The sequence below is a fragment of the Opisthocomus hoazin genome, chromosome 26, assembly GCF_030867145.1.
Source record: "Opisthocomus hoazin isolate bOpiHoa1 chromosome 26, bOpiHoa1.hap1, whole genome shotgun sequence".
Lineage (NCBI taxonomy): Eukaryota > Metazoa > Chordata > Aves > Opisthocomiformes > Opisthocomidae > Opisthocomus > Opisthocomus hoazin.
The window spans coordinates 8,059,745-8,120,692 of NC_134439.1; the positions used below are offsets into that span (position 1 = coordinate 8,059,745).

A 60,948-nucleotide genomic window follows, 5' to 3' on the forward strand; every position below is an offset into this window, starting at 1 on the left:
CACAACGTCTGGGATCCTGGAAGAGACCAGTAGGATACTTCTCTAAACAACTTGACAGCGTGAGTAAAGGATGGCCGAGATGTTTGCGTGCTGTGGCAGCGACAGTATTGCTGATTCAAGAAGCTCGAAAATTGACTATGGGCCAAAAGATAGTGGTGTATGTACCACACATGGTGGTAACTGTTCTAGAACAAAAGGGGGGTCATTGGCTGTCCCCCAGCAGAATGCTAAAATATCAAGTTGTCTTGCTGGAGCAAGATGATGTGGAATTAAAAACCACAACCATTGTAAATCCAGCAATGTTTCTATCGACGGAGAATCCGACAGAAAATCTAGAACATGACTGCCTGCTAACTGTTGAACAAGTCTATTCTAGCAGACCGGACCTGAGGGATGAGCCTCTGGAGAATCCTGATCTGGAGTTGTTCACGGATGGAAGCAGCTTTGTGAAAGGAGGAAGACGAATGGCCGGATATGCTGTTGTCACCACGACCGAGGTATTGGAGTCAGGAACGCTACCTGCAAATACCTCGGCACAGAAAGCAGAACTGGTGGCATTGAGGCAAGCCTTGCGAATGGCCGAAGGAAAAAGAGTAAATATATGGACTGATTCTAAATATGCATTTGGTGTAATTCATGCTCATGGAGCCATCTGAAAAAAAAGAGGACTGCTCTCAGCCCAAGGTTCATCGATAAAACATAAAGAAGAAATCCTTCAGCTCCTCGAAGAAGCGCAGAAACCAAAGGAAGTGGCAGTGATGCACTGCAAGGCTCATCAATTTGGTCGAACAGCTGTAAACATAGGTAATCGATTGGCAGACAAAACAGCAAAGGAGGCTGCTGAACAAGGTATCTTTGCACTAGTACCAGTAAAACAAATAAAAATCCCAAATCTAAAGCCAAAATACAGCAAATTGGATGAACAATTAGCAGAACAATTGAAAGCATCACAAAATACAGAAGGGTGGTGGGTAACGCCAGAAAAACAGGTAATTGTAACCCCGCAAGTTATGTTAGAACTTGCAAAAGAAAAACATACACAGACACATTGGGGCGTAGATGCTATGCTCTCAAGTCTAAAATCATCTGTGGTGTGTGTAGGAATGACAAGAGTAGTTAAATCCATAATAACTAAGTGTCCAATTTGTCTCAAAAATAATCCTTTAAATCGGAAAAGGGCACCCCTAGGGGTAACAAAACAGGGTAACACTCCAGGAGATTACTGGCAAGTTGATTTTTCTGAACTCCCCAGGCAGAATGGGTTCAGGTATCTATTAGTATTAATTGATACTTTTTCTGGATGGCCGGAAGCCTTTCCTTGTCGCACCAACAAAGCGAGAGAAGTAGTTAAAATATTGTTAAAAGAAATAATACCAAGGTTTGGGGTACCAATTGGCATGTCTTCCGATAGGGGACCACATTTTGTAGCAGAAATAGTTCAACAAGTAAGTAAAATTTTAGGGATAAATTGAGATTTACATACCCCCTGGAGGCCACAATCAAGTGGAAGAATTGAAAGAATGAATCAGACATTAAAGTGACAAATAAGTAAAATTTGTCAAGAGGTGTCTTTAAAATGGCCACAAGCTTTACCATTAGCACTTCTGAGAATCAGAGTTCAACCTAGATCTAAAGATGGTGTAAGTCCATACGAAATTCTGTATGGCAAACCTTATCAGACTCCTTTGATCCCAGGGGATATGAAAATAACAGGGGAAACAGATTTAAAATTATATTTGATTTCTTTAGGAAGAACACTTGAAGCACTCCGAAAGTACGTTGTACTGACCAGATCACTTGCTTTGGATACACCTGTGCATCAGTATCAACCAGGTGATTTCGTGTACATAAAGACTTGGAACTCTGAACCACTGCAGGAGAAGTGGAAAGGACCTTTTCAGGTACTGTTAACAACTTACACTGCGACCAAAGTAGAAGGAGTAGAACCGTAAATACACTACACTCGAGTGAAGAGAGCCCCTTCGTGGAAAGTCGTCAATAGAGATCCAAAAACTGCAAAACTGATTTTAAAATATATCTAAAAGAGTAGCTATTGCTGTAAAATGCGGGGAGACTGTATCTCGATCTGGGAACTGATGATAATGGGAGCACTGTTCAGTATATTAAAAGTAAAAACAGAAAACATCGATTCACTGCCAATAAAAGCGGAACAATTAATATACCTCCCAAGGAGGACTCCGGAAGAAAATTTGATGATTGGGCTTATAAAAGAATTTGCAAACTTACAAAACGTGACCCAAATAACTGCATGTCTTCCAATCCCAAGGGCTGTAGGAGAATCAGTTCCGTGGGGAATCTTAACAACAAATCTAAGTAACAAAGAACCCAAAAATGACGGTACTCATTGTGAACAAGTTCCCATTGTTGAGTGGCAAGAACGAATAGATCATGTTAGAAAACAATGGAAAACCCCTGGAAGTAGAGCAAATTGTGAGAAGTTACTAAATTATGTTTTTGTCCAAATAGTTTTTCCCAATATAGGTTGGTGTGTTTATGATGAACCCGTTAAGAAAAATGTTACTCGAACAATCATGAAATGGGAATGCAAAGAGTCCAACAAAACTAAACAAGAAATAACTTTGTGGGATTCAGTATGGTCAATGGCCATCACATCTCAGTTCCAGTATATGGCCAGTGCTCCCTGGTGTTTCACCTGGGATGGAATGATTTTTGCCGCTTTCCCATCGGTCAATGACAAAGGAAGTACTTCCCGGGAAAAAGAAATTGTAGTACCCTGGTGGAATTGTACAAAAATATATAATTGCAGTACAGTTAGTAAAGCAATCCAAAGTGTTCCACCTTTGGCAGCTGCCTTGAAATATGGATGCCAGTGTAGGGGACTTAAAAATGATTTACAGTTGACTGATACCTATAAGCCAAAAAGAGGAACATTCTTTAGTTGTAGAAAATCAACAATTCAAAGTCCAGGACACTTAGTTTGGGCAATGAGTGATGGAACCTGGTCCACTCACCTACCAGTTGATGGTAAGGTAAAACAAATTACTTTAAGAATGCCAACATTATGTCCAATTTGGAAAAAGACTCCCTTTAAGGGGAACTCCGAAAATTTAAAATTAATACGAATAAAAAGATCAAAAGTTAAAGAAGATGAAAACTGGAATGAGCCTTCAACAGGAGTAAAAATTGGATGAGCCTTAGAATCTTTATTGACTCCCTTATCGACTTATAGGAATAAGGCCTGGTTATATAAACTAACTGGTCAAGTAGAAAAATTAACAAATGTAACAAGAAAAGGATTCAGACAGTTAAACCTACAGTTGCAAGCAACCCCAAGAATGACTCTCCAAAATAGAATGGCCTTAGACATGCTTCTGTTAAAAGAACATGGAGTATGTGAGTACCTAAAAGATAGAATAGATCATTGCTGTCTGCATATCCCCAACGTCACTCAGGATGTTGAACATGACTTAAACTTACTAAAACAAATAGAAAAAGACACTCAGGAAATTCAACAGGACATGCAAGAAAATTGGCTTAATAAAATTTTTAACGGATTAGGGTGGAATATTAGCTCTTGGGTCAAATCTTTAATCGGTACCGGACTGCTTTTATTGGTAGTGGTTGTAGTAATAATGCTCATATACTATTGCCTAAAAAGAGAACTCACCAACAGAACTGCTTTTAATCGGAAAATTATTCAAGCTGTTACTAGAAGACAAAACCCTGGTGAATCGGCTGCTACGCCTCCACCACCCTGTAGCGAAATAAATGAATTATAAAACGAATATAACAATCAATAATTATCTAACCATTGTAATTGAAATAAAGTTTGATATAGAATAGAATGGAAGTATTGAAAAGATAATTATTTCAAAACTTCCAAAGGGGGGAAATGTAACCAAGGGGATGAAATCTGTTAACCATAAACATAAACCATGTTTCTAGTTATGTCCCTTGTATAGCCCCTGCCCATCTGGACGCTAGGTCCAGCAACAGAGAGTTTGGTTTCCAGGTAATTATCAATGTTAAACAATAGTAGTGAAGGAAATTTTTAATAGGAATAGCGTTACTATAGTTGCTGGTGTGTTTGTGGTTTTTATCTATTGTCTAAATTAACTGAAACAAAAGTTTCCCACCTGAAATGTTAGCGGTCGCCTAGAGCCAGTCAAGGCGACCTAGCTACAGCGACATAGTTACAGCGACCTAGCTACGGGACAAGAGCCAGAAAAGGACTGTGCATGTGCAGAAGCTGGGGTCAACCAGCGGACACTGTGATGAAGAGGATGAGCCTTCATCTTAGGACCCCCGACGACCACCACTAGGAGGCACTGCGCAAGTGCGGGTGGGAGGAGTGTATGAAAATGGACTGATTTGACTATGAAAGAAAGGGCTTATGTAATCAGATGAATATGTATATATTAATCTATATAAACTGCGCGGAGGGGGTATGGGGTATGCACGTTTGGTGGAATTATCCCCCGTGCATCCAGCGCTGCAATAAAGAATGCCTGCCTTTTAACACTACATTGGTGTTAGGAGGTTTTATTCCCGGATTTTCGGTGACAGCAAGAGCCCACTGAACCTCTTCATGGAGGACATCCGGGGGTGATCCTGCAGGCGGTCATGTGGAAGAATCAACCCCTGAGCTCTCCACACACGCAATGTGCATGCAGCTTTCCAGCTGTCAGCGCAGACAAGGAAGCAGACAAGATGTGAGCATGTTAACCGAGCGGGTTAATGCAGAACCTCTACCTGCCTGCACCCCTCCATCCCCCTCATCCCTCTTCCATCTCTCTCAGGCACAGGACATCTCTGTTCTTCACACGCTTCAATCTCTTTGCCTCCTGCTGATGCTCTCTCTTTTGTCTCTGCTTCTCACACACTCCAATTTGATACAGACTGTGCACAAAGGGACAAGCTCATTCCTAGAAAAGCAGTGAAGAGCTGTTTTCTGTCAGGAAACTGGGACGTGTGGATTCCTCCCATCAAGGCTGTGGTGATTCCCCTGAGGTGGAGGAGAGACAGCAAAAGCAAAGCCAGAGCTTGGAACATTGGTGGGAATCCGGCTGAACAGGACTTCCCCAGGCTCTAGCTGATGGGTCTTTTTCACAGGCTGAGCATTTGGCTGATGTCCAGGTGCACGCCTAGGAAGAGATTTTCCTTCCTCGGGCTGTTTTGGCTACGACATAAAGCCACAAGAGCAGTCAAGTCTCACAACAAGGGATCCCTTCTGCAACAGTGCGCTGCAGAGGAGGCTGAGGGAAGAATACGAGCATGACAAGCCAGTCGCATACATCTTTTGAACACTCATTGCCCTGCTGCTCTTAGCTTCAGCTCAGGGGGTTGGATGGAGCCTTGTGGTGTTCTGGTGGCATCCCTCAATAGCTCTCCCACAAGTCCAGGCCCTGCGTGAATGTCACGGTTTCATTGGGCTACTTTGCTCCTTGCTCAAGACCCTGGGTCTGATCTCAGACACAAAAGTCACACCAGCATGCTGTTAATGACAGTTGTCTTTGCTGCACAGGCTGCGGAGCCAGAGACCCAGCCTCACCACAACCGCAACACGCTACTGCTGGACAAGCTGAGGTCTATAAACAAAGAGTGCTGGGGAGGGAAGCACTCCACAGGGAACACTCACCCACACACCCCCTCTTTCTGTGTTGTGCTACTTGCAGTGGGTAACCATGTGGCCTCAGCAGAGAAGCAGCTTATGCCGTCCTGCAGCTTGGCTTCCCGCACACGGAAAAGCATCTGGGAGTTCTCCACAGACAGCACAGAGGAGAACCTCTCTGAGTTTACCCAAGGTTTCCATTTACCCATGCACAGCAGCAACGCAGAGGCCTGCGTCCGCACCTCCTCTTGCTCCAATCCTTGCTAGCCTCAAAGACGCATCTCACCAAAGGCTGCAAGTCCCACCAGGACTGCCAGAAAATACAGGACTGCATCATGCTTTCCCTTTCACAAGTTGCACACAGACTTCCGAGAAAGAGGGTGTTGGTGCTTGCAGGTTCCTATCTTCTCCTTCCTCTGCCACCTGAAAACAGCCTCCCAACATACCTGTGGGGAGTGGAGAAAATCTCTTCAGCTGCTGCTCCAACAGACCTCCTCACATCCCCAAGCTGCTGACCCAGGGAGGCTCTCTAGAGAGATGACAGACTGGCGCTCGTCCCAAGGAGAGGAATCAAGTTGCAGTCTTTGCTACACCACAGTTTCCATAGGGCCAGGGCCAGGTTTTTCAGCACTTGAAGATTCTTCCTTGAGCAGTGCGGCAGCAGCTGGGCTTTTAACAGCCCCCAAAGTCAGAAGGTGTTTGAGCATCCCCTCAGGCAGACACACCTGCTGGAGAAGTGCTGCCTCCAAACTCACCGTCACACGGTCAAAGGGGTCTTGGCCACCTCAAAATTTAGGTAGTAGGCAAAGGAAGAGATCATGCAGTCCACTGTCAGGCAACAGAAGGCTGCCAGGAACCTTCCAGCATCTTGCGTCTCATGGTGATCTCAGTGACCCCAACCTTTCCGCGTTTAGGAAGGGGTGCGTGATCATTTTCTCTGGCCGTATGGTACCCAGCTGGACACGAGGTCTGCGTCCTGAGAGTGGAAAAGGCCCCCTTCAAGACCACTCCTGTTCACCTCTGCTATAGGTACAGTCTGAACTGATAGAGGACCAGGCAGGGACAAAAGATCCCCAGGGTCTGGCTGGACCCAGGACTCTCTTCCCAAAGGCCTCTTTCCAGCTGTGACAAAGCTCTGCTCTTCAACACGTCATCTCTGCTTGGCAAATTTCATAGTGATTGACTCCTGCGGTATGAACTTGACTTCCTCTGAGCCTCCCCATAGTGTCTTTACAGCAAGTGTCTGCTTCAGGCACTCGTTCAGTCTCCAGGACCTCACATCATCCACACTGAAAGAATAGGACTCATATACCCTGGCGAAAAAAAACAGGCCCCAGGCATGCTCCTGGCGACCTGCAGGGCTTGCACAGGGAGAGAATGCGGCAAATGAGCCCAGCAAAATGTTCCAAACAGCATTGTTAGTGTTGCAGTAGGGTCCAACACTCCCAGCAGAAGCCCACCTGCGTGCAGCAATGAGCAACCATCAGAGAGAGGTGGGAGGAGCAAGAGAAAAGGGTGTGGCATGTCATCTTACCCGGGAGTCCTTAGGCATGTGGACGAGAAGCAGGAGAGCGGTGCCTAGTTCCTGACAACTTTGCCACAAACAAGCTCACAGGAATGACCCAGGTGCACATCACCTGCCACCACGGGGTGCCACCAGCACTTGAGCTGAGTCTTCTGCCTGCGATGATGTCTTTCTGCCCCAGAATGCCAAGGGACTCTCATTCTGGAAATTACAGAAGCCTTCCTATGGGGAAGCACGTGGCATCAGCCAGGAAATGAAAAGGCAGCAGTGCAGGAAACCAGGACACAGCCCATGCCATTAGCTGAGACGCTTTGCGTTTGACGTGAACTTGTCAGAAAATTATTACTTCCCCAAAGGCTGCCTCTGGGCCTGAGGCAGTGCAGGACTACTATAAAAGGCAGCCCAACTCTCGGCTCTCTCATCCGCTTCTCTCGCCTCCTTCTCATAGGGAATCAGGTGAGTGTGAAGCGTCTTCTCCTCCTGCTCCAAGATCAGGTCTTTCCCCAATGTCTGTCTCAGCTGACAGGGGCTGTCCCAGCACCAGGCCGGGAGCTGTGTCTCATGGGAGAGGGAAGGGCAGAGAACGTCTTCCACTGGGAGAGCCTGGCACTTAGCTGAAGTGACTCTTCGGCTTTCAGCTGGACAGCCTATGCTGGGCAAGTAGGGGCCTTGGCTTCCCCGTGGTCAGGTGCAGTGCTGCTGCTCATGTGTCCCTGTTTTCTGCTTCCCCCTGCCCTCTCTCGCAGGTGCTCCTCCAGGCCAGAGACATGTCCTGCTGCAACCCGTGCCTGCCATGCCAGCCCTGCGGCCCAACCCCGCTGGCCAACAGCTGCAATGAGCCCTGTTTCAGGCAGTGCCAGAGCTCCACCGTCGTCATTGAGCCCTCCCCCGTGGTGGTGACCCTGCCCGGACCCATCCTCAGCTCCTTCCCGCAGAACACCGTTGTGGGATCCTCCACCTCCGCCGCTGCTGGCAGCATCCTCAGCTCTCAGGGAGTGCCCATCTCCTCCGGAGGCTTTGATCTCTCCTGCATTACCAGCCGCTACTGTGGCAGCAGATGTCAGCCCTGCTAAAGCTGCTGGCGATGACCCCGGGCAAGAACCTCCAAGACCTCAGAACATGGTGCTCGACAGAAGATAGAGCTCTGGGGCATTGCATTTAGAGCTTTGGGCCATTCTTCTGCTTCTGCTTCTTCTTCTACTCTCCTCTCTCTCTCCTTCCTGTGCTGTCGCTGTCTCCCAGCGCCAGCCTGGTAGAGATGTGTTCGCCTCCTTCCCGCTGCAGGGCAAGCAGACGGAACCCCTGCAGAAGCTCCAGCACATCTCAGTGCCTGCCCCTGGCGCTCCCTGCGAGCCACCTCCTCTTCATTTTCAGACTCATTAAAATTGTGCTGCATCGAAATCCGGGCCTCCGAGTCCTCCTTTCTTCTGAGGCAAGTCTTCTAGTCTGCTCAGGAAAGACGGTGGCTTTTTGGAGAGGGTTAGGGTGGGCACAAAAGAAGACCCTTCCTCAGTCCCAGAGGAAAGAGAGGAGAGGACTCAATGCACTGGGCTGCCTGCTGCGCCCTGTCCCTTGGAGTTGAGGAAGACATGCCTGGCTGCTCCACAGGCATTGGGCAACATTCAGCCTTGCTGCATGTGTTCTCAGATGGGCCTGGAGCACCGGGCCCTGGAGAAAGTTCTGTCAACAGAGAGCCCATAAAACTGCTGTCCTTGAGTGAGGAGCCCATGGCAGCAGGAGGCCAAAGGATGAGGTCAGCAGCCCCTCTGTCTCTTGGGGAAGGGACGTCCTCTAGGCCTGGATGGAGCTGTGCTGGGGGAGGAGGCTCAAGTGGAGAATGGCTCCAAAGGGTGTCAGCAGTGGGCATCTAGAGGCAATAATACCCGGTGACAGCCCACAGCCTCATCCCCCCTTGCCTTCCTTTCCATTGCCTCATCTTGGGTCCACAGCCAGCACGCACAAGCACAGGCACATGAGATAGGTACCTCATACGGTCCTGGAGCACCTGGCAGGGCCCAGCTGCTGTCCAGATTGGCAGGGCTGAGGCAATTCACCAGTTAGTACTGGTATCGGCCACACAAATGGACTCACCACTCCCTGTGAATCCAACAGCCACATGGGCACTGCAGCTCCAGGACAGCACCCAGCACCCAGAGACCCATGGCTGCTCTCTAGTCCTTGGTCTCCTCCAAGCCTGGGGCAGCTTGCCTCGGCTTCTGAGGTGGCACCACTGCCAGGCTCCAGCTCTGATCCAGAAAGGTTCTGTGCAAGTGCAGTTACCCCCTTTGCAACACTAGCAATAGTCTACCATAGAAAGAACAGAGATTCTGACAGACGACTGGATATTTTTGAGGAAAAAATCTCGTCCCCTCACCCAGCAAGCAGTTCCCGAGGACTACTGCAAGCATGGCCCTGATCACAAGCACATCTCCTGCTTGGTTCTCACCCTTTTCAGTGCTGCACAGCTGAAGATGCAATTTGGGGTATGTGGAAAGGCCTTTAGCCTATGCGGAGATTGGCACGTGCCTAGGAGCTGTAAGAAGGTCGTCCTAGGAGCGAGGATGCTGGCTTCTCATGTAGGGATGATCAGGCTCTATGGGATGTGGATTATTGCCAAAGACTGATGGACATTTTGAAAGAGCCTCAGCTCAGTGATAGCCAGCACGCAAGGGGAACACGACTGTGGCAGCCAGCAGGCAACGTCAATGGTCTTCCTGGTGGCAAGGAAAGTCTGCCTCATTTTTGCACACCGGTGGTGGTGTAGCAAATCGCCACAAAGGAAGCCTGACGAGGAAGAAATGCGGTAAGATCTGGAGGTGCTTATTGCTCCATGCAGTGACAATGAGGAGGTGGTTCCCCACCAGGATTAGAAGATACATGGAGAAGATAATGGCACCTGGGGTCACGTGCCCACCCAGGGAGGTCAGGAAGCCCAGCAGAAGGAGATCAGTTACAGGCGTCCTGCTCTCCTTTGCCATGGCTCTAAATATTACAAAGGAGGTTATCTGAAAGTGAAAAAATAATCTGCCCGAAGGAAGACCCTAACTAATACAAATATTACCCAGAGATTGCGAATAATCACCTGCATGATCATCCGCACTAAGCTTTTCTGTTCCCAGAAAGCGCTCGCTTAGAACAAAAGTGAACATAAATGGATTATTAGAATGCTAGAAAAATGAAAAAGCATGGTGGGTTTTCTTCCACTTCATCTACGCCCGACCTGCAGCTCTCAACAGTTTAAAAGAAGACCATGGAAAATGTTTTTCAGATGTGATCCTTTTTGAGCCTGAGCCGTACTATTGTCCCATGTGTGCTTTTATTCTCGCCAAGCATAATTGCAATTACCCATTTCTCAGAAAGGTGTCAGATGGGAGTCTTGTCCATGTTCTTTCCTGGCTGTGCTCCTGGTCCTGTCCTCCATCTTCTTATTTCTTCCTTATGGTCATGTTTCTCAAAGGCTTCTTATTGTCCTGTTTGGAGTAGCTTTGCCATGTCCTCTGGTGGGCTTGTCCCGGGCTGGCTGCCAGACGCCCACCCACTCTTTCTCAAGCCCCCTCCTCCATAAGGCAGGGGGAGAAAAGAAGATGAAAAGACTCATGGGTCAAGACAAAGACAGGGAGATCAAATACCAGGTACCCTCAAAACAGGCTCAGCCTGGGGAAGATGCATGTCAATTATCAAAACTCAAAAACAAAATAAGATGGTGAGAAACAAAGACAAAAAACAAGATCAAAAAAAACCCAAAAACACTTTTAGGTATTTAGGTATGTTTTTCAACCATACTTGGCAATTTCTTTGACCTCTACCCTCAGCTCCAGGTAGCGAGTTAGACACTGGTCACCTTCAGGCAATCACCATCTCCCAGGTGTGGAGGAAGGTCTCCTGAAGGCACCGCTGGGTTTGAAAGGAGACCGTGCTCCCTACACTCTCCTCCTGCCTGCACTTCCAGGCACATTCTCTCTGCATATTCATCATCTAGGCAGTGGGCACCTTCCTGCTGTCCCCAGAGACCAAGGCTTCACTTCTTCCTCACTGAAACCCGCAAGCAGTGGCACTGGGTGGTTCACCAGTGCACTGAGTGGTTTGGCCATGCCAGGGCATCTTCATCTCCTCTCCCTTCCTGGGATACAAGAGCCTTGTTTCAGGCAGAGTCTGTCTGCCAACAGACCTCACACTCTAACAGGATCTGCAGACAAATAGCGGAGGGCAGATCAGTGCCAGCAAGGGAGGAAAACTCGCCCCGTGCGAAGCTGTGCTGGCCAAAGCTGCTAGGCTGGGTGAAAGGAAGACACAGCCGCTGAGGGCATCCTCAGGGACCCAGGTGCCAGCCAAGATGACAGGGAATTGGAAGGAGAATGTCACATTCTCAGAGAGGCTCCTTGGATTCCTCACCACGATGGACGTGTCCCGGGCCCACCACATCAGGACCAGGCACTACAGACTGTTCTCCGGAGGCTCTGGGCGATGGGAAAGCAGGCAGCTGGGGCAAAGCACAGCTCCCCTCTAGGGGCACCCTGGCAGGAGGTGACAGGCGTTCTTGCACACTGGGATCCACACTGAGCTGAGGTGCGTGCTGAAACCAGCGCTCCTGTTTGTGTGTGAGAAAGTCGAAACACCACCTCCCAGCCTCACGAGCAGAGCGTCTGGAAATGGCTCAGTGGGGAAGGGGAAGGAAGAAGTGAGCAGGAGAAGACATTTGCTCTGCTCTTGCATGAAGCACTCCCTCTCTGGTTCTGCCTACTCTGGTACGGAAGAGTTTTTGTCCCTCAGGCAATGTAACCAAGGGGATGAAATCTGTTAACCATAAACGTAAACCATGTTTCTAGTTATGTCCCTTGTATAGCCCCTGCCCATCTGGACGCTAGGTCCAGCAACAGAGAGTTTGGTTTCCAGGTAATTATCAATGTTAAACAATAGTAGTGAAGGAAATTTTTAATAGGAATAGCGTTACTATAGTTGCTAGTGTGTTTGTGGTTTTTATCTATTGTCTAAATTAACTGAAACAAAAGTTTCCCACCTGAAATGTTAGCTGTCGCCTAGAGCCAGTCAAGGCGACCTAGCTACAGCGACATAGTTACAGCAACCTAGCTACGGGACAAGAGCCAGAAAAGGACTGCGCATGTGCAGAAGCTGGGGTCAACCAGCGGACACTGTGATGAAGAGGATGAGCCTTCATCTTAGGACCCCCGACGACCACCACTAGGAGGCACTGCGCAAGTGCGGGTGGGAGGAGTGTATGAAAATGGACTGATTTGACTATGAAAGAAAGGGCTTATGTAATCAGATGAATATGTATATTTTAATCTATATAAACTGCGCGGAGGGGGTATGGGGTATGCACGTTTGGTGGAATTATCCCCCGTGCATCCAGCGCTGCAATAAAGAATGCCTGCCTTTTAACACTACATTGGTGTTACGAGGTTTTATTCCTGGATTTTCGGTGACAGTTTCTGGCGACCCAGATGGGACCCCACTTGTGAATACCGACGGATCCGTGGGATCACGGGACCTCCAGCCGGCATCGAGGGATTCTCGAGGAGAACCTCTGATCCCCGGACCGAAGGATTCCAAGTAAGTCCCCTGGAATTTAATTAAGGCATTCTTTAGGTATAATATATGCCTGCTCATAAATCGTGGTGAAAACCTCGTAGAGTTGGGCTAAAAGGTACCTTTGTGAAAAGTCTCTGCTCGGTGAAAGCCGGTGGAGCGGGGCCCAAGGGGGAGGTCTTCAACAGCGGGTTGAAGTCTCCAGAATCTCAGCAGGGGGCTGGGATTCCAAAAGGGAGCTCCAACAAGGGTTGGGGTCCCCCTGATTAGTGTTTGTGATATAGTGCACAATCACTACCACTGGTCATTTGAAGGATGGGCACCTTTCCGAGTAAAAGACCCATCCCAAGGGGCACGCCTTTGGGGTGTATTTTAAAGCACTGGAAAAAACTGGGGGGGGATCCTTTAACTCGGAAACAGTTAATTGAATACTGTAATCATTGGTGGCCGTTATATATTCTGGATGATGGGGAGAAGTGGCCGGAGGACGGGACACTGCGTTATAATACCATTTTACAATTGACGTTGTTTTGTAAAAGGGAAGGTAAATAGGAAGAAATGACATACGTAGATTTGTTTTTCTCGCTGAGAAATCATCCGGAATGGCAAAGGCAGTGTGGGATACATTCGCATAGTTCTGTGGTAATGGCTTTGGGAAAGGGAAAATGTAAGAAAGGTTCAAAGAAATGTTGCGCCGCTTGTGGTGTCGGAAAAGAATGTTTGAAGTTTGAGTCTGAGGAGGATGATGTCGAACTAATGGTGGCACCGCGTCGGAAATGGGGGGATAATTATGAAAAGGGATCCGAGATCAGTAACCCTTCCACCTCCCCTCTGGGGGAGGGTGCGGGAGGATTTAGCCCGGTTTCGGGAAGAACGCGGGGAAGGACAGGGGGGGCAGCGGAGCCAGCTCCCCTCCAAGCCCCACTCCGAGAAGCAGTAGGAAATACTGGTCTGGTGACAGTAAAGGTTCCGTTTTCAATAACTGATTTAAGGTCTTGGAAGGAGATAGCGGGCACTTATCGAGAGGACCCTGAAAGAGTAGCAAAGGTCTTTGAGACAATAATTAGGACCCAGGATCCTGATTGGAATGATTTGCAGGTAATTTTAGATACTTTGCTTGATGGCACGGAGAAAAGGATGGTACTGAATACTGCTAAGAAACAGGTAGAGGGAGCTCACGCTCATGGAGATTTGCAGGGAACGGTAGATCAGAACTTTCCCTCTTCAGATCCCGACTGGGACCCGAATCAGCCGGGACCCAGAGGAATGTTGACCAGATATCAGAGGTGGATTTTGTTCGGTGTTAAACATGCAATGCCAAAGGCGATAAATTGGTCAAAAATTTATGAAATAAGGCAGGAACTAAATGAGTCTCCTTCAGCTTTTATGGAGAGACTGAAGGAAACTGCCCGAAAGTATACTAATTTGGACCCAGAACAACCAGACGAAGCAATACAATTGGCCTCCATATTCATGGGTCAATCGGCTCCCGATATTAGGAAAAAGCTCCAAAAATTGGCAGGACCTGAATCTAGAGATTTGGGGAAAATGCTCGAAGTAGCATGGATTGTGTATAATAATAGAGAAAAAGAGAAGGAAGTAAAACAAGCTCGGAGAGATGGAAAGTTATTGGCGGCTCTAACTGGGAATAATAGAAGAGGCAGAGGAAGAGGAAGAGGGATGAATGTTGGAGAAAGAGAGAGGATAAATCTTCGATTAGCACCGGACCAATGTGCTATTTGTAAGGAACGTGGGCACTGGAAAAGACAATGTCCTAAGGCCGAGGAATTAGATCCGACTCTTCACGCGATTAAATTGATGACTTTAGATGAGGAATCATGAAGAGGACCGGGGGAGTCAACCCTAGCTGAACCCCTGGTTACACTAAAGCTAGGGAATGAAGAAATAGAATTTTTAGTAGATACGGGAGCCACTTATTCGGTATTAAACACATGTAAAGGAAAATGTAGTCATCAGTCGGTAGATGTCGTTGGTGCGACAGGACAAAAGGAAAATCGGCCTTTTCTAGAACCATTAAAATTTAAATTGGGAAAACAGTGGGTAACACACCAGTTTTTATATATGCCTGAATGCCCTTTGCCTTTGTTAGGGCGAGATTTGTTAAATAAATTAGAAGCACAAATAACTTTTAAAAATGGGGAAATTGAATTATTGATACCTGAATCAAAAGCCATAGAGGCAAAAGTATTTATGTTACAGGATTCTTTTAAAGAAGAACGAATTCCAGAAGAGGTGGAAAATGCTGTGACCCCCTTGGTTTGGGCAAGTGAGATTCCAGGACGATCTAAACTGGCAGAACCGGTAAAAGTGACCTTAAAACCCGGATCCAAACCGGTAAGACAAAAACAGTATCCTATTAAGTGGGAAGCACGAAAAGGATTAGAGGGGTTAATCATGAAATTTTTGGAATATGGGCTTTTAGTAGAATGCGAGTCAGAATACAACACACCTATATTACCGGTAAAGAAACCTGGGGGACGGGAATATCGATTAGTCCAGGATCTAAGAGCTATAAATCAAATAGTTCAAGATATACACCCAGTAGTGGCCAATCCCTATACTTTATTGACATCCCTGAAAGAGGAATATAAATGGTTTACTGTACTAGATTTAAAGGATGCCTTCTTTTGCATACCTCTGGATGCACAAAGTCAAAGCATATTTGCTTTTGAATGGGAAAGCCCTGCAACAGGACGAAAGATGCAACTGACATGGACTGTACTTCCACAAGGATTTAAAAATAGCCCCACAATATTTGGAAACCAGTTGGCAAAGGAATTAGAATTATGGAAAAGACAAAACCAGGAAAAGGGGACATTGTTACAATATGTGGATGATATTCTAATAGCAGCAGAAAGCAAAGAAAAATGTTTTGAAATTACTATCAGTTTGTTAAATTTCCTGGGCCAAGGAGGATATAGAGTCTCCAGAAATAAGGCCCAGATAGGAAGAGAAGCAGTGATTTATCTGGGATTTGAAATATCTCAAGGGCAAAGGCAATTAAGCAACGAAAGAAAGGAAGCCATTTGCCAAACCCCAGAACCTAACAGTCCAAAGGAGCTGAGAACCTTTTTGGGAATGATTGGATGGTGTCGGCTTTGGATTCCAAACTATGGACTATATGTGAAGCCACTTTACAACGCTTTAAGAGAATCCAAAGACTTGTATTTGACATGGACACCTGAATGCCAAAAATCATTTAAAGAACTTAAAAAAGCATTGATGATGGTCCCTGCTTTGGGTTTACCTAATTTAACCAAACCTTTTGAACTGTTTGTCCATGAGAGGCAGCATCTGGCTCTTGGAGTGCTGGCACAACGTCTGGGATCCTGGAAGAGACCAGTAGGATACTTCTCTAAACAACTTGACAGCGTGAGTAAAGGATGGCCGAGATGTTTGCGTGCTGTGGCAGCGACAGTATTGCTGATTCAAGAAGCTCGAAAATTGACTATGGGCCAAAAGATAGTGGTGTATGTACCACACATGGTGGTAACTGTTCTAGAACAAAAGGGGGGTCATTGGCTGTCCCCCAGCAGAATGCTAAAATATCAAGTTGTCTTGCTGGAGCAAGATGATGTGGAATTAAAAACCACAACCATTGTAAATCCAGCAATGTTTCTATCGACGGAGAATCCGACAGAAAATCTAGAACATGACTGCCTGCTAACTGTTGAACAAGTCTATTCTAGCAGACCGGACCTGAGGGATGAGCCTCTGGAGAATCCTGATCTGGAGTTGTTCACGGATGGAAGCAGCTTTGTGAAAGGAGGAAGACGAATGGCCGGATATGCTGTTGTCACCACGACCGAGGTATTGGAGTCAGGAACGCTACCTGCAAATACCTCGGCACAGAAAGCAGAACTGGTGGCATTGAGGCAAGCCTTGCGAATGGCCGAAGGAAAAAGAGTAAATATATGGACTGATTCTAAATATGCATTTGGTGTAATTCATGCTCATGGAGCCATCTGAAAAAAAAGAGGACTGCTCTCAGCCCAAGGTTCATCGATAAAACATAAAGAAGAAATCCTTCAGCTCCTCGAAGAAGCGCAGAAACCAAAGGAAGTGGCAGTGATGCACTGCAAGGCTCATCAATTTGGTCGAACAGCTGTAAACATAGGTAATCGATTGGCAGACAAAACAGCAAAGGAGGCTGCTGAACAAGGTATCTTTGCACTAGTACCAGTAAAACAAATAAAAATCCCAAATCTAAAGCCAAAATACAGCAAATTGGATGAACAATTAGCAGAACAATTGAAAGCATCACAAAATACAGAAGGGTGGTGGGTAACGCCAGAAAAACAGGTAATTGTAACCCCGCAAGTTATGTTAGAACTTGCAAAAGAAAAACATACACAGACACATTGGGGCGTAGATGCTATGCTCTCAAGTCTAAAATCATCTGTGGTGTGTGTAGGAATGACAAGAGTAGTTAAATCCATAATAACTAAGTGTCCAATTTGTCTCAAAAATAATCCTTTAAATCGGAAAAGGGCACCCCTAGGGGTAACAAAACAGGGTAACACTCCAGGAGATTACTGGCAAGTTGATTTTTCTGAACTCCCCAGGCAGAATGGGTTCAGGTATCTATTAGTATTAATTGATACTTTTTCTGGATGGCCGGAAGCCTTTCCTTGTCGCACCAACAAAGCGAGAGAAGTAGTTAAAATATTGTTAAAAGAAATAATACCAAGGTTTGGGGTACCAATTGGCATGTCTTCCGATAGGGGACCACATTTTGTAGCAGAAATAGTTCAACAAGTAAGTAAAATTTTAGGGATAAATTGAGATTTACATACCCCCTGGAGGCCACAATCAAGTGGAAGAATTGAAAGAATGAATCAGACATTAAAGTGACAAATAAGTAAAATTTGTCAAGAGGTGTCTTTAAAATGGCCACAAGCTTTACCATTAGCACTTCTGAGAATCAGAGTTCAACCTAGATCTAAAGATGGTGTAAGTCCATACGAAATTCTGTATGGCAAACCTTATCAGACTCCTTTGATCCCAGGGGATATGAAAATAACAGGGGAAACAGATTTAAAATTATATTTGATTTCTTTAGGAAGAACACTTGAAGCACTCCGAAAGTACGTTGTACTGACCAGATCACTTGCTTTGGATACACCTGTGCATCAGTATCAACCAGGTGATTTCGTGTACATAAAGACTTGGAACTCTGAACCACTGCAGGAGAAGTGGAAAGGACCTTTTCAGGTACTGTTAACAACTTACACTGCGACCAAAGTAGAAGGAGTAGAACCGTAAATACACTACACTCGAGTGAAGAGAGCCCCTTCGTGGAAAGTCGTCAATAGAGATCCAAAAACTGCAAAACTGATTTTAAAATATATCTAAAAGAGTAGCTATTGCTGTAAAATGCGGGGAGACTGTATCTCGATCTGGGAACTGATGATAATGGGAGCACTGTTCAGTATATTAAAAGTAAAAACAGAAAACATCGATTCACTGCCAATAAAAGCGGAACAATTAATATACCTCCCAAGGAGGACTCCGGAAGAAAATTTGATGATTGGGCTTATAAAAGAATTTGCAAACTTACAAAACGTGACCCAAATAACTGCATGTCTTCCAATCCCAAGGGCTGTAGGAGAATCAGTTCCGTGGGGAATCTTAACAACAAATCTAAGTAACAAAGAACCCAAAAATGACGGTACTCATTGTGAACAAGTTCCCATTGTTGAGTGGCAAGAACGAATAGATCATGTTAGAAAACAATGGAAAACCCCTGGAAGTAGAGCAAATTGTGAGAAGTTACTAAATTATGTTTTTGTCCAAATAGTTTTTCCCAATATAGGTTGGTGTGTTTATGATGAACCCGTTAAGAAAAATGTTACTCGAACAATCATGAAATGGGAATGCAAAGAGTCCAACAAAACTAAACAAGAAATAACTTTGTGGGATTCAGTATGGTCAATGGCCATCACATCTCAGTTCCAGTATATGGCCAGTGCTCCCTGGTGTTTCACCTGGGATGGAATGATTTTTGCCGCTTTCCCATCGGTCAATGACAAAGGAAGTACTTCCCGGGAAAAAGAAATTGTAGTACCCTGGTGGAATTGTACAAAAATATATAATTGCAGTACAGTTAGTAAAGCAATCCAAAGTGTTCCACCTTTGGCAGCTGCCTTGAAATATGGATGCCAGTGTAGGGGACTTAAAAATGATTTACAGTTGACTGATACCTATAAGCCAAAAAGAGGAACATTCTTTAGTTGTAGAAAATCAACAATTCAAAGTCCAGGACACTTAGTTTGGGCAATGAGTGATGGAACCTGGTCCACTCACCTACCAGTTGATGGTAAGGTAAAACAAATTACTTTAAGAATGCCAACATTATGTCCAATTTGGAAAAAGACTCCCTTTAAGGGGAACTCCGAAAATTTAAAATTAATACGAATAAAAAGATCAAAAGTTAAAGAAGATGAAAACTGGAATGAGCCTTCAACAGGAGTAAAAATTGGATGAGCCTTAGAATCTTTATTGACTCCCTTATCGACTTATAGGAATAAGGCCTGGTTATATAAACTAACTGGTCAAGTAGAAAAATTAACAAATGTAACAAGAAAAGGATTCAGACAGTTAAACCTACAGTTGCAAGCAACCCCAAGAATGACTCTCCAAAATAGAATGGCCTTAGACATGCTTCTGTTAAAAGAACATGGAGTATGTGAGTACCTAAAAGATAGAATAGATCATTGCTGTCTGCATATCCCCAACGTCACTCAGGATGTTGAACATGACTTAAACTTACTAAAACAAATAGAAAAAGACACTCAGGAAATTCAACAGGACATGCAAGAAAATTGGCTTAATAAAATTTTTAACGGATTAGGGTGGAATATTAGCTCTTGGGTCAAATCTTTAATCGGTACCGGACTGCTTTTATTGGTAGTGGTTGTAGTAATAATGCTCATATACTATTGCCTAAAAAGAGAACTCACCAACAGAACTGCTTTTAATCGGAAAATTATTCAAGCTGTTACTAGAAGACAAAACCCTGGTGAATCGGCTGCTACGCCTCCACCACCCTGTAGCGAAATAAATGAATTATAAAACGAATATAACAATCAATAATTATCTAACCATTGTAATTGAAATAAAGTTTGATATAGAATAGAATGGAAGTATTGAAAAGATAATTATTTCAAAACTTCCAAAGGGGGGAAATGTAACCAAGGGGATGAAATCTGTTAACCATAAACATAAACCATGTTTCTAGTTATGTCCCTTGTATAGCCCCTGCCCATCTGGACGCTAGGTCCAGCAACAGAGAGTTTGGTTTCCAGGTAATTATCAATGTTAAACAATAGTAGTGAAGGAAATTTTTAATAGGAATAGCGTTACTATAGTTGCAGGTGTGTTTGTGGTTTTTATCTATTGTCTAAATTAACTGAAACAAAAGTTTCCCACCTGAAATGTTAGCGGTCGCCTAGAGCCAGTCAAGGCGACCTAGCTACAGCGACATAGTTACAGCGACCTAGCTACGGGACAAGAGCCAGAAAAGGACTGTGCATGTGCAGAAGCTGGGGTCAACCAGCGGACACTGTGATGAAGAGGATGAGCCTTCATCTTAGGACCCCCGACGACCACCACTAGGAGGCACTGCGCAAGTGCGGGTGGGAGGAGTGTATGAAAATGGACTGATTTGACTATGAAAGAAAGGGCTTATGTAATCAGATGAATATGTATATATTAATCTATATAAACTGCGCGGAGGGGGTATGGGGTATGCACGTTTGGTGGAATTATCCCCCGTGCATCCAGCGCTGCAATAAAGAATGCCTGCCTTTTAACACTACATTGGTGTTAGGAGGTTTTATTCCCGGATTTTCGGTGACAGCAAGAGCCCACTGAACCTCTTCATGGAGGACATCCGGGGGTGATCCTGCAGGCGGTCATGTGGAAGAATCAACCCCTGAGCTCTCCACACACGCAATGTGCATGCAGCTTTCCAGCTGTCAGCGCAGACAAGGAAGCAGACAAGATGTGAGCATGTTAACCGAGCGGGTTAATGCAGAACCTCTACCTGCCTGCACCCCTCCATCCCCCTCATCCCTCTTCCATCTCTCTCAGGCACAGGACATCTCTGTTCTTCACACGCTTCAATCTCTTTGCCTCCTGCTGATGCTCTCTCTTTTGTCTCTGCTTCTCACACACTCCAATTTGATACAGACTGTGCACAAAGGGACAAGCTCATTCCTAGAAAAGCAGTGAAGAGCTGTTTTCTGTCAGGAAACTGGGACGTGTGGATTCCTCCCATCAAGGCTGTGGTGATTCCCCTGAGGTGGAGGAGAGACAGCAAAAGCAAAGCCAGAGCTTGGAACATTGGTGGGAATCCGGCTGAACAGGACTTCCCCAGGCTCTAGCTGATGGGTCTTTTTCACAGGCTGAGCATTTGGCTGATGTCCAGGTGCACGCCTAGGAAGAGATTTTCCTTCCTCGGGCTGTTTTGGCTACGACATAAAGCCACAAGAGCAGTCAAGTCTCACAACAAGGGATCCCTTCTGCAACAGTGCGCTGCAGAGGAGGCTGAGGGAAGAATACGAGCATGACAAGCCAGTCGCATACATCTTTTGAACACTCTTTGCCCTGCTGCTCTTAGCTTCAGCTCAGGGGGTTGGATGGAGCCTTGTGGTGTTCTGGTGGCATCCCTCAATAGCTCTCCCACAAGTCCAGGCCCTGCGTGAATGTCACGGTTTCATTGGGCTACTTTGCTCCTTGCTCAAGACCCTGGATCTGATCTCAGACACAAAAGTCACACCAGCATGCTGTTAATGACAGTTGTCTTTGCTGCACAGGCTGCGGAGCCAGAGACCCAGCCTCACCACAACCGCAACACGCTACTGCTGGACAAGCTGAGGTCTATAAACAAAGAGTGCTGGGGAGGGAAGCACTCCACAGGGAACACTCACCCACACACCCCCTCTTTCTGTGTTGTGCTACTTGCAGTGGGTAACCATGTGGCCTCAGCAGACAAGCAGCTTATGCCGTCCTGCAGCTTGGCTTCCCGCACACGGAAAAGCATCTGGGAGTTCTCCACAGACAGCACAGAGGAGAACCTCTCTGAGTTTACCCAAGGTTTCCATTTACCCATGCACAGCAGCAACGCAGAGGCCTGCGTCAGCACCTCCTCTTGCTCCAATCCTGGCTAGCCTCAAAGACGCATCTCACCAAAGGCTGCAAGTCCCACCAGGACTGCCAGAAAATGCAGGACTGCGTCATGCTTTCCCTTTCACACGTTGCCCACAGACTTCCGAGAAAGAGGGTGTTGGTGCTTGCAGGTTCCTATCTTCTCCTTCCTCTGCCACCTGAAAACAGCCTCCCAACATACCTGTGGGGAGTGGAGAAAATCTCTTCAGCTGCTGCTCCAACAGACCTCCTCACATCCCCAAGCTGCTGACCCAGGGAGGCTCTCTAGAGAGATGACAGACTGGCGCTCGTCCCAAGGAGAGGAATCAAGTTGCAGTCTTTGCTACACCACAGTTTCCATAGGGCCAGGGCCAGGTTTTTCAGCACTTGAAGATTCTTCCTTGAGCAGTGCGGCAGCAGCTGGGCTTTTAACAGCCCCCAAAGTCAGAAGGTGTTTGAGCATCCCCTCAGGCAGACACACCTGCTGGAGAAGTGCTGCCTCCAAACTCACCGTCACACGGTCAAAGGGGTCTTGGCCACCTCAAAATTTAGGTAGTAGGCAAAGGAACAGATCATGCAGTCCACTGTCAGGCAACAGAAGGCTGCCAGGAACCTTCCAGCATCTTGCGTCTCATGGTGATCTCAGTGACCCCAACCTTTCCGCGTTTAGGAAGGGGTTCGTGATCATTTTCTCTGGCCGTATGGTACCCAGCTGGACACGAGGTCTGCGTCCTGAGAGTGGAAAAGGCCCCCTTCAAGACCACTCCTGTTCACCTCTGCTATAGGTACAGTCTGAACTGATAGAGGACCAGGCAGGGACAAAAGATCCCCAGGGTCTGGCTGGACCCAGGACTCTCTTCCCAAAGGCCTCTTTCCAGCTGTGACAAAGCTCTGCTCTTCAACACGTCATCTCTGCTTGGCAAATTTCATAGTGATTGACTCCTGCGGTATGAACTTGACTTCCTCTGAGCCTCCCCATAGTGTCTTTACAGCAAGTGTCTGCTTCAGGCACTCGTTCAGTCTCCAGGACCTCACATCATCCACACTGAAAGAATAGGACTCATATACCCTGGCAAAAAAAAACAGGCCCCAGACATGCTCCTGGCGACCTGCAGGGCTTGCACAGGGAGAGAATGCGGCAAATGAGCCCAGCAAAATGTTCCCAACAGCATTGTTAGTGTTGCAGTAGGGTCCAACACTCCCAGCAGAAGCCCACCTGCGTGCAGCAATGAGCAACCATCAGAGAGAGGTGGGAGGAGCAAGAGAAAAGGGTGTGGCATGTCATCTTACCCGGGAGTCCTTAGGCATGTGGACGAGAAGCAGGAGAGCGGTGCCTAGTTCCTGACAACTTTGCCACAAACAAGCTCACAGGAATGACCCAGGTGCACATCACCTGCCACCACGGGGTGCCACCAGCACTTGAGCTGAGTCTTCTGCCTGCGATGACGTCTTTCTGCCCCAGAAAGCAAAGGGACTCTCATTCTGGAAATTACAGAAGCCTTCCTATGGGGAAGCACGTGGCATCAGCCAGGAAATGAAAAGGCAGCAGTGCAGGAAACCAGGACACAGCCCATGCCATTAGCTGAGATGCTTTGCGTTTGACGTGAACTTGTCAGAAAATTATTACTTCCCCAAAGGCTGCCTCTGGGCCTGAGGCAGTGCAGGACTACTATAAAAGGCAGCCCAACTCTCGGCTCTCTCATCCGCTTCTCTCGCCTCCTTCTCATAGGGAATCAGGTGAGTGTGAAGCGTCTTCTCCTCCTGCTCCAAGATCAGGTCTTTCCCCAATGTCTGTCTCAGCTGACAGGGGCTGTCCCAGCACCAGGCCGGGAGCTGTGTCTCATGGTAGAGGGAAGGGCAGAGAACGTCTTCCACTGGGAGAGCCTGGCACTTAGCTGAAGTGACTCTTCGGCTTTCAGCTGGACAGCCTATGCTGGGCAAGTAGGGGCCTTGGCTTCCCCGTGGTCAGGTGCAGTGCTGTTGCTCATGTGTCCCTGTTTTCTGCTTCCCCCTGCCCTCTCTCGCAGGTGCTCCTCCAGGCCAGAGACATGTCCTGCTGCAACCCGTGCCTGCCATGCCAGCCCTGCGGCCCAACCCCGCTGGCCAACAGCTGCAATGAGCCCTGTTTCAGGCAGTGCCAGAGCTCCACCGTCGTCATTGAGCCCTCCCCCGTGGTGGTGACCCTGCCCGGACCCATCCTCAGCTCCTTCCCGCAGAACACCATTGTGGGATCCTCCACCTCCGCCGCTGCTGGCAGCATCCTCAGCTCTCAGGGAGTGCCCATCTCCTCCGGAGGCTTTGATCTCTCCTGCATTACCAGCCGCTACTGTGGCAGCAGATGTCAGCCCTGCTAAAGCTGCTGGCGATGACCCCGGGCAAGAACCTCCAAGACCTCAGAACATGGTGCTCGACAGAAGATAGAGCTCTGGGGCATTGCATTTAGAGCTTTGGGCCATTCTTCTGCTTCTGCTTCTTCTTCTACTCTCCTCTCTCTCTCCTTCTTGTGCTGTCGCTGTCTCCCAGCGCCAGCCTGGTAGAGATGTGTTCGCCTCCTTCCCGCTGCAGGGCAAGCAGACGGAACCCCTGCAGAAGCTCCAGCACATCTCAGTGCCTGCCCCTGGCGCTCCCTGCGAGCCACCTCCTCTTCATTTTCAGACTCATTAAAATTGTGCTGCATCGAAATCCGGGCCTCCGAGTCCTCCTTTCTTCTGAGGCAAGTCTTCTAGTCTGCTCAGGAAAGACGGTGGCTTTTTGGAGAGGGTTAGGGTGGGCACAAAAGAAGACCCTTCCTCAGTCCCAGAGGAAAGACAGGGGAAGACTCAATGCACTGGGCTGCCTGCTGCGCCCTGTCCCTTGGAGTTGAGGAAGACATGCCTGGCTGCTCCACAGGCATTGGGCAACATTCAGCCTTGCTGCATGTGTTCTCAGATGGGCCTGGAGCACCGGGCCCTGGAGAAAGTTCTGTCAACAGAGAGCCCATAAAACTGCTGTCCTTGAGTGAGGAGCCCATGGCAGCAGGAGGCCAAAGGATGAGGTCAGCAGCCCCTCTGTCTCTTGGGGAAGGGACGTCCTCTAGGCCTGGATGGAGCTGTGCTGGGGGAGGAGGCTCAAGTGGAGAATGGCTCCAAAGGGTGTCAGCAGTGGGCATCTAGAGGCAATAATACCCGGTGACAGCCCACAGCCTCATCCCCCCTTGCCTTCCTTTCCATTGCCTCATCTCGGGTCCACAGCCAGCACGCACAAGCACAGGCACATGAGATAGGTACCTCATACGGTCCTGGAGCACCTGGCAGGGCCCAGCTGCTGTCCAGATTGGCAGGGCTGAGGCAATTCACCAGTTAGTACTGGTATCGACCACACAAATGGACTCACCACTCCCTGTGAATCCAACAGCCACATGGGCACTGCAGCTCCAGGACAGCACCCAGCACCCAGAGACCCATGGCTGCTCTCTAGTCCTTGGTCTCCTCCAAGCCTGGGGCAGCTTGCCTCGGCTTCTGAGGTGGCACCACTGCCAGGCTCCAGCTCTGATCCAGAAAGGTTCTGTGCAAGTGCAGTTACCCCCTTTGCAACACTAGCAATAGTCTACCATAGAAAGAACAGAGATTCTGACAGACGACTGGATATTTTTGAGGAAAAAATCTCGTCCCCTCACCCAGCAAGCAGTTCCCGAGGACTACTGCAAGCATGGCCCTGATCACAAGCACATCTCCTGCTTGGTTCGCACCCTTTTCAGTGCTGCACAGCTGAAGATGCAATTTGGGGTATGTGGAAAGGCCTTTAGCCTATGCGGAGATTGGCACGTGCCTAGGAGCTGTAAGAAGGTCGTCCTAGGAGCGAGGATGCTGGCTTCTCATGTAGGGATGATCAGGCTCTATGGGATGTGGATTATTGCCAAAGACTGATGGACATTTTGAAAGAGCCTCAGCTCAGTGATAGCCAGCACGCAAGGGGAACACGACTGTGGCAGCCAGCAGGCAACGTCAATGGTCTTCCTGGTGGCAAGGAAAGTCTGCCTCATTTTTGCACACCGGTGGTGGTGTAGCAAATCGCCACAAAGGAAGCCTGACGAGGAAGAAATGCGGTAAGATCTGGAGGTGCTTATTGCTCCATGCAGTGACAATGAGGAGGTGGTTCCCCATCAGGGTTAGAAGATACATGGAGAAGATAATGGCACCTGGGGTCACGTGCACACCCAGGGAGGTCAGGAAGCCCAGCAGAAGGAGATCAGTTACAGGTGTCCTGCTCTCCTTTGCCATGGCTCTAAATATTACAAAGGAGGTTATCTGAAAGTGAAAAAATAATCTGCCCGAAGGAAGACCCTAACTAATACAAATATTACCCAGAGATTGCGAATAATCACCTGCATGATCATCCGCACTAAGCTTTTCTGTTCCCAGAAAGCGCTCGCTTAGAACAAAAGTGAACATAAATGGATTATTAGGATGCTAGAAAAATGAAAAAGCATGGTGGGTTTTCTTCCACTTCATCTACGCCCGACCTGCAGCTCTCGACAGTTTAAAGAAGACCATGGAAAATGTTTTTCAGATGTGATCCTTTTTGAGCCTGAGCCGTACTATTGTCCCATGTGTGCTTTTATTCTCGCCAAGCATAATTGCAATTACCCATTTCTCAGAAAGGTGTCAGATGGGAGTCTTGTCCATGTTCTTTCCTGGCTGTGCTCCTGGTCCTGTCCTCCATCTTCTTAATTCTTCCTTATGGTCATGTTTCTCAAAGGCTTCTTATTGTCCTGTTTGGAGTAGCTTTGTCATGTCCTCTGGTGGGCTTGTCCCGGGCTGGCTGCCAGACGCCCACCCACTCTTTCTCAAGCCCCCTCCTCCATAAGGCAGGGGGAGAAAAGAAGATGAAAAGACTCATGGGTCAAGACAAAGACAGGGAGATCAAATACCAGGTACCCTCACCGGCAAAACATATTCAGCCTGGGGAAGATGCATGTCAATTATCAAAACTCAAAAACAAAATAAGATGGTGAGAAACAAAGACAAAAAACAAGATCAAAAAAAACCCAAAAACACTTTTAGGTATTTAGGTATGTTTTTCAACCATACCTGGCAATTTCTTTGACCTCTACCCTCAGCTCCAGGTAGCGAGTTAGACACTGGTCACCTTCAGGCAATCACCATCTCCGAGGTGCGGAGGAGGGTCTCCTGAAGGCACCGCTGGGCTTGAAAGCAGGCAATGCTCCCCACACTCTCCTCCTGCCTGCACTTCCAGGCACATTATCTCTGCATATTCATCATCCCTGCAGTGGGCACCTTCCTGCTGTCCCCAGAGACCAAGGCTTCACTTCTTCCTCACTGAAACCCACAAGCAGTGGCACTGGGTGTTTCACCAGTGCACTCAGTGGTTTGGCCATGACAGGGCATCTCCAACTCCTCACTCTTCCTGAGATACCAGAGCCCTGTTTCAGGCACAGTCTGTCCGCCAACAGACCTCACACACCAACAGGATCTGCAGCCAAATAGCGGAGGGCAGATCAGTGCCAGCAAGGTAGGAAAACTCGCCCCGTGCTAAGCAGAGCGTCTGGAAATGGCTCAATGGGGAAGGGGAAGGTAAAAGTGAGCAGGAGAAGACATTTGCTCTCATCTTGCATGAAGCACTCCCTCTGTGGTTCTGCCTGCTCTGGTACGGAAGAGTTTTTGTCCCTCAGGCAAGAGCCCACTGAACCTCTTCATGGAGGACATCCAGGGGGTGATCCTGCAGGCGGCCATGTGGAAGAATCAACCCCTGAGCTCTCCACACACGCAATGTGCATCCGGCTTTCTAGCTGTCGGCGCAGACAAGGAAGCAGAGAGGATGTGAGCATGTTAACTGAGCGGGTCAATGCAGAACCTCGGCCTGCCTACACCCTTCCATCCCTCTCATTCCTCTTCCATCCCTCTCAGGCATAGGACATCTCTTTTCTTCACAGGCTTCAATCTCTTTGCCTCCTGCTAATGCTCTCTCTTCTGTCTCTGCTTCTCACACACTCCAATTTGATACAGACTGTCCACAAAGGGACAAGCTCATTCCTAGAAAAGCAGTGAAGAGCTGTTTTCTGTCAGGAAACAGGGATGCGTGGATTCCTCCAATCAAGGCTGTGGTAATTCCCCTGAGGTGGAGGAGGGACAGGAAAAGCAAAGCCAGAGCTTGGAGCATTGGTGGGAATCCGGCTGAACAGGACATCTTCCCCAGTCTCTAGCTGATGGGTCTGTTTCACAGGCTGAGCATTTGGCTGATGTCCAGGTGCACGCCTAGGAAGAGATTTTCCTTCCTCGGGCTGTTTTGGCTATGACATAAAGCCACAAGAGCAGTCAAGTCTCGCAACAAGGGATCCCTTCTGCAGAGGAGGCTGAGGGAAGAATACGAGCACGACAAGCCAGTCGCATACATCTTTTGAACACTCATTGCCCTGCTGCACTTCCCTTCAGCTCAGGGGGTTGGATGGAGCCTGGTGGCATCTCTCAATAGCTCTCCCACAAGTCCAGGCCCTGTGTGAACGTCACGGTTTCATTGGGCTACTTTGCTCCTTGCTCAAGACTCTGGGTCTGATCTCAGACACAAAAATCACACCAGCATGCTGTTAATGACAGTTGTCTTTGCTGCACAGGCTGCGGAGCCAGAGACCCAGCCTCACCACAACCGCAACACGCTACTGCTGGACAAGCTGAGGTCTATAAGCAAAGAGTGCTGGGGAGGGAAACACTCCACAGGGAACACACACTCACACACACCCTCTTTCTGTGTTGTGCTACTTGCATTGGGTAACCATGTGGCCTCAGCAGAGAAGCAGCTGGTGCCGTCCTGCAGTTTGGCATCCCGCACATGGAAAAGCATCTGGGAGTTCTCCACAGACAGCACAGAGGAGAACCTCTCTGAGTTTACCCAAGGTTTCCATTTACCCATGCACAGCAGCAACGCAGAGGCCTGCGTCCGCACCTCCTCTTGCTCCAATCCTTGCTAGCCTCAAAGACGCATCTCACCAAAGGCTGCAAGTCCCACCAGGACTGCCAGAAAATGCAGGACTGCGTTATGCTTTCCCTTTCACACGTTGCCCACAGACTTCCGAGAAAGAGGGTGTTGGTTCTTGCAGGTTCCTATCTTCTCCTTCCTCTGCCACCTGAAAGCAGCCTCCCAACATACCTGTGGGGAGTGGAGAAAATCTCTTCAGCTGCTGCTCCAGACAGACCTCCTCACATCCCCACGCTGCTGACCCAGGGAGGCTCTCTAGAGAGATGACAGACTGGCGCTCATCCCAAGGAGAGGAATCAAGTTGCAATCTTTGCTACACCACAGTTTCCATAGGGCCAGGTTTTTCAGCATTTGGAGATTCTTCCTTGAGCAGTGCGGCAGCAGCTGGGCTTTTAACAGCCCCCAAAGTCAGAAGGTGTTTGAGCATCCCCTCAGGCAGACACACCTGCTGGAGAAGTGCTGCCTCCAAACTCACCGTCACATGGTCAAAGGGGTCTTGGCCACCTCAAAATTTAGGTAGTAGGCAAAGGAACAGATCATACAGTCCACTGTCAGGCAACAGAAGGCTGACAGGAACCTTCCATCATCTTGTGTCTCATGGTGATCTCAGTGACCCCAACCATTCCGCGTTTAGGGAGGTGTTCCTGATCATTTTCTCTGGCCGTATGGTACCCAGCTGGACACGAGGTCTGCGTCCTGGGAGTGGAAAAGGCCCCCTTCAAGACCACTCCTGGTCATCTCTGCTATAGGTACAGTCTGAACTGATACAGGACCAGGCAGAGACAAAAGATCCCCAGGGTCTGGCTGGACCCAGGACTCTCTTCCCAAAGGCCTCTTTCCAGCTGTGACAAAGCTCTGCTCTTCAACACGTCATCTCTGCTTGGCAAATTTCATAGTGATTGACTCCTGCGGTATGAACTTGACTTCCTCTGAGCCTCCCCATAGTGTCTTTACAGCAAGTGTCTGCTTCAGGCACTCGTTCAGTCTCCAGGACCTCACATCATCCACACTGAAAGAATAGGACTCATATACCCTGGCGAAAAAAAACAGGCCCCAGACATGCTCCTGGCGACCTGCAGGGCTTGCACAGGGAGAGAATGCGGCAAATGAGCCCAGCAAAATGTTCCCAACAGCATTGTTAGTGTTGCAGTAGGGTCCAACACTCCCAGCAGAAGCCCACCTGCGTGCAACAAGGAGCAACCATCAGAGAGAGGTGGGAGGAGCAAGAGAAAAGGGTGTGGCATGTCATCTTACCCGGGAGTCCTTAGGCATGTGGACGAGAAGCAGGAGAGCGGTGCCTAGTTCCTGACAACTTTGCCACAAACAAGCCCACAGGAATGACCCAGGTGCACATCACCTGCCACCACGGGGTGCCACCAGCACTTGAGCTGAGTCTTCTGCCTGCGATGATGTCTTTCTGCCCCAGAAAGCAAAGGGACTCTCATTCTGGAAATTACAGAAGCCTTCCTATGGGGAAGCACGTGGCATCAGCCAGGAAATGAAAAGGTAGCAGTGCAGGAAACCGGGACACAGCCCATGCCATTAGCTTAGACACTCTGCATTTGACGTGAACTTGTCAGAAAATTATTACTTCCCCAAAGGCTGCCTCTGGGCCTGAGGCAGTGCAGGACTACTATAAAAGGCAGCCCAACTCTTGGCTCTCTCATCCGCTTCTCTCGCCTCCTTCTCATAGGGAATCAGGTGAGTGAAGCGTCTTCTCCTCCTGCTCCAAGATCAGGTCTTTCCCCAATGTCTGTCTCAGCTGACAGGGGCTGTCCCAGCACCAGGCCGGGAGCTGTGTCTCATGGGAGAGGGAAGGGCAGAGAACGTCTTCCACTGGGAGAGCCTGGCACTTAGCTGAAGTGACTCTTCGGCTTTCAGCTGGACAGCCTGTGCTGGGCAAGTAGGGGCCTTGGCTTCCCCGTGGTCAGGTGCAGTGCTGTTGCTCATGTGCCCCTGTTTTCTGCTTCCCCCTGCCCTCTCTCGCAGGTGCTCCTCCAGGCCAGAGACATGTCCTGCTGCAACCCGTGCCTGCCATGCCAGCCCTGCGGCCCAACCCCGCTGGCCAACAGCTGCAATGAGCCCTGTTTCAGACAGTGCCAGAGCTCCACCATCGTCATCGAGCCCTCCCCCGTGGTGGTGACCCTGCCCGGACCCATCCTCAGCTCCTTCCCGCAGAACACCGTTGTGGGATCCTCCACCTCCGCCGCTGCTGGCAGCATCCTCAGCTCTCAGGGAGTGCCCATCTCCTCCGGAGGCTTTGACCTCTCCTGCATTACCAGCCGCTACTGTGGCAGCAGATGTCAGCCCTGCTAATGCTGCTGGCGATGACCCCGGGCAAGAACCTCCAAGACCTCAGAACATGGTGCTCGACAGAAGATAGAGCTCTGGGGCATTGCATTTAGAGCTTTGGGCCATTTTTCTGCTTCTGCTTCTTCTTCTACTCTCCTCTCTCTCTCCTTCCTATGCTGTCGCTGTCTCCCAATGCCAGTCTGGTGGAGACGTGTTCGCCTCCCTCCCTCTGCAGGGCAAGCAGACAGAACCCCTGCAGAAGCTCCAGCACATCTCAGTGCCTGCCCCTGGCACTCCCTGTGAGCCACCTCCTCTTCATTTTCAGACTCATTAAAGTTGTGTTGCATCCAAGCCCGGGCCTCCGAGTCCTCCTTTCTTCTGAGGCAAGTCTTCCAGTCTGCTCAGGAAAGAAGGTGGCTTTTTGGAGAGGGTTAGGGTGGGCACAAAAGAAGACCCTTCCTCAGTCCCAGAGGAAAGACAGGGGAAGACTCAATGCACTGGGCTGCCTGCTGCGCCCTGTCTCTTGGAGCTGAGGAAGACATGCCTGGCTACTCCACAGGCATCGGGCAACAGTCAGCCTTGCTGCATGTGTTTCCAGATGGGCATGGAGCACCGGGCCCTGGAGCACGATCTGTCAGTGCAGAGCCCATAAAAGCGCATTCCTTGAGGGAGGAGCCCATGGTGGCAGGAGGCCAAGGGATGAGGTCAGCAGCCCCTCTGTCTCTTGGGGAAGGGAGGTCCTCTAGGCCTGGATGGAGCTGTGCTGGGGGAGGAGGCTCAAGTGGAGAATGGCTCCAAAGGGTGGCAGCAGTGGACATCTAGAGACAATACTACCTGGCGACAGCCCACAGCCTCATCCCCCCTTGCCTTCCTTTCCATTGCCTCATCCATTGCTGTCCAGATTGGCAGGGCTGAGGCAATTCACCAGTTAGTACTGGTATCGGCCACACAAATGGACTCACCACTCCCTGTGAATCCAACAGCCCCATGGGCACTGCAGCTCCAGGACAGCACCCAGCGCCCAGAGACCCATGGCTGCTCTCTAGTCCTTGGTCTCCTCCAAGCCTGGGGCAGCTTGCCTCGGCTTCTGAGGCGGCACCACTGCCAGGCTGCAGCTCTGATCCAGAAAGGTTCTGTGCAAGTGCAGTTACCCCCTTTGCAACATTAGCAATAGTCTACCATAGAAAGAACAGAGATTCTGACAGACGACTGGATATTTTTGAGGAAAAAATCTCGTCCCCTCACCAAGCAAGCAGTTCCCGAGGACTACTGCAAGCATGGCCCTGATCACAAGCACATCTCCTGCTTGGTTCTCACCCTTTTCAGTGCTGCACAGCTGAAGATGCAATTTGGGGTATGTGGAAAGGCTTTTAGCCTATGCGGAGATTGACATGTGCCTTAGGAGCTGTAAGAAGCTCGTCCTAGGAGAGAGGATGCTGGCTTCGCAAGTAGGGATGCTCAGGCTGTATGGGATGTGGATTATTGCCAAAGACTGATGGACATTTTGAAAGAGGCTCAGCTCAGTGATAGCCAGCAAGCAAGGGGAAGACGACTGTGGCAGCCAGCAGGCAACGCCAATGGTCTTCCTGGTGGCAAGGAAATTCTGCCTCATTTTTGGCACACCGGTGGTGGGGTAGCAAATCGCCACAAAGGAAGCCTGATGAGGAAGAAATGCGGTAAGATCTGGAGGTGCTTATTGCTCCATGCAGTGACAACGAGGAGGTGGTTCCCCATCAGGATTAGAAGATACATGGAGAAGATAATGGCACCTGGGGCCACGTGCCCACCCAGGGAGGACAGGAAGCCCAGCAGAAGGAGATCAGTTACAGGTGTCCTGCTCTTCTTTGCCATTACTCTAAATATTACAAAGGAGGTTATCTGAAAGTGAAAAAATAATCTGCCCGAAGGAAGACCCTAACTAATACAAATGTCACCCAGAGATTGCAAATAGTCACCTGCATGATCATCCGCTCTAAGCTTTTCTGTCCCCAGAATGCACTCGCTTAGGACTGATACCTGTAAACATAAAATTTCCACTTACCACAGTGATTGTAATTAAACTAAAGTAGATCCTTGCTGTTTTGAGAAGACAGGAAAGATCTAAGATAAAGAGGCTCCTCAATAACACTACTTAGACAAACTTGACTTGCTGATTTGAGAAAACAGGAAAGCTCTAAGATAGAGAGGCTCCTAAATAATTCTACCCCAGACAGCTCAGCCTTGGGAGGACAGATGTACCAAGCTACAGAGACAAAGAGGCACCAAGAGGGCAACAAGACCGGAGCAAAACTACCTGGAAGGACACGGCATATGTAATCTTAGAACTGCGTTTGCGCAGAAACAAAGGTCAACCAGCGGACACTGTGATGAGGAGTATAAGCCTTCATCTTGAGACCCCCCAAGACCACCCGAGGACGCTAACAGACATGTGTGAAAGATATTAACATAAGCTAATTACTTCTTAGGAAAATCATGAATATGCTAAGTATTTCTTGGAAATATAATGAATATGTATGTTGTGATTGTATTTAACCTGAAATGGCAGGGTGTTTGGCATGCACATTTGGAGGACAGATCCCCCGTGTGCCCAGCGCTGTAATAAAGAATACCTGCTTAGTAGTCTGCTGACTATTGAGTCTTCAATTCCGGCTTTTCACGGCATCATTTCTGGCGACCCAGGCGGGACCCACTCTGCTGGGCTGCAGGACCCGCTGACAACAGGACTCCCTAGGGTACCCCCGGGAGTTCCCGGAGGGACTTCTCGCCTCACTTGGATCACTGCAGGAGCAGACAAGGACCATCTCAAGGAGTAAAGGTATTCTTTTTTTTTCCTTTCCTTTCCTTGCCTTGCCTTTCCTTGCCTTGCCTTGCCTTGCCTTGCCTTGCCTTGCCTTGCCTTGCCTTGCCTTGCCTTGCCTTGCCTTTCCTTGCCTTCCCTTGCCTTCCCTTGCCTTTCCTTGCCTTCCCTTGCCTTTCCTTGCCTTCTCTTGCCTTCCCTTTCCTTCCCTTGCTTTCCCTTGCCTTCCCTTTCCTTTCCTTTCCTTTCCTTTCCTTTCCTTTCCTTTCCTTTCCTTTCCTTTCCTTTCCTTTCCTTTCCTTTCCTTTCCTTTCCTTTCCTTTCCTTTCCTTTCCTTTCCTTTCCTTTCCTTTCCTTTCCTTTCCTTTCCTTTCCTTTCCTTTCCTTTCCTTTCCTTTCCTTTCCTTTCCTTTCCTTTCCTTTCCTTTCCTTCCCTTTCCTTCATTTTCCTTCCCTTTTCTTCCTTTTCCTTCCCTTTCCTTATCTGTTTTGAAATGTGAGACCGGTCATTTGGAGAGTTCTTGTAAGTCGTAGGAGACGTCCTACACTGAGCACTGTATCCCAGGCTGCTAGTGCCTGAGGGTATACATCTTGGTACGTTGGTACAAACACGAGTTGAGCTTTGTACTTCTGGAATAACGTACTTTCGGTAGTTGTACGTTGGTACAACCACAGGTTAAGCTTTGTACTTCTGTAATAATGTACATTTGGTATTGGTACACTTATGAAACCCGCTTCAGTTGTACTGCTGGCGATACAGATTTGTTGGTACTGACCTCGGATATCTCGGATATCTCGGATACTGGCTCATTAACATATTGTTAGGCACTTTTGGAGGAGAGATCCCCCGTGTGCCCGGCGCCGTCATAAAGAATACCTGCTTAATAGTCTGCCGACTATTGAGTCTTCAATTCTGACTTTTCACGGCATCAGGACAAAAGTGAACATAAATGGATTAATAGGATGCTAGAAAAATGAATAAGCACGGTGGGTTTTCTTCCACTTCATCTACTCCCAACACGCTGCTCTCGACAGTTTAAAGAATATCCTGGGAAATGTTTTTCAGATGTGATCCTTTTTGAACCTGAATTGTGCTGTTCTCCCCTGTGTGCTTTTATTCTCGCCAAGCGTAATTGCAATTACCCAGTTCTCAGAAAGGTGTCAGATGGGAGTCTTGTCCATGTTCTTTCCTGGCTGTGCTCCTGGTCCTGTCCTCCATCTTCTTATTTCTTCCTTATGGTCATGTTTCTCAAAGGCTTCTTATTGTCCTGTTTGGAGTAGCTTTGTCATGTCCTCTGGTGGGCTTCTCCCGGGCTGGCTGCCAGACGCCCACCCACTCTTTCTCAAGCCCCCTCCTCCATAAGGCAGGGGGAGAAAAGAAGATGAAAAGACTCATGGGTCAAGACAAAGACAGGGAGATCAAATACCAGGTACCCTCACCGGCAAAACATATTCAGCCTGGGGAAGATGCATGTCAATTATCAAAACTCAAAAACAAAATAAGATGGTGAGAAACAAAGACAAAAAACAAGATCAAAAAAAACCCAAAAACACTTTTAGGTATTTAGGTATGTTTTTCAACCATACCTGGCAATTTCTTTGACCTCTACCCTCAGCTCCAGGTAGCGAGTTAGACACTGGTCACCTTCAGGCAATCACCATCTCCGAGGTGCGGAGGAGGGTCTCCTGAAGGCACCGCTGGGCTTGAAAGCAGGCAATGCTCCCCACACTCTCCTCCTGCCTGCACTTCCAGGCACATTATCTCTGCATATTCATCATCCCTGCAGTGGGCACCTTCCTGCTGTCCCCAGAGACCAAAGCTTCACTTCTTCCTCACTGAAACCCGCAAGCAGTGGCACTGGGTGGTTCACCAGTGCACTCAGTGGTTTGGCCATGACAGGGCATCTCCAACTCCTCACTCTTCCTGAGATACCAGAGCCCTGTTTCAGGCACAGTCTGTCCGCCAACAGACCTCACACACCAACAGGATCTGCAGCCAAATAGCGGAGGGCAGATCAGTGCCAGCAAGGTAGGAAAACTCGCCCCGTGCTAAGCAGAGCGTCTGGAAATGGCTCAGTGGGGAAGGGGAAGGTAAAAGTGAGCAGGAGAAGACATTTGCTCTCATCTTGCCTGAAGCACTCCCTCTGTGGTTCTGCCTGCTCTGGTACGGAAGAGTTTTTGTCCCTCAGGCAAGAGCCCACTGAACCTCTTCATGGAGGACATCCAGGGGTGATCCTGCAGGCGGCCATGTGGAAGAATCAACCCCTGAGCTCTCCACACACGCAATGTGCATCCGGCTTTCTAGCTGTCGGCGCAGACAAGGAAGCAGAGAGGATGTGAGCATGTTAACTGAGCGGGTCAATGCAGAACCTCGGCCTGCCTACACCCTTCCATCCCTCTCATTCCTCTTCCATCCCTCTCAGGCATAGGACATCTCTTTTCTTCACATGCTTCAATCTCTTTGCCTCCTGCTGATGCTCTCTCTTTTGTCTCTGCTTCTCACACACTCCAATTTGATACAGACTGTCCACAAAGGGACAAGCTCATTCCTAGAAAAGCAGTGAAGAGCTGTTTTCTGTCAGGAAACAGGGATGCGTGGATTCCTCCCATCAAGGCTGTGGTAATTCCCCTGAGGTGGAGGAGGGACAGGAAAAGCAAAGCTAGAGCTTGGAACATTGGTGGGAATCCGGCTGAACAGGACATCTTCCCCAGTCTCTAGCTGATGGGTCTGTTTCACAGGCTGAGCATTTGGCTGATGTCCAGGTGCACGCCTAGTAAGAGATTTTCCTTCCTCGGGCTGTTTTGGCTATGACATAAAGCCACAAGAGCAGTCAAGTCTCGCAACAAGGGATCCCTTCTGCAGAGGAGGCTGAGGGAAGAATACGAGCACGACAAGCCAGTCGCATACATCTTTTGAACACTCATTGCCCTGCTGCACTTCCCTTCAGCTCAGGGGGTTGGATGGAGCCTGGTGGCATCCCTCAATAGCTCTCCCACAAGTCCAGGCCCTGCGTGAACGTCACGGTTTCATTGGGCTACTTTGCTCCTTGCTCAAGACCCTGGGTCTGATCTCAGACACAAAAGTCACACCAGCATGCTGTTAATGACAGTTGTCTTTGCTGCACAGGCTGCGGAGCCAGAGACCCAGCCTCACCACAACCGCAACACGCTACTGCTGGACAAGCTGAGGTCTATAAGCAAAGAGTGCTGGGGAGGGAAACACTCCACAGGGAACACACACTCACACACACCCTCTTTCTGTGTTGTGCTACTTGCATTGGGTAACCATGTGGCCTCAGCAGAGAAGCAGCTGGTGCCGTCCTGCAGCTTGGCATCCCACACATGGAAAAGCATCTGGGAGTTCTCCACAGACAGCACAGAGGAGAACCTCTCTGAGTTTACCCAAGGTTTCCATTTACCCATGCACAGCAGCATCGCAGAGGCCTGCGTCCGCACCTCCTCTTGCTCCAATCCTTGCTAGCCTCAAAGACGCATCTCACCAAAGGCTGCAAGTCCCACCAGGACTGCCAGAAAAAGCAGGACTGCGTCATGCTTTCCCTTTCACACGTTGCCCACAGTCATCCGAGAAAGAGGGTGTTGGTGCTTGCAGGTTCCTATCTTCTCCTTCCTCTGCCACCTGAAAGCAGCCTCCCAACATACCTGTGGGGAGTGGAGAAAATCTCTTCAGCTGCTGCTCCAGACAGACCTCCTCACATCCCCAAGCTGCTGACCCAGGGAGGCTCTCTAGAGAGATGACAGACTGGCGCTTATCCCAAGGAAAGGAATCAAGTTGCAATCTTTGCTACACCACAGTTTCCATAGGGCCAGGGCCAGGTTTTTCAGCACTTGAAGATTCTTACTTGAACAGTGCGGCAGCAGCTGGGCTTTTAACAGCCCCCAAAGTCAGAAGGTGTTTGAGCATCCCCTCAGGCAGACACACCTGCTGGAGAAGTGCTGCCTCCAAACTCACCGTCACATGGTCAAAGGGGTCTTGGCCACCTCAAAATTTAGGTAGTAGGCAAAGGAACAGATCATACAGTCCACTGTCAGGCAACAGAAGGCTGCCAAGAACCTTCCAGCATCTTGCATCTCATGGTGATCTCAGTGACCCCAACCATTCCGTGTTTAGGGAGGTGTTCGTGATCATTTTCTCTGGCCGTATGGTACCCAGCTGGACACGAGGTCTGTGTCCTGGGAGTGGAAAAGGCCCCCTTCAAGACCACTCCTGTTCACCTCTGCTATAGGTACAGTCTGAACTGATACAGGACCAGGCAGAGACAAAAGATCCCCAGGGTCTGGCTGGACCCAGGACTCTCTTCCCAAAGGCCTCTTTCCAGCTGTTTCAAAGCTCTGCTCTTCAACACCTCATCTCTGCTTGGCTAATTTCATAGCGATTGACTCCTGCATATCAACTTGACTTCCTCTGAGCCTCCCCAAAGTGTCTTTACAGCAAGTGTCTGCTTCAGGCACTCGTTCAGTCTCCAGGATCTCACAACATCCACACTGACAGAACAGGATTCAAATACCCTGGGGAATAAAACAGGCCCCAGGCATGCTCCTGGCGACCTGCAGGGCTTGCACAGGGAGAGAATGCGGCAAATGAGCCCAGCAAAATGTTCCCAACAGCATTGTTAGTGTTGCAGTAGGGTCCAACACTCCCAGCAGAAGCCCACCTGCATGCAACAAGGAGCAACCATCAGAGAGAGGTGGGAGGAGCAAGAGAAAAGGGTGTGGCATGTCATCTTACCCGGGAGTCCTTAGGCATGTGGACGAGAAGCAGGAGAGCGGTGCCTAGTTCCTGACAACTTTGCCACAAACAAGCCCACAGGAATGACCCAGGTGCACATCACCTGCCACCACGGGGTGCCACCAGCACTTGAGCTGAGTCTTCTGCCTGCGATGATGTCTTTCTGCCCCAGAAAGCAAAGGGACTCTCATTCTGGAAATTACAGAAGCCTTCCTATGGGGAAGCACGTGGCATCAGCCAGGAAATGAAAAGGCAGCAGTGCAGGAAACCAGGACACAGCCCATGCCATTAGCTGAGTCGCTTTGTGTTTGATGTGAACTTGTCAGAAAATTATTACTTCCCCAAAGGCTGCCTCTGGGCCTGAGGCAGTGCAGGACTACTATAAAAGGCAGCCCAACTCTCGGCTCTCTCATCCGCTTCTCTCGCCTCCTTCTCATAGGGAATCAGGTGAGTGTGAAGCGTCTTCTCCTCCTGCTCCAAGATCAGGTCTTTCCCCAATGTCTGTCTCAGCTGACAGGGGCTGTCCCAGCACCAGGCCGGGAGCTGTGTCTCATGGGAGAGGGAAGGGCAGAGAACGTCTTCCACTGGGAGAGCCTGGCACTTAGCTGAAGTGACTCTTCGGCTTTCAGCTGGACAGCCTGTGCTGGGCAAGTAGGGACCTTGGCTTCCCCATGGTGAGGTGCAATGCTGCTGCTCATGTGTCCCTGTTTTCTGCTTCCCCCTGCCCTCTCTCGCAGGTGCTCCTCCAGGCCAGAGACATGTCCTGCTGCAACCCGTGCCTGCCATGCCAGCCCTGTGGCCCGACCCCGCTGGCCAACAGCTGCAATGAGCCCTGTTTCAGGCAGTGCCAGAGCTCCACCGTCGTCATTGAGCCCTCCCCCGTGGTGGTGACCCTGCCCGGACCCATCCTCAGCTCCTTCCCGCAGAACACCGTTGTGGGATCCTCCACCTCCGCCGCTGCTGGCAGCATCCTCAGCTCTCAGGGAGTGCCCATCTCCTCCGGAGGCTTTGACCTCTCCTGCATTACCAGCCGCTACTGTGGTAGCAGATGTCAGCCCTGCTAATGCTGCTGACGATGACCCCGGGCAAGAACCTCCAAGACCTCAGAACATGGTGATCGACCGAAGATAGAGCTCTGGGGCGTTGCATTTAGAGCTTTGGGCCATTCTTCTGCTTCTGCTTCTGCTTCTGCTTCTGCTTCTACTCTCCTCTCTCTCTCCTTCCTATGCTGTCGCTGTCTCCCAATGCCAGTCTCGTGGAGATGTGTTCGCCTCCCTCCCTCTGCAGGGCAAGCAGACAGAACCCCTGCAGAAGCTCCAGCACATCTCAGTGGCTGTCCCTGGCACTCCCTGTGAGCCACCTCCTCTTCATTTTCAGACTCATTAAAGTTGTGCTGCATCCAAGCCCAGGCCTCCGAGTCCTCCTTTCTTCTGAGGCAAGTCTTCCAGTCTGCTCAGGAAAGACGGTGGCTTTTTGGAGAGGGTTAGGGCGGGCACAAAAGAAGACCCTTCCTCAGTCCCAGAGGAAAGAGAGGGGAGGACTCAGTGCACTGGGTTGCCTGCTGTGCCCCGTCCCTTGGAGTTGAGGAAGACATGCCTGGCTACTCCACAGGCATCGGGCAACAGTCAGCCTTGCTGCATGTGTTCCCAGATGGGCCTGGAGCACAAGGCCCTGGAGCACAATCTGTCAGTGCAGAGCCCATAAAACTGCTGTCCTTGAGTGAGGAGCCCATGGCGGCAGGAGGCCAAGGGATGAGGTCAGCAGCCCCTCAGTCTCTTGGGGAAGGGAGGTCCTCTAGGCCTGGATGGAGCTGTGCTGGGGGATGAGGTTCAGGGAGAATGGCTCCAAAGGGTGGCAGCAGTGGGCACCTACAGGCAATAATACCTGGCGACAGCCCACAGCCTCATCCCCCCTTGCCTTCCTTTCCATTGCCTCATCTCGGGTCCACAGCCAGCACGCACAAGCACAGGCACAAGAGATAGGTACCTCATACGGTCTTGGAGTGCCTGGCAGGGCCCAGCTGCTGTCCAGATTGGCAGGGCTGAGGCAATTCACCAGTTAGTACTGGTATCAGGCAAACAAATGGACTCACCACTCCCAGTGAATTCAACAGCCCCATGGGCACTGCAGCTCCAGGACAGCACCCAGCGCCCAGAGACCCATGGCTGCTCTCTAGTCCTTGGTCTCCTCCAAGCCTGGGGCAGCTTGCCTCGATTTCTGAGGCGGCACCACTGCCAGGCTCCAGCTCTGATCCAGAAAGGTTCTGTGCAAGTGCAGTTACCCCCTTTGCAACACTAGCAATAGTCTACCATAGAAAGAACAGAGATTCTGACAGACGACTGGATATTTTTGAGGAAAAAATCTCGTCCCCTCACCCAGCAAGCAGTTCCCGAGGACTACTGCAAGCATGGCCCTGATCACAAGCACATCTCCTGCTTGGTTCTCACCCTTTTCAGTGCTGCACAGCTGAAGATGCAATTTGGGGTATGTGGAAAGGCTTTTAGCCTATGCGGAGATTGACACGTGCCTTAGGAGCTGTAAGAGGTCCTAGGAGCGAGGATGCTGGCTTCTCAAGTAGGGATGATCAGGCTCTGTGGGATGTGGATTATTGCCAAAGACTGACGTACCTATTAAGGAACCATGAGGGCATGAACCCTCCTTGTGTGGATTTCCTAGAAGAACCTGGTTAGAGTCTGTTTTTCCATGACACTGATCAATGAGATATCCCACCCAGCTGTCTACCAGAGCTGGGGAAGGTATCTCCTGGAGGTCTGCATTTCAATTAGGGAAGTCTTTTATTTTATAACAGAAGTGTAAATCTCTGAAAGAATTTGCAGCAGGGGTCTAATGAATTACAGAAACAGACATATCTTTTTCTTCTTTTTATTTGATAGTTTCTGGATTCATTTGTGTCTCGTTGTCACAGCTGTCTCATTAGCTCTTATCTTGATTCAAGATATGTTTGACCATGGCTAGTGTCTCTGTCAGCAGCCATTGTTCCTCTACACAAGACTGTTTACAAAGTTGACATTTACCTTCCTTCTCCCTTGTTTCCAAACATATTTGTTAACTTACAACCACTAATACTCAAAATACTATGCTCCATGCCAGATATGTTAGAGTTCTTCCACGTTTAAAATGTAGCACCTGTCATTAGCAGTCCATCATTCTACTATTCCATTGACTTGGCTGTAGAAATACTTCAAGACATTTGGCAAAGTCACCAAAGAAAGAATTTCTCTTCCCAAATGCAGACCCTTGAAACAATAGATGAGTAAAAAGTCATTCTTTACAGTCAATAGGAGGAGATTAGCTCTTTGAAAGAGCAGTTGATTTCACCATTCTTCGGAATATTATTTTGGAACAAGATGAAACATGTTTTCAGAGAATCATAGAATCGTTTATGTTGGAGGAGACCTTGAAGATCATGAAGTCCAACCCTTAACTTAACTTTGTCATTTCCACCACTAAACCATGTCCCCAAGCTCCACATCTAGAAGTCTTTTAAATACCTCCAGGGATGGTGCCTTAAGCACTTTCTTCCATTTACACAGGTCTGATAAAACAAGTCCAGGTGAGCTTCTCAGATGAAGGCATCGCCATGTGATGAAAAAGAGAAACAGTATAGGTTTTATTTGACTAACCTCTAGGTCTCCAAGTGAGACACTGCAGTCTGAACTGATTGTCTTCTCCTCCCTGCTAGAAGCAACAGTACTTCTGGAGATGATTCAAGTATACCCTCTGTACATCTGTTCTGGAATGGGAGAAATCTCTCTCTAAAAGTACCAATTTTCATGCACATGTGCTGATTCATGAATCCAGGGCATCTACATATCACCACCAATATGGGGCAATTGAACCAAGCCTCCTATACTTCCTGTTCTTTCTTCTTGCAGAGAACATCTGTAAAAGTTTGTCTTACCTTCACAGCGCCTCTGAAAAACTGGAACAGGGAGGACTCTTAGGGTAGTCCAGGCTGTCTTAAATGAACTGGGTGATGTTTGCTGGGCAACAGACCCAAATCAGTGGATGGGATCCGCTTGAAGAGCCATCACCCTCTAGCTGAGCACCCATCTGTTGTTATGTAGTTGATGGGGTCTGTACCGCTGCATTTTCTCATGGTCATACACTCAACACCTCCTTTCCTCATGTTGACTCCTGCTCTGGCTCCAGGCTGCCAGGAAGCCAGCTGGGTCACCATGGACTGGGCTTCAGGCACTGGAGATCTGCAGCTGGGCCCACATACATGATCCAAGGACATGGCAATGTCCACTCTCATCAGGTCTACTGTCCTTCACAGTAGTTCAGGAAATGCTTTAGAATGCCCTCTGAGGCTGAATCACACCTGCTCTGGAGTGTCGGCAACTGCTTCCTTTCCTGGCTGGGAAGATGTTTCATTTGTGGGTGAATTCTGCTTCCTGTTAGAGTCCTTTTCAACCCCAGGGAGCAACCGCAAGAGGGACCTCAAATGTCTGAGGGCACACGAGTGCAGGACATTGAGGGCTGCAAACAATTCCATATCAGTTCAATCTGTAGTCCTCTGACATAAACTGGCATACATAAAGCACTGCTCAAGGCTGGCAGTGAGGACCCAGGACCTCTAGGAGAGGTACATTGACCTAGACCAACAGTGGAAAGTCAGTGGGTTACCCTAGGCCCTCTCAAGTGAACTGAATATCCTTCCTGAGACACAGTCCCAAATACATTGGGTGGGATCCAGATGCAAAGACAGCATCCTCCAATAGAACAAACACCCACATGCAGTGCTAGGGTGGAATTGCCTGAACACAGGACCCTGGAAACAGTTCTGTTGCCCATGGGCTGTTTCAGGAATACATTTGGGCCAGAAAGCTATGACGCAAGGGTTGGAGGCAACTCTGCCCCTCTTGGAGGGGCAGTGGGAGGCCAAAGATTTCCACTAGGCAGTAGAAATGCTCTAGCGCACAGGCAACAGGCTCCCTCTTTCGGCCACTACTGCCCAGGTGAGGACCACACGTGGAGTCCTGGTGTGGGCATTCTGTGCTGGTACTCACAGTTCAGAGTGCAACCCTCAGCAGAAATTCACCCTTTCTTTGAGATTCATCTCACCCATCCTGAAGAGCCAGGGCACAAAAGTCCATTTGCACTGACCACCCTTTCCTGCCTTGCCGGGCAATGGAAAGACAAACCAGTCAAGGCACCATGGACTTCTCATTTTGAAAAGGTGGTTCAAAACTGTGGGGACATATGGGCAATTCAGCTCACTTCAGTCCTGATAGGTCTAGGCCCTAAGCACCAAAGTGAGGTTAGAGTGGCCTCTCTACTCTGAGGACGGAGTCTGGCACCTCCAAAAGGTGGCTTATCACATCCCACCTTGGATGTCATCATAGACTGGAGAAAACGCGTACTGCTGGTTTCTTTTTCTCTCCACTCAGCATTGGTAGACATGGAAAAGATGACTGTCATGAGCCACAGAAGCCTGATTCTGATAGAATCATTTCCATTGTAGTCTTCTGCAGAGGGAGATCTGAATCACCTTGCTGGGGTCTCCCTTGTCTTTGCTGCAGTGTTTACAGAAATTATTCCTTACTTTTCTGCCTCAGTTTCCTTTTCCTCAGAGCAGGCTGAATTGCTACAGAGGTCTGGGGAAGGGTAGCCCTTGCTGGAGCTGTTGACACATTTTCCACCAGCTCAGAACTTCCTTCCCTCAGGGACTAGTTACACAGTTCTCGCTCACTGTAATCCCAAGGAGAGAGGAGATGCAGCAAGACCCTTCAGGAGGATGATTCTTTCTAAAGGCAGCATGAGAGTTTGGAGGGCAGGTAAATTCATGTGCTACTGATGACTCAAAGCAGAAACTGATGGAAGCAGAGTACAGGAGTGTAGCTGTCTATGTGGCAGGAGTTGGGGTCTGCAGAGACAAGAAGGAAGAGAAGGAAGAGGACAGGAAGAAACTGAGAGTAAGATCCAGCCCCTGGGTTTTGTTTGCAGGTACCATCGAAGTCAGTGCTTCACACTGAGGGTTACAGGTAGATGTTGTATGTGCACAGGTAAATTTGGTGTTGTTAATTTTCTCATGGGAGTCTGCATGGTGTCAGTTATAGAAGACCTATGCCTCCTTCTTGTCCTTTCATGGATGTCTTCCTTCCTGAGCTCACTCCTTCCTCCAGATACTTTCTGTGTCCCTGGCACTGCTGAGCTCTCGGGCACCGAGGCTGTTACTGCTCGTTAGAGCTGTGCCTCTGCTGTGCAGAAGCCAGGCCAGGGGTGCTCCCATAGGTCAGCTGGGCTGCAAGAATGGCCTGGGCAGGTATGTGGGCCCAGGGTGCCTGCACAAGTCACTTTTCCTCTCACAGTGAAATTCCACTTACCTTTATTTCTCCCTCGTACACACACTTATGTCTCAGGGATCAGTCTCCCATCTTCAGCTTTCTCACATTAGACCCTATGCCGCTCTCCAGGTACAGCACCGATTTTGGAGCCCTCTCTCCACAGGAGTACCTCACAGAACAGTTCATCCCAGCCCAGGAGAGGGATGTTATGGGGTTAGTATGATTGTCCATTTTGAGGTGCCAGTCCTTCCCAGCAACTCTCTGTTCTGTGAAGGTGCCTGTCACTGTAGCCTCCAATTCCCTGTAAAAGCTCTAAAGTGATAAGATGGGAAACCACAGACAAATCAGTGTGTCCCTCCTCATTTTTTTAAGAAATGCAAGATGAAGGATTGGGCAGAGGGCTTTGTTTCTCAGCATTGGGCTTCCCTGCACGGATACACAGATGCCTACTGGGCATTTACTTCCATCATGTACTAGGTACTGCTCCTGTCCTGTCTCAGCTCCCACTTCCTGTCCCTTTCCCTATCAGAGTAAATAACTCAGAGAGCACGTCCTGAAGTGTGGAGGTGCAGATGCTGTGCTGTTGCAGGAAGGCAACCCAAATGCACTCAGACACTGCAGCTGAAGGAGAAAAGATATGGAGCACATGATCTTCATGATCTTCTCTGACCTATTTCCTTCTTTCTAGAACAGTCTTACTTCTTCACATTGCCTCATTGATTCAGATGTCCCTTTCCTTTCCTTTCCTTTCCTTTCCTTTCCTTTCCTTTCCTTTCCTTTCCTTTCCTTTCCTTTCCTTTCCTTTCCTTTCCTTTCCTTTCCTTTCCTTTCCTTTCCTTTCCTTTCCTTTCCTTTCCTTTCCTTTCCTTTCCTTTCCTTTCCTTTCCTTTCCTTGCCTTGCCTTGCCTTGCCTTGCCTTGCCTTGCCTTGCCTTGCCTTGCCTTGCCTTGCCTTGCCTTGCCTTGCCTTTCCCTTGCCTTGCCTTGCCTTGCCTTGCCTTGCCTTGCCTTGCCTTGCCTTGCCTTGCCTTGCCTTCCCTTCCCTTCCCTTCCCTTCCCTTTCTTTTTTCTTACAGAGAATATGAAACCTCTCATGTGGGATTCCTGGAAGAACAGGGACATATTGTGAGCAACCCAGACACTCTGAATATGGACTTGATCAGTCTGTAGCAGTACAGGCCTCAAGGACATCGGAAGGTCAGCTGCGGTTAAAAGATGCTCTACAAATAGTGACCAATCATAATCGAGTGTTGTCTATATAATCCAGATGCTCTGCTAATAAAATTTGGCTATTGTCTGATCATATTGATTGTGTGACGAGTCCGTGACTTCCGCGTCAACACTCTCAGGTGTGTGTGAACGTCAGTGCTTTCTCTAGAAGATGCTGCCTCCAGAACTCCTTTATGAATCAACACATCAACAAGAGCTCTGTCTTGCAGCTCTCCTACCTGGCAAGTAGAGAAAAAAAAATCTACAACACAGCATGGAGAGAAGGGAATGGGACAACAAGAAATTGCTCATGGAGTTTCACTTGTTGGGACTGGGGGATGCCCATGAGCTCCAGACAGCACTCTTTCTGCTCTGTCTGACCATATACACAGTAATCAGGGTGGGGAACTTCCTCATCATTGTGCTGGTGGTCACAGACCCGCATCTCCACACACCCATGTACTTCTTCCTGGTGTATCTGTCCAGCCTAGAGACCTGCTACAGCTCCACCATCCTACCCAGGCTGATAGCCAGCTTCCTGACCAGAGACAGAACCATCTCTGTGCAGGGATGTATGGCACAGTTTTTCTTCTTCAGCACTTTTACAACTTCTGAGTGTCACCTGCTGGCTGCTATGTCATACAATTGGTATCTGGCCGTATGTCAAACCCTGCTTTATGCAAGACTCATGAACTGGAAGGTATGTCTCCAGCTGGTGGCTGGATCATGGGTTGCAGGTCTTCTGATTTCTACAGGAATCACAACTTTCGTATCTTGGCAAAGGTTCTACTGCCCCAGTGCAATTGACCATTTCTTCTGTGAAGAAACTCCATTGCTAGAAATCTCATGCAGTGACACTAGGATGGTTAGATTTCCTGTCATCGTATTATCTTTCCCAGATGTAATTTTCCTATTTCTGTTCGCTCTGGCATCCTTTGTCTACATCATAGCTGTTATCCTGAGGATCCCATCCAGCATGGGGAGGCACAAGGCCTTCTCCACCTGCTCCTCTCACCTCACTACGGTCTTTGTTTTCTACGGGACCGTCATCATTGTTTACATGCTGCCCAGAACAGTGCCATTGAGACAGCTCAGCAAAATGTTCTCCTTTTTTTACACAGTCTTCACACCTCGCATCAATCCACTCATCTACAGTCTGAGAAGAGAGAGATCAAGGGGGCACTGGGGACGGTGCTCAGGAGGGCTGCTACCCACACTGACAGCTTCAACTAGTTGTGGATTTCAGGGCACAAATCTGGTTCTTCTGCAAGCTAACAAAGAGAATATGGAAAGGAATGCGTTCCATCCCAGGAGCACCTCTGCAAGTGTCTGGCTTCACCTAGGTTGTGCAATGGCAAGAGGCAGAGGGAGAAGAGAGCCTTAGGGAAACAGATGCCCATTTGAGAAGAAAAGGTATTATCTTTCTCTGGCTTGCTTTTTCCTTAGAGGCAGCGGAATGGTTGGGGTTACTGTATGTGGGAATTGAAACCAAATGCGGAACTTCTCTATATCAGGGAAGTGAATAAAGCAGTCTGGGTTGAAACGTGACCTTGGTCTTGGACAAGTGTGGCCCCATTTTTTCTGACTATGAGTTCCTGGGGTGTGAACTGTCTTCCTTTAGTCATGCACATTTCCAGTGAGGAAGTCATTCAGGCTATGACCTTGGTGTCACTTATATTCAGTGGAAATCCTTGGCTCAACACAGCTGCTAACATTCCTGCTGGTGCCTCCTTTGACCACTGAGTATCCCACACATCCAGGTGTTCCTGTCAGGAAGATTTCGAGACATGATGCAGTGGCCTGTATGGATATGGCGAGCAAATGGACACATGAAGAAAAGTGAAGGTATCTGAGAGGGCCCCTAGCCCTGACTGTGGCCAGCAGCATTCACATCTGTAACATCAGAGACTCCAGTGGCAACAGGTCTGTCATTAACCCACCCTGAGATCAGTACTAAACACAGGTGACACATGTTATGCCTTTAGAGCACTTCATTCTTCCTGCAGTTTGGAAGTATTTAAATTTTTCTCACAATGTCCTGATGGATGAATTGTTCCAGAGTTGTGGCACTCTGACAGATCTGAAATGACTTATTTTGCAGAGGAATAAATTTGAGAGCTGAAATATCTGAACATAAGCAGCAACTTGCAGTGTTACGTTGGAGCTGATGTGAAATGCCAATAGGCTGAGTCTCTGACAGACTTGGACTTGCGGAATCAGGTGGAGTGGAGAAGACCCTTTCACTGTTGTGACACTTGTAAATCTCTGTTTCACGATTTACTTATTTACAGGGAATCCAGATTGCATATGGAGTTGGTGTTGAATGGTGAGAGGTTTAGTTTTCGTAGAAAGCATTTGAGAAGTATTTAATATACTTTTCACCTATCCTGAGATACGACCAGTTTTTAAATAAGGTCAACATAGACCTTGCATCCCATCTGCTTCCCTGGACTTATGTAGGCCCAATTTGGTTGTGTGCTCCCTATCTTAATCTTTCTTCTTTGTGGGTAATGCTTCCCTCGTGCAGATTATGCGCTAGCCTCAGGGATGTGGTAAAATCAATGTCTCTGTATTCCTCCTGGGTAGCCTATTTGCTGACAAGTAGCTCCCTGAATCAGATTAAGTTTTTTTTCTTGGTTCTGGTGTTACTATTTGTCTTACCCACTTCTCTCAGAATGTCAAACTCTACCATTTCATGCTCACTGCAGCCAAAGATGCCTTCAGACTTCATACCCTGACACAGTTCTTCGATTTAGGTGAACAACTAGCAGAGCAGATAATTTACCCCAGTCAGTGATCACTGGATCACTTGCATTAAAAAATGTTTTTAATACACTGCAGATATCACCTGAGTTGCTTGTGATCCACTGTGTTGCCCTTTCAGCAGATACCAGGAGGAGCAGGGAGAGTTCCCCAGGAGATGAGGACCTGTGGCTGTAAGGCTTCCTCTAGCAGCCTGAAGAAGCCTTGTCTACTTCCTCTCCTTGATCAGATGGCCTGTAGTAGGTGTCCAGCATGACATCACCATGTTGATCTGTCCTCCAAGCTTTTCCCAGAAGTTCTTGACTGTCTCTCCAGTTCCATGAAGGGAAAAACCCACACATTTAAGCCACTGCCAAGTTTCCCAACATTCAGGAAATATTCTAGAAGACTAGAAGTATCAAACACGTGGCTGTGAAGATTGTGATATCTCTAGAGCTGAAAATAAGTAGATGGCAAAGATGGATGTCTAAATACAGAAATGTTAAGGTTTAATTCCTCCTACCTCATTTTAGATGTCAGACCATCTATCACAGTTCAGGCCTGAGTCATAACTAAATAAAGATCTGTGTTATTCGTCAGGTAACTAATCTTCTGCCCTTACTCAGGTCAGTGAGGAGGGATATTGTAGGTGATGCAGAGGTAGTGATCTGGTGTAGGAGGTGATGGATCACCCGTGGAATGTTCTGCTCTCTTTGTGTGGGTAAATGAAACAACTGAAGTGAATGCCTTTGATACACCACAGGTAGGTTTACCATCTCAGTGGAGACATCTGCAAGGAATCAGTCTCATAAACCTCACTTTCATGTTATAAATGAGCAGAAACAACATTCCAAGATGTAGATTGTCTCAGCTTATTGTGACTTTTTCAGATATGCATTTGGAGATTTGCTTTGTGTGACAAATGCAGCTGATTAAAGCAACCTGCCCAACTTCTCTCCTGCACACAAAAGCCCTCTTCCTGCCACCTCTCTCCCTAGAGTTCTTTGGACATGGGTGTGACGTTCAGCAATCAGATGGAGGTGCTTGTACAAGTTGGTACCTCAGGTAATGTGTTCACTTCTGATCATTTGATGAAGCAAGCCACACACACACAACAATGCATACTGGTCATGCAATTGATTCACACCATTCAACTAGACCTGTGGACTTCTTGTTCACATCGGCTTTCCCAGCACTTTCTGCCCTCTCCCCTAGATTGTCCTTATAGCCCAACTGTAGAGACACAAGATGGAGAAGTGGAGTTTAAGGTGGGTGAAAAATTCACTAGATATCTGGGCTCAGAGGATTCTCCCTAGAGGTAAATCATAGAATCATAAAATCATAGAAAGTTTTGGGTCAGAAGGGATCCCCAGAGGTCATCTAGTCCAACCCCCCTGCAGCGAGCAGGGACATCACTAACTAGATCAGGTTGCTCAGAGCCCTGTCCAACCTGGTCTTGAATGTTTCCAGGGATGGGGACTCCACTACCTCTCTGGGCAACCCGTGCCAGTGTATCACCACCCTTATTGTAAAGAATTTCTTCCTTATATCCAGCCTAAATACTCCATCTCCCATGAAGGCACCTTGATCCACTGAACTTGCAACATCAGAATGTCTTGTCTTTATGGAAACAAAATGCAAAGGCTCAAAAAAGAAGAAAGAAAGAAATGCCATTGTTTTGAGAGTTTATCAAAATCCTCCTATTTACTATTTCCCTTGCCAATAAAAACAAACAAACCAACAAAACTGGAAAAGCTCCCTAATCAGCCACATGAGAATAACTTATCTTCCAAGTCTTAATGAGTGGTAAAAAACCTTCACACCACACTTCAGTAGGGGCAGAGCTGGGTGGTGCTAGCCTTTAGGTCTCCTTAGGGGGATTGCACACGTCTTTAAATCATTGTATGCAACCTGGTTAGCAGGAATCTTGAGTCTTCTGCTCATGTTACTGTGGAAAAGCTATTCCTCTAGGAATTCTAGGTGGACCATTGTGTGCAAGGGGATCCATTTCTGTCTAACATCTCTTTAATAGCGCAGTGAACTGCACAGATTCAGTGACAATATTAGACCCAAGAGAAGGATGAATAAACAGTTGGGTAGCAGATGCCATTGATTTCTTTCTGAGCTTTAAAGATGGGCTTCTGCTCATGCTCTATTTAGCCAAGATCTGGCTTCATCCCAACTAAACAGATGCATTTAAATGAAGCAATCCAGTTCAAAGTCTAATTATGTAGCCTGCTACAACCTGGAGTCAGGTCCTCTGGTGGGGCCTCTCATGATTCTTTTCATTTTTCCAGGTTTCCAAGGGCTTAGTCCTCCTTCAGCGTCCCACTGCAGTTGCTTCTACAGTGTTCATTCTGTTCTGTCCCCATCTAACTTCAGAAAACCAAACCAGGTGTGGACCTTCAGGATGTCTGACTTGCTCCCCTGGACCATTCCTCTACCACTATCCCAGAAGATTGAGTACACACACCCTCACCCCTTTGTTTCTCATCCAGCACATGGAAATACACCTTAAACACCAAGCTACAGAAAGCCCTCTCTGATAGGCACTGCACATGACCAAAGAGAGATAAAGGCCTCAAGCTATATCCTCTGAAGGGCATTCTCCACCCACTAACAAGTCCTTTCCTGTGGCTGGGGGCTGGAATAGTTCATTCTAGGAAGGAAAATGTTCTCCTTCCACCCCCAACCTAAATGCAGTACCTTAGCCATCAGGTCCAACTTGTAACGACTGCTACCAGAAAGAATCCCAACTGATGAAAATGGGGACTTGTTGAGACCACTTCGTGGGCAGAATCTCCAAAATAGTGAGGTAAAGGAAAGTCCTAGCTGCCACTCTTTCCAGGATGACTCATCCTAGCTTGCTGCTGTCCTTGTCAGATCAAGTGAGCCTAGTGACCACAAAAATGCAGATGAAGGACATGAAGACAAACAGTGCCTTGTAGAGGAGTTATCCCTGTTATCTGGTTCCCCTCTGGCTTAGCTTGAGGGGGAAGCTGAACATGACCTAAACAGCTAAGATTTCTTGAAAAGCTGCAGCTCTTCCTGTTAAGGAGTACCAAATCTAGTAGCCTAGCAGAAATGGTTCCGTAGTTCCATGTGTCCAGAGCCAACCAGCAGGAGGGCTCAGAATGTATTCCAAGTAAACACACACACACAGCAAACCACATAGCTAAGCACTCAAATTAGAACAAAAGAGTACTAAGGACATCACCCTGTTCCTTTCTCTGGCTAATCAGAAGGTGATTTAGTGGGAAATATATGTGTAGATACATACAACATGGATGTCTGGACTAGCTTGGCTTACACACTCAGCCAAACCAGTAGCTGTCCTTTGGATGCACCAGCAGATATGAACACCCTAGACACATGAGCCCTCTCACCCAAGGTCACACTCCAGTTACTGGCACCTAGACCTCCATACATCTGAATTTACACAGAACAGTTTCTCATGCCGAGAAATAAGTAGAAATTGAATTTGATAAGAAGATAGGAGACACTGCAATTATTAGGCTCAGGGCCTGACCAGACAAGTTTACTGACCATCCAACTGTCACAAGTGACCATTTTTATCCCTTTATTCCTCTGTTTTGCACATTTGTTCCTCTCCAAATTACCTGGCTCTTTCCCTTTCTTTGCCGTTAGTTTCTCCCCTAAACACTCCATTACAAATCTTGAGCAATTCCAGTGTGCTTTTACTGTGCATCCCATAATGAGCATCCCATAATGTGCCCCATATTGCTAAGGAGTAATCCTCCTCAGTTTGAGCCAATCCCACTAACTCATCTTGATGGGTCACACATTTAGATAATGGCACTGAGGCCTAGAGTGTCCATTCCTTTCAGTACTTTGAGTTCTCCACCTTGTCATTGTGCCTCTGTGCTCTTCTGGGCTTGTGGAGCCTTTAATGGGCTGACCACCCTCCTGTTATTGTCCTGGGACTAGCTAGCTGAGGGCATTAACTGGGTTCCCCGCTTGCCATTGTCTCTTTGTGTTCCTTTGTGTGTGTGCGGCCTGGGATTTTACCACATAATCTAACACCTCCTATCCTTCCTGTTGCACCCCAGTAGCAAATCCTTCAAAGACTGTTTGGAGGAAGGGGAAGAGCACAAAGTCCCAGAAGAAGGTGGACAAGGTTGTCCAGTCTGCGCTTGATGGAGACTTTCTGAAAGCATGTAGCCAAGGGACAGAAGGAAGAAGGTCTCATGAAGAATCCACAATCAGCCCAAGGAGGTGGTGAGCTCCCGAGAAGGCAGTCCAATTCCTGGGACGTAGAAAAGAATGGGAAGGGGAGAGGTAGAGGTTTGCAGAGAAAGAGGCAAGAAGTGAAGACACTCCTCTGAAGCCAAGTATGTGCATCCCAGTGCAAACTCATGACTAAATGAAAATGATCATGCAGGTTGGGGAAAAGGATGGGAGATTGGAAGGCTGTATGCCTGGGTTTCCTGGGGGGAGTACTGAGGTCTCTCTGGCTTAGAGTGTGAAGAAACCTGTCAGCTGTCTATAGTGCTGAGTTCTCTGCGGACAGATGGGTCTACAGGGAAGAGAGACACCAGGATTCCCTTGGAAGATAGTGTGTAGCAGAGGGAAAAATTGCTTTGTTCATCTGATGTAACCAGAAAGGTTGAAGAAGTTTTTTGATTTATTGGTAACACATAGTTAATAGGCAATCAGTGACCTATTTGTTCAGGATCCGCATCTGCACTACAACAGAAGAACCACCTTACAAGATACCTGGGAAATGCCAGTAAGTTCCTACAAATATCTAAACACTTTCCCATTAGCTAATCCCAGAAAATTCTAATCACTCACACACACACAAGTGCATGCACACTCAGACACTTACACAGGCATGCCCTCATCCATATGCACCCATGAATACAGCTACAGGTACTCCCTCCACCCTGTCCCCCTGTGGGTTACAAGCATACACCCGCTCTGCTGGGAATGCAGATTCTTCCCTCCCACACCACTCCTGCTGTGGATATGGGTGCTCCGGTTTTTGTTGTCCCCATGCCACTCCCTAGAAACTCCTAACACACTTGCTGGTGAGAATGCCCCCTTACAGGGTCATAGACACCTGGTAGCAGTTTGCCGGTGGCATCCACCTGGATCTGATACTGGAGCTAACTTTGGTTAGCATCTTTATTAGCAACCCGGATGGTGGAACAGAGTGGAGTTTCAGCAAGTTTATATGATACTTGATTGAGCAGGAAGCAGGTGATAGGCAAGAGGGAAGAACTTCTATAGAGGGTGCTGAGATGTACTAGAGAAATGGGCTGGAAGGAGACTCAGGATGCTTAAAAAGGCTGATGAAAATCCCTCTCCTCCAGGATAGAACAATGTCCCCATGAAACAGGACAGGACAGGGGCTGCTTGGCTAGAAAGCAGTTGCTGGAACCCAGTCCATTTCACCCAGCGAGCCAGTGTCCTCTGTCCTCATGCATTCACGTAATGGCATGAAGGAGACCAGGAGGGTAAAATCTCTCCAGCTGTAAGTGAAGACCAGGTTCGGGATCTCCTGAAGAACCTAAACATACAGAAGTCCATGGGACCTGATGAGATGCATCCCAAAGTCCTGAGGGAACTGGCTGATGTAGTTGCCAAGCCACTCTCCATGATATTTTAAAAGTCATGGCAGTCAGGGGAAGTCCCCAGTGACTGGAAAAAGGGAAACATTGTGCCCCTTTTCAAAAAGGGTAGAAAGGAAGACCCTGGGAACTACCGACCTGTCAGCCTCACCTCTGTGCCTGGGAAGATCATGGAACAGATCCTCTTAGAAGATATGCTAAGGCACATGGAGGCCAGGGAGGTGATTCGAGACAGCCAGCATGGCTTCACCAAGGGCAAGTCCTGCCTCACCAACCTAGTGCCTTTCTATGATGGTGTAACAACAAGGGCGGACAAGAGAAAACCAATGGATGTCATCTATCTGGATTTTTGTAAAGCCTTTGACACAGTCCCCCACAGCACCCTTCTCTCTAAATTGGAGAGCTACAGATTTGATGGGTGGACCGTTCAGTGGATAAGGAATTGGTTGGGTGGTCGCAGCCAAAGGGTAGTGGTCAACAGCTCAATGTCCGGATGGAGACCAGTGACAAGTAGAGTCCCTCAGGGGTCCGTACTGGGACTGGTGCTGTTCAATATATTTATCAATGACATGGACAGCAACATCAAGTGTACCCTCAGCAAGTTTTCAGATGACACCAAGCTGAGTGGTACGGTTGAGACACCAGAAGGACGGGATGCCATCCAAAGGGACCTAGACAAGCTGGAGAGGTGGGCCTGTGTGAACCTCATGAGGTTCAACAAGGCCAAGTGCAAGGTCCTACACCTGGGTTGGGGTAATCCCCGGTATCAATACAGGCTGGGGGATGAAAGGATTGAGAGCAGCTCTGCTGAGAGGGACTTGGGGGTACTGATAGATGAAAGGCTGGACGTGAGCCGGCAATGTGCGCTGGCAGCCCAGAGGGCCGACCGTGTCGTGAGCTGCATCAAGAGAAGCGTGGCCAGCAGGTCGAGAGAGGTGATTCTGCCCCTCTACTCTGCTCTGGTGAGACCTCACCTGGAGTCCTGCGTTCAGCTCTGGAGCCCTCAGCACAAGAAGGACATGGAACTGTTGGAGCGGGTCCAAAGGAGGGCTACAAAAATGATCCGAGGGCTGGAGCACCTCTCCTGTGAGGACAGGCTGAGAGAGTTGGGCTTGTTCAGCCTGGAGAAGAGAAGGCTGCGGGGAGACCTGATTGCAGCATTTCAGTACTTAAAGGGAGCCTATAGGAAAGATGGGGACAATCTTTTTAGCAGAGAGAACAGTGACAGGACAAGGGGTAATGTTTTTAAACTAAAACAGGGTAGGTTTAGGCTAGATATAAGGCAGAAATTCTTTACAATGATGGTGGTGAAACACTGGGAGGGGTTGCCCAGAGAGGTAGTGGAGGCCCCATCCCTGGAAACATTCCAGACCAGGTTGGACAGGGCTCTGAGCAATCTGATCTAGTTAGTGGTGTCCCTGCTCGCTGCAGGGGGGTTGGACTAGATGACCTCTAGGGGTCCCTTCCAACCCAAAACTTTCTATGATTCTATGATTCCCAGCCAATTGAAGAGGCAGCTGCTTTCCTGTTTACAGGTTCATACAACAAAGAGGCTCAGCGTGTATTCCAGACACACACACAAACTTGCAGGACTTCAGTAGGGCTGGATGCACAGATTGCCACAGATAAGGCATTGCCTTCAGCAACACCCATATATAACATCACTGGAATTCACACCAAACATATAGACCGTCAAGTCCTCTTTCTGCTCTCCATCTGATAAGAACTGAAGTTCACTGGTGAAAGCACACACACACACTCTCTAGATTCACAATCACATGCACATTTATGGATGCCTTGAATATCCGCATGGCTACTCTGTCTGAGTAAGACGACTTTACTCAGATCCTGAGCTCTCTTACCCACCCCAAGTATCTCCCTCTTGCCAGCTAGTCCATCTCAATGGTTGCTAGCAAACAGATGCACACACTCACACATTTGTCTCACTGGCACTCCCACACTTGAAGATGCTTCAAATAGCAGTACAGGTCTTCTGCTCATCTAATATCCCTGACTAGACGCTGGACCTCCAACTTGCCTGCTAGTCCAGCCCAAAGCTTTCCAGTCAATTTCCCACACCCATGCACACTAGGTTAGGGAAAATGTAAATACAACGGTGCCCAGCCGCTGGCACCCAGGCGTACAGGGGCATGTGACCTGTGGTCCCACACTGGTTGCAGGCACAGGGATCTTGTCCACTCCAGATTCTGGCACCACAGGCCCATCAGTGCCTTCACTCCAATCTGACTGCAGTTGCTGACCTCATTTCACGCCCTCTGGTCCCTTCATTTGCTGGCATCCAGTCCTTACAGCACTCACGCACGTGGAGAGTGAAATCACGTGGAAAGACACTTAAGGCAGTTTTAGTCAGAAGGTAGGACAGAATGCAGTGATCAAAGGCAGGGCTCAGTTAGAAAAGTTTACTGACTGACAACAGCTTATGTCTAATAAGCCCCTTTTATACCCTCCATCTCCATTTCTCATTCCCTTTCCCTAAACATTCCTTAGTAATTTTTCCCTAATCCCACAGTCCCTCCTTGAATTTTCCAACTCCTCATCTTCATCTTATTTCCACCTTCTTATTGGTTACAAAGTCCAGGTTATCCTTCTCCAAAGCTATGCCTGTATTTTCTTAAGGGCCGATTAATTAGCTGTTGAAGACTTGTAGGCTTTGTTATTGTTATCCCTTGTCTATCAAGTTTGTGCCTCCTTGTGATTTTGGCTGTTGCATTCCCCTTTATGTACTATCGCACTTGTACTAGAAAGGTCCTTGATCGGTTAACATTAATGAAACAGAGACTGTCCCATTCCTCACACAGTTACACGAGGAATGGCTGAGAGGACTGGGTCTGATCAGCCTCAAGAAGGGTATGGGAAGAGGTAACTGATGTTCAGCAACTACCCACTGGGTACTGACAGAAAAGATGGAGTTGACTCCCTGCTGCACCTCGAGTTTACCCATTGCCCTTGGGACTCAAAGCCATGGCAGCGCTACTGCTGCTGCCACCCACTTTCCTGGCATGGACCAGACCTGGGACACAATCTGTCCAACCCACCTATCCTTCAGCCCAGCCCTGGAGAGGCCTTGCTTGTCTGGGCAGCCTACAGAGCACATCTCCCCTGACAGCTCCAATGCAAGGACAGTCAAGGCTTGGTATCATTCTCACACTTTGATAGGTACAGGCATGGCAGAAGACCTGTAAGGAAGGGCACAGAGTCCTGGTGAGAGCTCCCAGATGTTCCCACCCACACTTGAACCGGGCAACATCTCTCTCCACACCCAGAGCTCTAAGCCATGGGTGCATTTGCTGCCCTGCTTGCAAGTGGCTGCATCATCCTGCCCTAGGTTGGTCAAGGTATTCCTAGCCAGGATCAGGAGGCAAATGGCTAAGAACAGGACAAAGAGGGACAATTCTGAGCCAAACCTGAATGAGTTGTCCTTCTTTGTGCTGTTCACAGCCAGACCCAGCAGCACAAAAGGAGTCACCTCGTGAGGCTCTGCCCATCCCCTTGGAAAGGTACCAGGGTGCAGGGAGTGGAATCCACACCGCACCTGAGGAAGGAGGTTGGAAGTTGCTGCTTAACATTCATTGTCTTTCATCCTCTGGGGACACGGAAAGGACAGGAAGTATCCAAATCTCCCCAGAGCAGAGATATCTAGGCTACCTGCTGCAGGTTCATGAACTTCGGCGCCTGAGCTTAGTTAGCCCTGTGCCTTGGGCAGGGGAGATCATAGAATCATAGAATCTTAGAATGGTAAGGGTTGGAAGGGACCTTAAAGATCATCTGATTCCAACTCCCCTGCCATGAGCAGCGACATCTTCCACTAGACCAGGTTGCTCAGAGCTCCATCCAACCTGGCCTTCAACACTTCCAGGGAGGGGGCAGCCACAGCTTCTCTGGGCAACCTGGACCAGGGCCTCACCACTCTCATAGTGAAGAGTGTCTTCCTAATATCTAGTCTAAATCTGCCTTCTTTTAGTTTACAGCCTTTCCCCCTTGTCCTGTCACTACACACCCTCGTAAAAAGACCCTCTCCGTCCATCCTGTAGGCCCCCTTCAGGTACTGGAAGGCTGCTATAAGGTCACCCCAGAGCCTTCTCTTCTCCAGGCTGAACAGCCCCAGCTCCCTCAGCCTGTCCTCATAGGAGAGGTACTCCAGCCCTCTGATCATTTTCGTGGCCCTCCTCTGCACCCGCTCCAACACAACCATGTCCTTCTTATGCTGGGGGCTCCAGAGCTGGACACAGTGCTCCAGGTGGGGTCTCATGAGAGAAAAGGGGCAGAATGACCTCCCTCGCCCTGCTGGTCATGCATCTCTTGATGCAGCCCAGGATACGGTTGACTTTCTGGGCTGTAAGCGCACATTTCTGGCTCATGTTGAGCTTCTCATCCACCAGTACCCCCAAGTCCTTCTCCTCAGGGATGCTCTCAAGCCACTCTCCGCCCAGCCTGCACTTGTGTTTGAGATTGCCCCAACCCACATGCAGGACCTTACACTTGGCCTTGTTGAACTTCATGCGGTTCATGCAGGCCCACCTCTCCAGCCTGTCAAGGTCCCTCTGAATGGCATCCCTTCCCTCCACCTTGTCAACCACACCACACAGCAGGGTGTCGTCAGCAAATTTGTTGAGGGTGCACTCAGTCCCACTGTCCATGTCGCCGACAAAGATATTAAACAGCACTGGCACCAGTACCGGCCCTTGAGGCACACCACTCGTCACTGGTCTCCACCTGGACATCGAGCCATTGACTGTAACTGTTTGAGTGCGTCCATCGAGCAAGTTCCTTATCCAATGAGTGGTCCATCTGTCAAATCTATGTCCTTCCAATTCGGAGACAAGAACATCATGCAGGACAGTGTCGAATGCCTTGCCCAAGTCCAGGTAGACGATGTCAGTTGCCCTCCCTTTGTCCACCAATGCTGTAACCCCGTTATAGAAGATACCAAGTTAGTCAGGCACGATTTGCCTTAGGTGAAGCCATGTTTGCTGTCCCCAGTCACCTCCTTGCTATCCATGTGCTTTAGCATGCTTTTGAGGAGGATCTGCTTCATCATCTTGCCAGGCACAGAGGTGAGGCTAACTAGCCTGTAGTTCCCGAGGTCTTCCTTTTTTCCCTTTTTAAAAATGGGGTTGATGTTGCCCTTTGTCCAGTCAGTGGGGACATCCCCAGACTGCCATGACCTCTCAAATATGATGGAGAGTGGTTTGGCAACTTCACCCATCAACTGACCTCTGGACCGCGGATGCATCTCATCAGGCCCCATGGACTTATGCATCTTCAGGTTCCTTAGGCAGTCTTGAACCTGCTCTTCTCCTACAGTGAGCGGTTCTTCATTATCCCAGTCCCCACCTTTGCCTTTTGCAACTTGGGTGGTGTGGCTAGAGCACTTGCTGTTGAAGACTGAGGCAAAAAAGTCATTAAGCACCTCATCTTTATCCACATCCTGGGTAACCAGGTCTCCAGCTTCCTTCCTGAGAGGGACCACATTTTCCCTAGTCTTCCTTCTCTCACTGACATACCTATAGAAGGCTTTCTTGTTCCCTTTGACATCCCTGGCCAGACTTAATTCTGTCAGGGCTTTAGCTTTGCTAACTTGCTCCCTGGCTACTCGGACAATTTCTCTGTGTTCCTCCCAAGATACCTGTCCTTGCTTTCATCCTCTGTAGGCCTCCTTTTTCTGCTTGAGTTTGGCCAGGAGCTCCTTGTTCATCCATGTAGGTCTCCTGGCATCTCTGCAACTGTTACATCCCTTCCTGGGATTGTCCCTTGCATTCTGCAAGAGCTCCTGTGAATGTTTTTCAGCCTCTGCATGGGCAGGCAGGAGCTCACACCTCTGCGACAAGAGGTATCTCCTGGTTTTGTAGACCAAGTTGCGCTAGCCCACCAAGAATGGCTCCTCAGATTAACCAGGTCCACTGAACATGAAAGAAGTGGTGGCTGTATCTCACATCTTAATATGAAAAAACCCACTCTAGTAAGTGCAGACACACAGGCTGATCTGTTGTACCTGAAAAAGTTTTCAGGTAGCTTGTCTGGGAATGCAGGCCTAAGATGTGAGCTCAAGGGAGTAAATAATGAATACTACCCATGTTTTAGATGGAAAAGTTTCATGGATGTTGTGTCTGCATAAGGAGCATTTCTATGCACCGACACATGTCTTGGCAGGAAGCCATTAGCCATATTCTGAGGCTATGAAAGGGCATATAACCAGGACTAGCACAGGCTTAAGCATGACTTCTCAGTATTCAATTTACTGATGGTACTTGTCTGTAGAGACTACAGAACATCTACTATCACACAGAATAAGCCACATTGTGTCCCCCACAGCTGAGTAGTACAAACAGTCACATAAACCCCTCTGTCACCTTCACTATCACTCAGAGGTAAAACTGAACTGGCAGAACAAAGCTGTGAGTTGTTGAAAGTGGGGGCATCTCTCAACT

General features: G+C 48.6%; 2 protein-coding genes and 2 pseudogenes across 2 annotated transcripts; all 4 read left to right on the forward strand.

Annotated features, from left to right (window-relative positions):
- The first annotated feature begins 23,064 nt into the window (after positions 1-23,064).
- On the forward strand, positions 23,065-24,190 carry LOC142364284 (feather keratin Cos1-2-like; annotated as a pseudogene).
- A 6,628-nt stretch (positions 24,191-30,818) lies between these two features.
- Positions 30,819-31,124, forward strand: LOC142364402 (feather keratin Cos1-2-like). Its single transcript, XM_075443881.1, has one exon. The coding sequence runs from the start codon at positions 30,819-30,821 to the stop codon at positions 31,122-31,124; it is 306 nt and encodes a 101-aa protein (XP_075299996.1).
- Positions 31,125-38,660: 7,536 nt separating this feature from the next.
- LOC142364285 (feather keratin Cos1-2-like) lies at positions 38,661-39,708 on the forward strand (annotated as a pseudogene).
- A 6,729-nt stretch (positions 39,709-46,437) lies between these two features.
- On the forward strand, positions 46,438-47,906 carry LOC142364286 (olfactory receptor OR9H1-like). The gene is made up of 2 exons (XM_075443591.1): positions 46,438-47,506; positions 47,785-47,906. Exons 1-2 carry the CDS (start codon positions 46,438-46,440, stop codon positions 47,904-47,906), a joined length of 1,191 nt encoding a protein of 396 aa, XP_075299706.1.
- Positions 47,907-60,948: the final 13,042 nt, after the last annotated feature.

Bases quoted from the DNA above. Each gene is read 5' to 3' on its own strand.
- LOC142364402 (XM_075443881.1), top strand. From the start codon at position 30,819: ATGTCCTGCTGCAACCCGTGCCTGCCATGCCAGCCCTGCGGCCCAACC.
- LOC142364286 (XM_075443591.1), top strand. From the start codon at position 46,438: ATGGAGAGAAGGGAATGGGACAACAAGAAATTGCTCATGGAGTTTCAC. The intron at 47,507-47,784 runs GTTGTGCAATGG...GTCTTCCTTTAG, and splicing joins AAGTGTCTGGCTTCACCTAG to TCATGCACATTTCCAGTGAG.